The following is a 72,089-nucleotide window of genomic DNA, read 5'->3' as shown; positions in this document are numbered from 1 at the left end:
GATGAATGTAATTGATTTATATATATGCTATGTTGTTGATTTCCGTTGTTGATGTCGTTGTATCATCTGATGTCGAAGTTGGGGAGTGTGTCATAACTGTTTTAGGCACATATGTTGTTGTTGTTGTAGTCGCTGTTGAAGTTGTATGTTGATATACATAAGTTGAGTCCATTTGCATACTCACATCTGTTGGGGGCTTATGCCCTGGAATGTTCATCATTCAACCCGTTGGGGGCTTATGCCCTAGAATGTTTATCATTCACCTGTTGGGGGCTTATGCCCTGGGATGCTTTAACCATCCAAATTGTTGGGGGCTTATGCCCTGGAATGCTTAGCATTCAATGTAACACCCCGTTTTCCCAACGTAAAAATTTCATAATTAAAAATCAGAGTAATTCAACTTTAAACGGAATGCTACACTTCTTAAAAATTCATAAACTGAATAAATAACAATTTATTCTTCAAAATCATTTAACATAAGTAATTCAAAACTTCGCAGTGGAATTAGTTCATTCAACATAAAAAGTCTTTGCCACGCAGGCCTCATCAGAAAATCTCACAAGTCTTAGTTCAATATTTATTCATAAAAGTTCATAAACAATACGTAAGGAATAGAAGTAAAGTCAAGTCCCATCCCGTTACGTATCAGAGCACCTAGACACACATGTGAGGAGTCCACTCACGATGCCTCTAATCTTGATTACCTGCAAGTTACCCATACGAAGAGCAACATTTCCAAGCAGAGGGGTGAGATTTCTCAAACAATAATATAAAGCATATAAATCATGTAAAGTACATTCAACAACTTAAACATCCTATAATTCATTAATCATATCTAGCAACTTAAACTTCCTTAACTAGTATCATTATTCTTCCTACATTAGTCATATACTTCATATTATATCATCATATAAATATCATCACATATCTAAAAATATTAGTCATAAGCATTATCATATATCCTTTTAATCATAGCATCTTAATCATAGAGATAAACATCATCATATGGCATCAAGTACTAATCATAACCATCTCATAATATTATATATCAACCATAAACATAATCACAAACAATCCATCTTAAATATAATCACGAGGAATCATCACACATCATCATTAGTAAACATATAACATCTTATCATATTCACATATCAGCATATCATAAATCACATAGCATTTTATCATAACAACTTCATATTCAACCATCATAAACAAATCATAATCAACATCATCATCAATCATAAACAACATCATCGTCAAACATGAACAACATCATCGTCAAACATCATCATCAAAATCAAACATGAACAACATCATCGTCAAACATCATCATCATAATCAAACATCATCATCAAACATGAACAACATTCTTAATCAAACTCATCATTCACTTCATATTCAATCTTAAACAACTTCATAGTCGACTCGACACTTGACTTGACAATGCGACTCAACTTGATGATGCAACTCTTAACAACTTAACTCATCGTAAACTTCTTGATATGCAAATGCATGTGGTACCATTCAGGGCATCAAGCCACCAACATATATGAGCGTAAATAGGCTCTTCAACAAGTGAGCATAAAGCTGCCGGGCCTCAAGCCCCCAACGTAGTTTGAGCATTAAGCTGCAGGGCCTCAAGCCCCCATCTTTAATGAGTATGCAATGGACTCAATCTTCCTACAACTTGACAACTTAAACAACATCATGAACATCTATGACATCCTAACATCTTGACATCTTGACAACATAACATCTTAACAACTTGATGACTTCATAACGACTCGACGACTTAACAACTCTTATCATCTTAACGTCTTAACATCTTAGCATCTTGACAACATATGGATCACATAAATAATTCATGTCATATCATAATATAACAATATCAAATGATAATAAACAACATCTTAAAACATCATATTCATCAATCATAAACAACTTCATATAACATCGTATTTAAACATCGACAATAATATTATCCACAACATATTTTCATGTCAAACCAAAGCTACTGGAAAGATATCACAAATATCAACAACTTTCATGTTTACAACAAAGATCAATTCAAAACAGAAACATATGAACAAAATGCAAAAACATGAAACAGAGAATGTTGTCACGGTACAATTTTGCTGAGACCTCCCTGTAGTATTTTCATCATAACTCACAGACCAAACATCATTTTCACGTCAAACCAAAGCCACTAGAAAGCTAACAAAATTATCTAAAACTTTCATGTCTACGCCTAAGACCAATTCTGTACCGATCAATACCAGTTTTCATTTTAAATTCGGAAAATTTGTGCTAAAAGTCCATAAAAATTTAATGTGACCTATGTGCAGTAATTTGACCATAACTCAAGTTCTATATATCGTTTTGACGTGAGACCAACGACATTAGAAAGCTAACATTCATACCTACAACTTTCGTGTTTACACCTAAGACCAGTTCGGATCTTAAACTTGTCAAACTGAGACAATAAAAACGCGTTTTGCACATTGACAGCAAAATCGCAGTTCAGCTACGATTTCTCTTTGGGGAAATCTTTTCCCCTTTGTATTCGATCCAATACTCTCCAAACTTGACCCTAATCATTACCCTATGATTGCCCTATCATTAGAACACTAATTATTCATCAACTTACTGTATGCAAATTCAAAGGGTTCTCAAATCTATTAACAACCTATTACAATTATTAAACCCTATTTCTTAAATTCACCAACATCTCATCCAATTCCATGGTTTTAACCTCAAAACTACATCCAATAATCATCCTATGGGTTATCTAAGGACTGTATACAATTTCTACATCAATTCAACATGTTTTTATCATCTAATCATCAAATCTCTCTCAAAACCCTAATTCTCAAATTCTCACAAACTTTCCCCAACTTGTTAGATGCAATCTAATGATTTAACAACTTAATATTAATGCAAGATAGTCTCACCCTCACCTTAGATTAATTCCTGAATCAGCGGCAGCGTTCTTCTTTCCTAAGGTCTTCTCCTCTTCTCTTGACTTTTCTCTCCTCTTCTCTTCTTTCTTGTTCTCCTCTTTTCCAAAAAGCGGTTTCCGGTAAACTCTTTCTAACCTAAGCTTCTCTATTTATAATACTAAAATATTCTTCTCAAATCTCTTTAGGCTCAACAACTTATTCTTCTTTCTATTCTAACCCCCAAATCCACTCACACTAATAATCCTCATATTCTAATAAATAATATTTCTCTACTAAATATATAATAATACACCAAATAACAAATATATTTCCACATAAAATAACAAATATATTTCTGCACCAAATAACATATATATATTTCTAGTAAATACCAACATATAACATAACAAAATATCACTCAACAAAATATATTAACTAAATTATAAAAAGACATCTAATCTCAATAAATCATATATCCCTCATATAAATCATATAAATACATAAATATATTCTAAAACTAAGTAAAATAATTAAATAAAAAGGAGGGCGTTACATTCAACGCGCGTAGATTGGTACCACCTGCATGATGCATTAGTTGTTGTCGTTGTCGCATTGTCAAGTTGTTGTTGTCGTTGTCGCATTGTCAAGTTGTTGTTGTTGTTGTCGCATTGTCGAATTGTTGTTGCCGTTGTCGCATTGTCGAGTTGTCGGTGTAGTTGTTGATAATGAAGTTGTTGTTGTTCCTGCTCTTTGTTGCGGAAAATGATTATGTTGTTGCTATATGTATTCTTTATATACATTATTAATGATGTATGTTGTGATATGTTGTTGCTTTCATTAATTTGATGAATTATATATTATTATTATTGGATAAGTTTCTCACCCCTTCTGCTTGAAAATGTTGCCCTTCGTATGGGTAACTTGCAGGTAATGATGGCTTGTAGGTTGGTTGGCTCAAGTGTCTAGGGTTCTGATACATATTAGGATGGGGATTCGTCGCGAATGTTTTCCTTTTCTTCATTTCTTTTATGTATCATATTTTTGGGAAAAGACTTAATAATGGAGTTTATCGTTGTTGAAAATAATGTTGATTACGTTGAGGCCTTTGTGCCAAGATTTTCCTTTATGTTGGATTTGGTTGAAATTGTATTTCCTAAAGAATTATTCCGCTGCAATTTTGGAGATATTTTAAATGTTGATTTAAATAAATAGCTATTTTCTATTTATGAAATTTTGATTAGCAGTGTGACACTTCGTTGTATGGTTTACTCTGATTATAATAATTAATATTACGTTGTTGGGAGAACGGGGTGTTACAATTGGTATCAGAGCAAGTCGGTCTGTCCGGCCAATTAGTAGAGTCGTGTCGAGCCTAGTAGTGTTGTGTGACAATTTTGTATTGTCCTTGTTGTCCTGTTTTTTGTTTGTTGTGTAACCCTTAGTATGAACTGGTTGGAGCACAACCATGTTCATATTGATTGTTTTAGTAAGTCGGTGTATTTCTCTTCTGTTGAAGAAGAGAGTGGAGCAGAATTTTTATCTACTAAGCAGTTGAAGCAGTTAGAACATGATGGAAACTTGATGTTTTCTTTAATGGCGTATTTGTCTGTGGAGAATCAGGCTGTGATTGATAGGTTGCCGGTTGTAAACGAATTTCCAGAAGTTTTTCCTGATGAGATTCCAGATGTGCCACCAGAGAGGGAGGTTGAATTTTCAATTGATCTAGTGCCGGGTACGAAGCATGTGTCGATGGTTCCTTACCGTTTGTCAGCTTCAGAGTTGGCAGAGTTGAAGAAGCAGTTAGAAGACTTGTTGGATAAGAAGTTTGTAAGACCGAGTGTCTCACCTTGGGGAGCGTCGGTATTGTTGGTAAAGAAGAAGGATGGTAGCATGAGATTGTGCATAGATTACCGTCAACTAAATAAAGTGACGATAAAGAATAGGTATCCACTTCCGAGAATTGATGACTTGATGGATTAGTTAGTGGGTGCTCGAGTGTTTAGAAAAATTGACTTGAGGTCAGGTTATCATCAGATTAAGGTGAAGGATGAAGATATGCAGAAGACGGCCTTTAGGACACGGTATGGACACTATGAATATAAAGTGATGCCTTTCGGTGTTACTAATGCGCCTGGTGTGTTCATGGAGTATATGAACAGAATTTTTCATGCTTTTCTGGATAAGTTTGTTGTTGTATTTATTGATGATATCTTGATTTATTCTAAGACTGAAGAAGAGCATGCAGAACATTTGAAGATTGTGTTGCAGGTGCTGAAAGAAAAGAAGTTGTATGCAAAGTTGTCAAAGTGCAAGTTCTGGTTAAGGGAAGTAAGTTTCCTTGGCCATATTATTTCTGGTAGTGGTATTGCAGTTGACCCATCGAAGGTTGAAGCGGTATCACAGTGGGAGACTCCTAAGTCAGTTACGGAGATTAGAAGTTTTCTTGGTTTGGCCGGTTATTACAGAAGATTTATCGAAGGATTTTCGAAGTTGGCACTTCCATTGACTCAGTTGACCTGTAAAGGTAAAGCTTTTGTGTGGGATGCTCAGTGTGAGAGTAATTTCAATGAGTTGAAGCGAAGATTGACGATGGCTCCAATTTTGATTTTACCAGAGCCAGATAAACCTTTTGTTGTATATTGTGATGCGTCCAAGTTGGGCTTAGGTGGTGTGCTTATGCAAGATGGCAAGGTAGTGGCTTATGCTTCGAGACAATTGAGAATACATGAGAAGAACTATCCTACACATGATTTAGAGTTGGCTGCTGTGGTTTTTGTGTTGAAAATTTGGAGACACTATTTGTACGGTTCCAGATTTGAAGTGTTTAGTGATCATAAAAGTCTGAAATATTTATTTGATCAAAAAGAGCTGAATATGAGGCAGAGAAGGTGGCTAGAGTTGTTGAAAGATTATGATTTTGGCTTAAATTACCATCCGGGTAAAGCTAATGTGGTTGCAGATGCCTTGAGTAGGAAAACGTTGCACATGTCGGCTATGATGGTGAAAGAATTTGAATTGCTGGAACAGTTTAGAGACTTAAGTCTTGTTTGTGAATTGGCACCTCAGAATGTACAGTTGGGTATGTTGAAAATTAATAATGATTTCTTGAAGAGTATCAAAGAAGCCCAGGAAGTTGATGTGAAATTTGTAGACTTGATGGCTGCTAGTAATCAGACTGCAGATGGTGATTTTCAGGTTGATGATCAAGGAGTGTTGAGATTCCGAGGCAGGATTTGTATCCCTGATAATAATGAATTGAAAAAGTTGATTTCAGAAGAAAGTCACAGAAGTAGCTTGAGTATCCATCCGGGAGCTACAAAGATGTACCATGACTTGAAGAAACTGTTTTGGTGGTCTGGGTTGAAGCGTGATGTCGCACAATTTGTTTATGCGTGCTTGACTTGTCAGAAATCGAAAGTTGAACATCAGAAGCCTACTGGTTTGTTGACACCATTAGATGTGCCAGAATGGAAATGGGATAGCATCTCCATGGACTATGTGACGAGTTTACCAAACACTCAAAGAGGGCATGATGCCATTTGGGTTGTTGTCGATAGATTGACGAAGTCGGCACACTTTATTCCGATTAATATCACTTATTCAGTAGCTCAGTTGGCGGAGATTTATATTCATAATATTGTGAAGTTGCATGGTGTCCCGTCGAGTATTGTGTCGGATAGAGATCTGAGGTTCACTTCGAGATTTTGGAAGAGCTTGCAACAAGCTTTGGGCTCTCAGTTGAAGTTAAGTTCGGCTTATCATCCGCAAACAGATGGTCAGTCGGAAAGAACGATTCAATCATTAGAAGATTTGTTGAGGGTGTGTGTACTTGAGCAAGGTGGAGCTTGGGATAGTCACCTACCGTTGATAGAGTTCACGTACAACAATAGTTATCATTCGAGTATTGGTATGGCATCTTTCGAAGCTTTATATGGTCGAAGGTGTAGGACCCCTTTATGTTGGTTTGAGTCGGGTGAAAGTGTTGTGTTGGGGCCTGAAATAGTTCAGTAGATTACGGAGAAGGTCAACATGATAAGAGAGCATATGAAAGAGTCGCAGAGTCGACAGAAGAGTTATCATGACAAGCGTAGGAAAGACCTTGAGTTTCAAGAGGGTGACCATGTGTTTTTGAGAGTCACTCCTATGACCGGTGTGGGTCGTGCTTTGAAGTCCAAGAAGTTGACTCCAAAGTTTATTGATCCTTATCAGATATCTGAGAGAATTGGTACGGTGGCTTATAGAGTTAGTTTGCCACCACATCTTTCGAACTTGCATGATGTGTTTCATGTGTCGCAACTTCGAAAGTATGTAGCGGATCCTTCACATGTTATTCCTAGAGATGATGTGCAAGTTAGAGACAACCTTACGGTGGAGACTTTACCTTTGAGGATTGATGATCGCAAGGTGAAGACGTTGAGAGGCAAAGAGATACCTCTAGTGAGAGTTGTGTGGGGAGGAGCAACTGGTGAAAGTCTTACTTGGGAGTTGGAGAGTAAGATGCAAGAGTCATATCCTGAGTTGTTTGCTTGAGGTAATATTTCGAGGACGAAATTCTATAAGTTGGGGAGAGTTGTAACGCCCCATTTTTATTCTATTATTTTTAGTAGATGTGTGAATATTTTTTATATGACTTTACTTGTTATATAAATGATTTTTATGTGAAATATATGTTTTGTGTGATTTTATGCGATATATGGTGTAATTACATTGTATTGTATGATTTATGGAGTTGTGTTTTATTTGAATGAATATTGTTTTATTATTGATAAGATAATATGAGAAATAGAAATAATATGGAATTATTATTTATTTTGGTTAATGGGAATTAAGTAGTAATTATGGAAAATTAGTGGGAGTTAAGTGAGAAAATGAGAGGTTATAGTTTTTGAGAAAAAGAAAGAAAAGCAGACAAAACATTTTTCACGTACAAACAAGAAAAAGGGGGTTTTTGAGAGAAGGAGGAGAAAGCTAGGAGAAGAGCTAGGAAGAGAGAATCCAACCGTTTTTGCTGTAGAATTTGCTGAATTAAGGTAAGGGTGGGATTCCTTTCACTAATAATATGTATAATTCTGATTTTTGATGATTGTGGTGTTTTGGTATTAGGGTTAGAAAGTTTTAGGTTAATTGCTATAATATGATGAATTGTGTTGTTGATGCATGTTTCTATGTTATTTGATTGCTATATTGCCTAATTGAACCTGAAAACTTCTGTTGAAACGTATTTTGGGTAATTAGGGATTGAAAATTGGGATTTTCGATTGAAACGTCGGTGTCTGAATGTTCTACAGACAAGTGATTATGTGAGGTTTGGGAAATCGATTTTTTTTGAGTGGTGGAAAATTGAATGTTTCTGTAGATTATGATAGAGGGAAATGTCAGGAGCGTGTAGGCGAAAACGGCACTGAAATCCGCTTAACGGTTTGAATTTTATGCGCGAAATGGTGAAAACGGAAAGAACGAAGAAAAAGCTGTGCTGTCAATCGAGCACGGCCGTGCCGTGCATGGCACGGGCCGTGCCAACGTTCTGTTTCTTCGTGCTGACAGAACTTCGATTTCTGCGTTTTTTGTGCTTTTTAACCCATTTCTGTTTTGAATTGGCTTTTGATGTAAACATGAAAGTTGTAGATAATTAAGTTAGCTTTATAATGGCCTTGGTTTGGAGTGGAAAAGATTTGTAGATTTTGAGTTATGATAAAAATAGTCCAGGTGGGTCTTCAGAAAACCTTAAGAAAACTTAGCATAACTAATCCCAAGTTAGTCCAAAAACTTATGGTTGGTTTCCCAACTTCAAACTTAAGTGTTAGGGATTTAGTTGAGATATTTTATGGATATTTGACTTATGTTCTATTGATCAAAACTTAATTGCTTTTGGGGGATGTTTTAGACTTTGAGATGAATGTAATTGATTTATATATATGCTATGTTGTTGATTTCCGTTGTTGATGTCGTTGTATCATCTGATGTCGAAGTTGGGGAGTGTGTCATAACTGTTTTAGGCACATATGTTGTTGTTGTAGTCGCTGTCGAAGTTGTATGTTGATATACACAAGTTGAGTCCATTTGCATACTCACATCTGTTGGGGGCTTATGCCCTGGAATGTTCATCATTCAACCCGTTGGGGGCTTATGCCCTGGAATGTTTATCATTCACCTGTTGGGGGCTTATACCCTGGGATGCTTTAACCATCCAAATTGTTGGGGGCTTATGCCCTGGAATGCTTAGCATTCAACGCGCGTAGATTGGTTCCACCTGCATGATGCATTAGTTGTTGTCGTTGTCGCAATGTCAAGTTGTTGTTGTCGTTGTCGCATTGTCAAGTTGTTGTTGTTGTCGCATTGTCGAATTGTTGTTGCCGTTGTCGCATTGTCGAGTTGTCGGTGTAGTTGTTGATAATGAAGTTGTTGTTGTTGCTGCTCTTTGTTGCGGAAAATGATTATGTTGTTGCTATATGTATTCTTTATATACATTATTAATGATGTATGTTGTGATATGTTGTTGCTTTCATTAATTTGATGAATTATATATTATTATTATTGGATAAGTTTCTCACCCCTTCTGCTTGAAAATGTTGCCCTTCGTATGGGTAACTTGCAGGTAATGATGGCTTGTAGGTTGGTTGGCTCAAGTGTCTAGGGCTCTGATACATATTAGGATGGGGATTCATCGCGAATGTTTTCTTCATTTTTTTTATGTATCATATTTTTGGGAAAAGACTTAATAATGGAGTTTATCGTTGTTGAAAATAATGTTGATTACGTTGAGGCCTTTGTGCCAAGATTTTCCTTTATGTTGGATTTGGTTGAAATTGTATTTCCTAAAGAATTATTCCGCTGCACTTTTGGAGATATTTTAAATGTTGATTTAAATAAATAGCTATTTTCTATTTATGAAATTTTGATTAGCAGTGTGACACTCCGTTGTATGGTTTACTCTGATTATAATAATTAATATTACGTTGTTGGGAGAACGGGGTGTTACATTTTTCATGGTGCTGATGCAATCCGGATTCTATATTCCGGAATGCACCAACACCAAATTTTTCATATGTAACAAATCTTCTAAAATTCTATGTGCATCTAAACTCTTAGAACCAGAACAAACTTTAAAAGTAAGAGTCCTTAACGATGTTGAATTTGCAAGTATGAACCGTATCAAACTCATTGCATGCTGAGAAATTCTACATGCTCTAACATGGATATTCACCATCTGCAGATTATTAAGGCAATCACTACTGCATTCTAACTCTCTGAATGATCCGACACTTGTACGGTAGAAACATCGATGTAACTCTGAAGTGTAAAAATTAAAGTGTCAAAATACAACAATAAGAAATAACCTAAGAAGCTTAGGTAATCATGTTTACATGTATAATAAGTTCAACCAAGCCAGGAGCACATTGGAGTGCACTAACAATATACGAAAGTTCTCCTCTATCATTTGCTCCATGATTTTTACACCCAAAATTCAAAATTCCATCATTTATACTTTTTTTCATGGTGCTAATGCAATCCGGATTCTATAATCCGGAATGCACAAGGACATTTTTGGAAAATTTACAGGGCGCGGGAGAAGACCATAGGGTGGGAAAAGTAATACTCTTAAATAAAAGGCCAAATACATGCTTGTGTACTCAGTTGATGTTCCTAACTTGATCCATAATCTTGTGAAATGACACTTGCATAACATTTTTTTTTACAATTACTTACATAACATTTTAGGTACAACTAAATTTGGAGAAAATCTTTGAATGATGTGTTGTGTTGGTGTTGATTGTGCGGCGATTCGCGGGAAAGAGACTTGGAAAACCAATTGCGCCGTTTATTTCTAAACTCGTATCATTTACACCTTTCTATTATTATTATTATAAGTAGGCAAATCACATTGACCTCCCTTGAGTTTTACTTAAACAACACAAATATCCCTCTAGTTTTCAAAAAACACAAACCTCCCCTTATTTTAACACGGTTAAACTTCCGTTAAATAAAAACACAAAAAAGGTTGTACTTTATCATTTTTGTAGTTGATTCTTCAAAAATATAGTGTTTAGTCATTCATTTTCTCAAGCACAAAATCGGTAAAACTTGAATTTCATGGCTGATGCAATTCCTGATTTGAAACAATAGTCAAATTATTATTGTTTGTGCCTTTTTTTCCCTTTTGTTCATTGGTTTTTTTGTACGCCTGAAATGTTTATTGTTTGTGTCTTTTAGCATATATTCAAAATTGAAAGCCGTATCCAAATTGCAGGGTGGTGAAATTGCATTTCATAAATTCCATAAAATAAACAAATTTGAAATACAGATTCATTTATGATATAGAACGAAGTTACACAACCACAAAAAATAGAAGGGAAACTTAATAAAATAACGGAAGAAAAAATGTTCAACAATGAAGTAAAAGAGCTCATAATAGTGAGTGAAAGTGTGAGAGAGATTTAAAGGTGTTAAGATATAATTTAATGGTGTTAAGATGGAAGGGAGGTGTGTGTCCATTTGGTAACAAAATAAGGGAGGTTAGTGTTTGATTTAAAACTAGAGGGGGTGTTTGTGTTATTTAAGACAACCTTAAGGGAGGTTAGTGTAATTTACCCTTATAAGTAAAAAACCATTTTTTAGGTCAATTGAATAATAATTGATAGTACATTCAATTATTATTATTTTTGGTAAAAAGAGATACATTCATTACAAGTCATTTTTAAATGAAAAAGTCGAGTTTTTTTTTTTTTTTTAAAGATGAATGGAGTGACCATCGTCATTAGAAACTCATACATAAAAATGGAGAAAAAAGTCTGAGTTTTAATGTGTAGAAAACTAATTTCTCCATGGAAAAAATAGTCGGGTGTAAATTTCTAAATTCACACACAAATATATACACGTACATATATAATTGATGCTAATTTATTCATATAAAACAAAAATACTTATTGTATAATAAGGATAATAAAATGGAGTATATGGATACAAATTTTAATATGAATTCATTTATTGATGTATTGAAGTGATAGGTCAAAGTTTATTTTAGGAGTAAATCATCACTGTTCATTCCTATTACATTGATACAACTTTTAACATCAATTCATTTATTGATGTATTAAAGTCAAAAGAAAATATTTTTGTACAATTATTTTGTGACAATTTTAGAATAATTCTCTTTCATATATACATCACATTATGTTTTTATTCTCTCTTCTTTGTTTTTCTCTCTTTAGTTTTTGGTAAATAAGAAGAGAGAAAAAGAAAATTATCGCTAAATATTTGTATAAATATATTATTATAAAGTCAAAGCCTCTTTAAATTATTATTTTCTGCTGGACTTCAGGACTCTTTTGTTCCATTTTTTTTTATTTTCTCTTTCTTATATTAATTGTCATTTATGATTTAGGTGGATATTTTAGCATAGATTAAGAAAGGAGTAGCTAAATAAATAAAAGTGAATAAATGATTTAGGTGGATATTTTAGCATAGATTAAGAAAGGAGTAGCTAAATAAATAAAAGTGAATAAATAAATGAAGGTTGACTTAGTTAGCATAAAGTTGGCTCGCACGCAAGGTCGTGAGTTTAACTTTCATTATCGAGTTAAGATTTTTTTTGGTCTATAATCTATAAGCTGTTACGTAAATGCTCCTTGAATCTTCGGAACTGTCCTGACTTTGGTGAATCTACGAATTACAACTCACCTAAACTTTTTAGAACAAAAAAAAGTAAATAATTATTTTAGAAAATTAATTTTCTTGTGTGTTTTCCATTGGATTCTTCCACTTAGTAAATCTAATTTGAGACATTATCAAATATTGATGTAGCCATCTTTTTTAGCCAAGATTCAAATCTTTTTTTTGTTGTAGGCGTCTTACTCACTTCACTGACCCGACATTGATGGTTTTTAAAAGGATCTTTGCTACCCATTGGTTGTAAACCATTATCATAAATAAACAATGAAATATAATGAGAGAAAGAAATATAATAATGAGTAATGAAACACATATGATATGTTAATAATGTGACTTGATAAAGAAAGACGAAGAGAAAATAAAATGTTGATTGTATATAAGGTTATGTTAACGAGTGTTTTCGATACAATTTTTAATGAAGAAATGTTATGAACACTTACTCTCTTTAATATTTACTCTTTTATTGGATGAAACATATGTATGTCTTGTCAATTTATGTATGATCTATTTTCAATGTATGATACACACGAATCACTCAATAAAAATTTAAATGTTAGAAAATGTTAAAAAAAGGCGGTTCATAACACTCTTCCTATCATTATTACCTTGATAATTTGAAAGTGATTCACGTCTGTGAGTGAAAGAAGCGGTGGTAATACGTACCCATATATTAACAGCAAAATTGGTTGCGTTGGGTGTTCTGTGACTGTGACTTGGCCACATTAGCCAAAATATAGTACTCAGTTGTTTCGATGCCAGGAGGAGGAACGTGAACCGCGAGTTCAAAATTCTTTAGCAATTCTTAATTTGGTCCTCCTTTGCCTCCTCTTACCTACTCTGTCCAATTCAAATATTCCAAATACATAAAGTCCCTATATTTGCGTGCACGTGCTACTTTTTTTAATATTATCATTATGTTTTTCTTACCAAACTACACCTTGTTCGTTTTCTTAACTTAATTTCAGACGAAGTCTCTTCACTGGCCAATCACTATCGTATGTTTTGATTTATTATTTGGGTCTTGTTAACCAGTGTCCCGGGGCACTGGTTAAGGAAGCAAATGTAGTAATATTTGCCTTGAAAGCTGTGTAATCAATGCATTAAAAGATTAAAAAGTGTCTTTTTTGACTTTCACTTTCTTCATTTAGCTTCCTTAATCAGTGCCCCGGGGGCACTCGTTAACATTTTCCTTATTATTTTTAGGCTTAAACGCACTTTTCACCCTCTAACTTCGCATAAGTTGCAATTTTGGCCCCCTATTAAAAAAAATGGCAAAAGTGACCCTCCATGTCTACCCCCTTTTGCAAAACACCAATTTTGACTTGGTCAATCACATGTGTCACGCCAGCTGTGTATATTTTGAATTAAAAAAAATAAAAAAGTCCACGCGTGTAATTAGAGAATAAAAAAAATGAAAAATGGAAGGAAAATATGGTGAGGCACGTGAGGCATCTTCTTCTTCCCTTCATTCTTCATCAATCTCCATTTACTATCATGATCATGACCATTTTCACCACCTACAACATCAAAATGTGTAGAATTTGTAGAATCCAAACCTTTATCATCATGATCATGATTATTTTCAACAGAATTCAACAAATTAGAAACAAAACACTCATCTAAATCACTCTTCACATTCACATCATCTTCATTTACTTCAATTGCATCAATTCCAACATCACCAACACTTTCACTCCTCTCCACAAAACCCCCAAATCTCTCCCTGAATTCACCTCCTCTGAAATCAACATCACCAACACTCACACTCCTCTCAATTTTGTCACCAAACTCACTCAAAACATCGGAAATATCCGATTCAGATTTAATCGAATTCGAAATTCTCCTCCGGTGGAAACGGATGCGGGTTGAGGAAAGTTAGTAGGTCTGTTACTAGAAGGAGAAGGAGGTGGAGAAGAAGAGGGTGATGATGATGATGATGATGAGGAAGAGGAGCAATCGTTGAGAATTTCGTCGACGGTACGGTGATGAGTGGGCGGGAGATCGGTTTCGGTGTCGTCAGGAAGGAAAGAGCGAAGGTCGAGCTCCATGGGAGTTGAGTTGAGTTTGTTTAGTTGAGCTGTCGTGTTTGTGGGTTTATGCAGTTTTCTTCCTGCACAAACATAGACCAACCCAGATCCACAAATTTGGGGTGGGATTTCTGCAGTTTTCCTTCTCACGTGCAACCTCCTTTCTTTCTTTTCCTTTTTCATTTTTTTAATTCAATTGATAAATATGTGGACTTTTTTTTTTTTTTAATTCAAAATATACACAGCTGGCGTGACACATGTGATTGACCTAGTCAAAATTGGTGTTTTGCAAAAGGGTGTAGACATGGGGTCACTTTTGCCATTTTTTTTAATAGGGGGCCAAAATTGCAACTTATGCAAAGTTAGGGGTGAAAGGTGCGTTTAAGCCTTATTTTTACCGTGATTTAGAAAAGCTACTGGTTGTAGTTTCTTATCCGGTGTGACTATTCACTGTGATATTGTAAGCTTCCAAACACATGCGAAATTTAATATTTTATCTTGTTTTAGGTCAATTTAACCTTCTTGATCTCTTCTTTACACGTGAATTTTCATACTTCAATTTAAGTAAAATTCATATACAAACCAAACACGCATAAATGATAGTAATAGATTTAAAGTTCGAAGACTCGTAAGCAAAAGACTCAATCAGATAAATTGACATTAAGAAAAGAAAAAAAAAGGTAAAAGACAAGGGACCACACCACATGTGTAATATAATTTTGCCATGTTTTGTTTTTAAATTATTATGTTTTATTGTTTCCGGAATGAAAATGCAGTCACGTCATCAGATACATACTCAATAAATAGTGCAGGTAGATAACATAACATCATCAATCAAAATTGTCAAAACATCGTTTCAAGACAACAACGTAGTTTCTTTTCTTGGTCTGAGGATGTTGCTGCGGAGGGTAGCTGCAGCTGTTACAGTGTTTTTGTTGTTTATAGGAACTGTGATTTCTGTAGTGGAGGGAAAGCCTCATAGAATTGTTGTGGATACAGATGTTGATACTGATGATTTATTTGCTCTGCTTTATCTTCTTAAGCTCAACACTTCACAATTTCAATTGGAGGTATGTAGCATTTATCATATCATGAAACAAACCTGCAAATCTAGCCAAGCTACTCACTCACCATCCTTTCTTTTTCTCTTTTCATTTTGCTTTTGCTTTTCATTAGTTAATTAGTTTAATGTCAATTATTTACTCCTAATCGTATTTGACTATTTTGTACAACTTAAGAAAATAATAAACAATATCCATATTTTCTTCATAGCTGTCAATATTAAAATAAGTTTTGTCAAAAATTATTTATATTAGACAAACGAGTAACATCGATGAATTTGATCTATAATATAAACCAATAAATCAATTTTTATTGATTCATTTGGTTTTTATAGAAAGGACCATGGAAAAGATCCAAAGATCTCTTTTTTTTTTTTTTTTTGAAACGGCGATCCAAAGATCTATTAGATTATGTTTTCATACGTTTGGTTTAAAAATTACTACTTTGTTTTCAATAAATAATTATTAAGCCCCTAAAAAAATTAATTATTAAATACTACAGAAATTTTCAATAAATAATTATTTGTTTTTTTTTTGAAGGATTCAATAAATAATTATTAAACCCCTAAAAAAATTAATTATTAAATACTACAGAAACTGAAAATAAATATTAATATGAAAGGAAGATAACGTAGTCCGTTTTTTAAATAAACCATTTGTTTAGTCTTTGAACTATCTTCATCTCTCCAATCTAGTCTCTTAATTGTGTAAATATGATAAAAAAGAATTAAATTATATGAAATCCGTCAATATATAGTGTCTGCACTTTAGGGTGCGTTTGTTTGAGGATTACAAAATTAATACCTGGGATTAACTTTTTCAGGAATATAAATGTTGGAATTTTATTCCCAGGAAATTGTAGAAAAAAGTGTTTGGTCAATAGTATAATTCCTGGGAATTTTTTATGGCATGAACGTTAAATTTATAAAACTACCCCTTTCAAATACCATCGACATTTCTAAATCCTGTTGATAAAGAGCCTAAACTCTAATCCTTCCTGAGTTCTAATCCTTCCAGAGTTCTAGACAGACCAGGTTCTCTTTCTTGTACTACACATCCCTTTCCATCTTGGCCATCATCCCAAAATCAATGCATAGAAGTCCAAACTCAATTGGGTAAAATTCCAATGGAACAAAGAAAATTATCACCGATAAAAGGAAATCTTTCTTGTAAAGAATAATTTCAATTATTTTTCATTTTAAAAAAAATCGAGGACAAAAATTATAAACGATCAACAACCAAGAAATATTGATATCAGATGATCTTTTCAACAATCATATAGGAGGTGATAAGCATTGGTTAAGGGTAGAATTGGATTTTTACAGAAATTTACCTGGGAATAAAACTTTCCCATCCTATTTGACAGGAATAAAAGTGGGCAAAACGTGGGCCCAACGTGGGTGTAACTGTCATTATTTTTTTCCTGGGTATAATTTATTCGTAGGCTTATTTTTTTTGTTCCCATCTACCAAACAAAAGCATATGTAATTCCAACCTTAGATTCCTTGGAACTATTTTTATTTCCCTCAAACAAACGCCCCCGAGGTGTTCATGACTAAATTGACAAATTTTTATTTATACTTTAAGGATTGAATTGATAAAAAATTTTTTAGGGATGGATATAAAAGGAAAAGTGAAAAACCAGTTCAAAATAATGTATTCCATTTATATATAGTATACAATATAGAAGATATAACTCCTTCAAAAAAAAAAAATATAGAAGATATAACATAAATTCTTATCTTTTATTAATGACAACAAAAATATAACATTTTTATCTGCAAATTTGTTTAAGGATCTAATTGGAAGTGAAAAAGTCATCCCAAAACCATGTATTCCCTTCGTATATAGAACCATATATTCCCTTCGTATATAGTATAGAGTATAGACAAAACCATATATTCCCCCCAAAAAAAATAGTATGATTTCCCCCCAAAAAAAAAAGTATGATTTGTTTAAAATAATTTACTAACATGATGAATATATTTTTAGAGAATCTTAAATTCAGACTTAAACCTCTATAAATATAAACGTTCTTACGGTATCATATGAATGGTACTTGCAAAACACAAGAATAATATTTCTACTTAAGTTGATTTGGTCCTTAATCTGCAGGCAGTGACCATCAGTGCAAATAGCTGGACTAGTGCTGGGCATGCTGTGAACCAAATTTATGACTTACTATACATGATGGGGAGAGATGATATTGCTGTTGGAATTGGTGGAGAGGGTGGAATACTGCCAAATGGTACCATACTCCCAAATGTTGGTGGATATCTACCAATTATAGAACAGGTACTAATAATTTCCTCTTTTATATACCATACTCCCACCGCCCCCCACTTTCTATTTTTATAGGCATCTTCTGCCTTTTACGTGAGTGAGCAGTTAATTTTTGTACCCAAAAATAAATTTGAGCAGTTAATTTTCCTTTTTAAAAAAAGTGAGTAGTTAATTTTGAAAAAAAATCTCTTTTTATGAAAAATTACTTTTGTCGTTTTTAAGTGCTGTTATAGGATTTTTAGAAAATCATTTTATTAAAAAAATATATTTTGACTTAAATGAAAAGTTATTAGAATTAACTTTTTTTAAAATCTATTTTTTCAAAAACGAGGAGGTAACAAATACACTAATTACAAATATTTTTTAAATGATTTTTTGGATAGTAAGTAAACACAAATAGCTCTAGATTTATTTTTTGAATTCCTACAAAAAAATCTTTAGATTTTTTAACACATAATATATTTTTTGAAGTGTCATGCTAACATGTACCCTAACTCTTAAGGCACATGTAAGGATTTCACAAACAATAAGTATTAATTAAGGAAAATTATTTTTCAATTTTTCGAAAAATAAATTGACACAATTTTCAAAATAAAATTTTTATATTGAGTTTTTTTTATCAAATAGCCTAATGGTTGGAAATTCACCTTTAAAACGAATAAGTAAAGTGTCCGAAGTTCAAACTCTGATTCCTGCATATATTATGTAATGTTCTACCAACAGAGGCAAAAAAAAATCATATTGAGTTCTTTAACATGTGCTCATGTGTTATAAGGACACATGTTAACATTTCTTTTTTAAAAAACTAAAACAAACACACCCTTAATATGTTAAATTTGTACATAGATCTTTGAGAAATATTTTTTTATATATTAATGAATGAAAAATGCTATTTCTCATAAAAGAGCGATGCACGAATCTATCACGCCATGTGTTCCGTCGACCATTATTTATTGACTTCCATTTACCCCCATTTCTATGATTTACGTCAAAAAGGTTTTTTTTTTTTATTGGTTTATTTGTAATTCGTGATATACTTCATATATTCAGTCTTTGGTGTAAATTGGGTATCCTTTGCGCACAACTGCAAAGATTAATCTTTGAACCTTGTGGGACTTAAATGGGTGACAAATTCTTCCCGAGAGTTTTTCTTTCTACTTTTTTTCAAATATGTGAGTGTGCCTAAATTGTGTCCAAATTGTTGTGACACACACAAGACTTCCTCAAGTATAATATAGCAGTCTCTTGTTTTTTTTTGTGGCCGGAGTTCGAACCCCGAACCTTGCATATTTTATGCATTGTCCATACCAACTGAGCTAAGCTCACAAGAACATAACAGTCTCTTGTTTATGAGAGTATAAAAGTATACCTCCATTCCCTAAAAAAAAAAAAAGTATACCACCATTAAACTCTTTCAAACCTTATTGTTTCAAGTTTCTAAAAAAAAAAAAAAGTTTCAAAAATATATATACACAACGTCTTCGAGCATTGCATACAATTCAGTTCAACTTACAGTGCTTTCTAGTTGCATTTGGATGACCTGTAGTGATGTAAATAAATGCAGCAATTGGGAAAAATAATGTATTTTGCGACTCTTGTTAGTGCATGTTTGGTAATACGGTGAGTTTGACAAAATTGCGGTTAATCACTGTGATTTTTATAAAAGCTACTGGCAGCTCACCGCACCGCGATTTTGACAAATACAAACACACTGTGATTTAATATTGTATGTGATATGCCACTTATTGAATCAGGGAATGACAACAATAGGAAGCTGCAGATACAGGCAGGCCATTCCCGTAGGACTTGGAGGACGTTTAGATATTGATTCAAATTATGGTATCAGGAAAGCTTTCCTCCCACAGGTATTAATAACACAAACATAATATACTATATTGTTTTTTTTTGAGAGAAATAATATAAGCTTAATAGTAGTTTTAGCCCCCCAACTTTCCCAAAGTTGCGATTTTGATCCCCTAAGAAAAAAAACTACAAAACCTCCCCCTAAGTTTTGTACTTGTGGCAGTTTTGGCCCCCAAGGCCAATTTTGACTCGGTCCACGCTGACGTGACACCCTAAGTGAGGTGCCACGTGTTATTTTTTTTATTTTTTTTTGCCTTGGGGGGCCAAAACTGTTACAGTTGCAAAACTTAGGGGGCAGTTTTGTAGTTTTTTTTCTTAGGGGGTCAAAATCGCAACTTCGTGAAAATTAAGGGGCGAAAACTATTAAGCCAATAATAAATTATATTGTTATGAATTTAGATATTGCTTGCTAATTTAATCATGATATCAGGGAAAAAGGAAATATACACCACTAGAGCAACCAACTGCTCAACAGGTGCTGATTGAAAAAGTGTCTGCAGGTCCCACAACTTTGTTTATGATGGGAGCTCATACAAATGTTGCAATTTTCCTAATGAATAATCCACATCTGAAGAAAAATGTGGAACATATCTATATAATGGGTGGAGGTGTAAGGTCAAGCAACCCAACTGGTTGTTGCCCAAAAAATGCTTCATCTACCTGTGTGCCTCGACAGTGTGGTGACCATGGAAATATGTTTACAGATTATAATACTAACCCTTATGCAGAATTCAATATCTTTGGAGATCCTTTTGCAGCTTACCAGGTCATACAAATTCTTCAATACTACTCCATACTTTTTTCATTTCTTTAAAGCATATGACTTTAGTTTCAAGGTTCATATTTATGTAAGTAATGACAAAACCAAATTTTACAGATATTTATATCCTGTTTATTAGTGTTTTCTTTAAGAAAATCTTTAATATTTTCTTAAATAATTATTAAAATATTGAATTTTTTATTTATTTTAAGAAAGACATGTTTAAATTCTTATATGAAATTTAAAAAGTTACCTGAGAAATCTTTTCATACAATTTTTTTGATCTAAGCACATTACCCTGTATCTAACAGAAATATACATGGATAGCTATGTTTGTGACAAAATGTATATATTGTTTTATATAGGTGATTCATTCTGGAATTCCTGTCACCCTAGTTCCTCTTGATGCATCAAACACAATCCCCATCACTGAACAATTCTTTGATGCATTTGAAAAGAGTCAAGACACACATGAAGCACAATATTGTTTCAAATCCTTGAAAATATCTCGTGATACTTGGTTCGACAACGAATTCTATTCGGTAATCTCTCTTAATGAATTTATACATGTCATTATACTGTATTACTTATTACATATGCATCAAACATGAAACACGTAAATTTACGTGAATCATGTTTGTTGGAGTATAAAAGATCTGATATTAAAAAACGACTCATTGTTAACAGAGTTATTTTATGTGGGACTCTTTTATGACTGGTGTGGCTATCTCAATCATGAGTAAACCCAATAATCACAAAGGAGATAATGAATTTGCTGAAATGGAGTATATGAACATAACTGTAATTACTTCAAATAAACCATATGGAATATCTGATGGCTCCAATCCATTATTTAATGGCCTAAAAGTTCCCAAGTTCAATCTCGAAAAAGGTGGTGTCCATAGTGGTCATATTCAACAAGGACTCAGAGATCCTCTTTGCTTCGTGGAGAATGGCAAAGGAAAATGTCAGGTAGTTGTTTGTACTTTTAGGTTGTCAACTCAATTTGCTACTCATTTGATTAGCATAAACATTAATTTGCCAAAAAGTAGAGATAGAAAAAAATGATATTTGTCTTTAATACTATCCTTTTTTCAGTTGCTAATTTTGGCTACTGGTTCTACTTTTTCTAGTAGTGACATATAGGGAATGTTACTAACATGTGTTGTAATGCAACTTGTTTTTTATAGGATGGTTACACAAAAGAGGTAGGTGGTCCAGACTCAGTAAGGGTACTTGTTGCTACAAAAGCAAAGCCTAACCGAGATGTTGGGAGTTCACTTGACAGGGAATATTTCATAAGATTCTTAGATGTATGTTTAATAATGGAATTATTTATGACATGTCTTTGATTGGATTCTTAAAAAGACAAATGAATGTGAATTTGATTTTCATTTTTTTGTTGGTTCAAAGGTTCTAAAGCAACCACGACAAGCAGGGAGATACAACTTTACTACTCAGTTTCCCTACTACAAAGAAGTAACTTACAAGCCAAACTTTCAAAATAAAAAATTGGGAAAACCTGTTGTTTTTGACATGGACATGAGTGCAGGAGATTTTCTAGCTCTATTTTATCTTCTTAAAGTGCCTGTTCAAGTAATCGACCTTAAGGTATTCTTATTTTGCTTTCCTAATTGTTTCTTTCAATTACTTTTAGTATTAAATAAAATCAAATATTTGACACTCCAAATTGAAAAAAGGTTCACAATTCCAAAAACTATTGATATAAATTAAGCTCAATTAGGAAGTACATGTTTGCATGAGTGAAGGGATTGAAAAATCATGGCGAGCCACCATGATTTTGTGAAGCTACAAAGTGTAGCTTAGGCCAAAATCATAGTGATTCACGATGATTTTGTCTATTCTAGTGTTCTCCCAAACATGCACGGAATTATATTCTTTACTACCTAGCACCTAAAAAATAAATAAAAAACACATGTTTTCCTCTGTTGAATTATTTGCATCTGAATTATAGAATTGTAGAGACATAGTAATGTAGTAAACTTTAATTTGGGTTACCTTGTAACTTTGGTTTTAGGCAATCATTGTGAGTCCTACTGGATGGGCAAATGCAGCAACAATAGACATAATTTATGACATACTTCACATGATGGGTCGTGATGATATACCAGTTGGTCTAGGAGACGTTTTCGCAATGAATCAGAGAGATCCAATATTCGGAGCTGTTGGAGGCTGTAAGTATGTTAAAACCATTCCTCATGGGAATGGAGGTTACATCGATTCCGACACTCTTTATGGTCTTGCTCGTTATCTGCCACGAAGCCCAAGAAGGTGCTTTTTAGTAGTAACTTCCATGCCTTAGTATTGTTTAGTATTGTTTTTCATCTAGCATTATGATGTATCATAAGTTTCTATTTCTAGACCTAAACATCCCCACGGCTGTTGCACTGTGCAACGGCCGCAGAGTCTTTATTTGTAACTTTGAAATTGAATCTCTTACAATCCCTGCTGCATGGCGCATTGACCTCAGAGATCAGTAATTGTATTCTCTATCTTCAATTCATTGGCTCTGCATCATGATGCACAGTGCAGTCACTCCAGAGGATTCAAACACCATGTTTGCTTGAAAAAACTCCATGGGTTTGTTAACAGCAAAAGACTAATACACTAAAAATTATTTCAGGTATACAGGAGAAAACTCTGTGAAGTTTGGAGCCCCACGGGATACGGATCACCCTGAACTTAGACAACCACTAGCTATGGAAGTTTGGGAGTCTGTATTGCAAACAATGAAACCAGGGTCCAATATTACTGTACTAACCAACGGACCCTTGACTAACTTGGCAAACGTTGTTTCAGTGAAAAATATAAGCTCTAGAATTCAGGTAACTAAAACGTAGTATATATTTGTTACCATCTATCTGAGTATAGGTTTGTGTATGATCGATCAACAAGAACATTATGCAACCCACTCGGGTTGGCCTGGTGGTGTTGGCTTGGGACATTGGAGTGTTCTCCTCTCAAGGTCGTAGCTCGCCGAAGCCAATTTCGGTGGGCTAGTTTGACTTCTTAAAAAAAAAACAAGAACACTATGCTACTATGAAAGTAGATTACAGAGTAAACGGTAAAAACTTTCTAGTCGATAGTCTGTTAAAAATTTACCTTTCAAAAAACACTTAAATGGAATAAGGTATAAGTCTTTAATTTGGTGATTTTAGGGACCAAAAACGGATGAAAGTTTTCATCAAAATCACCAAATTGAAAACTAAATAATAATGACATTTTTCGTAGGAACTAAACTTGATAGGAGGATATATTTTGTAAAATTTAAAACTTACTTAATCCAATAGAATATTCAAAGTTGTTTTGTGTCAAGTATTTCTCAAGTGCAAAAATAGAAACACGGTTGCTTACAAAGTTTCAAAATAATGCAGGAAGTTTTTGTAGTGGGGGGACACATCAGCAGTAATGCAGAAGACAAAGGAAATGTGTTTTCAGTTCCTTCAAACCAATATGCAGAATTCAACATGTTCCTAGACCCTTTAGCCGCCAAAACAGTGTTGGAATCAGAAGTTAAGATCACACTCATTCCATTGAGTACTCAGCGCCAAGTGAGTTCATTTGCAACTATTATAGGTAGATTAGAAGGGACAAGAAAAACACCAGAGGTTGTGTTTACCAAGAGTCTATTGTCAAGCCTAAACCGTTTGAAGCAAACCAATAACAGATATTACCATATGGTATAAGTTTCTATCCATAACTATTTTTTCTAGTTCGAATTGCTCAATCTTCTTTCAAATCCTCTCGTTAACATTACTGATAACTATAATTAATTATGGATTTTCTACACTGTTTCTATGTTTGCAGGACACTTTCCTGGGTGAAATTCTAGGTGCAGTAGTCTTGGCTGATAGGTCTTCAAGTCTGAATCCGAAATTTGAGGTGAAGCCCGTTAAAGTCTTAGCTAGTGGCATCGAATCCACTGATGGAAAAATAGTGGTAGATGAGAAACATGGAAAGTTAGTCAGAATATTAAGCAATGTGGAGGAAAAGGCGTATTATAATATGTACGCAAACAAGCTTGGCGATCTGTATCAGTCAGCCAAGGTAGGAAGCTTTGAAGAACAGACAAGGAATTGGAGTCATCCTCACGATGGTAAGCCTAAAAAAGAAAAAGTTGCTGAAATCCAAGGTTAAGAGTGGCCGCAACAACCACCACATGGCTTGGTTTTTATCAACAATGATAGAATATGAATACATATTCTCTTTAAGCAATAATTAGAACATTGTTGATGAGTTTATGAAAAAGATAATATTGAATTGCACCATTCATTATCATTCAACAATTTTTTTTGCTTAGATGATTGTATCTCAAAATCCATAGTTGGATTATAATACAATCATATTGATTATATTTATGAAATTTTACATCAACTTTATATGGATGCACAACGTAACCGTGAAGATTAAAGAACACAAACACATTATTCAATTATAATCCAAATATCATAAGTTTAGGGAGTTAAATAAAAAATAGACTAATATAGCAGCATGTTGTTGAAGTTTCACATAGAACATTCATCAAACACCTAGCATGCCTTTAATCATTCTCTAATAAATTAAGCACATATATTCAACATTTCACACTTCAAAATCAAGAAATAACAAAATGAAAACTCAATGATTCAGTATAGAGAGCAATAACAATCCAGTAACTAGCTTCAGAAACAAAATCTAGCAACAACGCAACTTCATATTTCATCATGTGAAGCATACATAAGAAGCGGAGACGCGACCAAATGTGTTGTCCACATTTCTTAGCTCAATTGGCTAAATTGCTAGGCCGAGGTGTGACTTGAACCATGCATAAAAGCATATTTAAATTAATTAAATTATTGCAGTTGTATTTTATTTTTTTATTTTTTGGTTTTAAATGTATTTATAATTTTTATAACAATGTGTACTTGCACTTTTTTTTGTACAACAATGTACTTACAAGCTTGTAAAGAATAAAAATAGGTACATCCTTGCATAAAAACATATTTAAATTAATTAAGTTTTTCAGTTTTAAGATAGCTTAAGGCAAGAAAAACATTACCATCTTTAACATCACCACACATTTTGCTATGAAAATATTTATATAAAACTTCTTTGTAAAACCAAAATTGCAGTACAATTCTTCTAAGTTACCGATATTATATTGCAGTACTCACCCCACGATGATACGAGAATAAGTGAACACATCTCAATGCATTTAGCATAGTTATGAGTTTATGACATGAGCATTTAAAAAAATGTCATTTTTCATCTTAATTCATTTGTCTTGTAGTGCGTACATAAATTAAAAGTAAAAAGGTACTAGTTTTTTCTGAATTAATAAAGTAAAAAGGTAGTTTTTTTTTTTTTGACAAATAGTTCAATGATGAGATATTTTTTTGGTAGAAAGGGGAAAATTCAATGATGGGAATGGGATTGATAGCTCATGAGAAACATGTGAGAAAATTTTGAGAATTCATTTCCCCTGTAGTCTCTTTCTCCCTACTTATAAACGCCAGTTGGAAGGAAGAAAAAAAAAATCCCTTAAGCATAAGATCCCTTTCAATTTTTTAAATACATTTATTAACATTTTCCAAACATAACCAATTTGTTTTGAAACATGAAAAACCAATATTGAATACACTATAACGGATCCACTACCTTATTTTGGTTTGGAGTTAGGTTTCTGCGTTTGTTTGATTTATCAGAAAACAAACTGCTAATTGTGGCTCAAATGTTTGATTTGGGGTGGGATGAGGGCGGGGAGACTTGGAAGTGGAGAAGGAGGTTATGGGCGTGGGAGGAGGAGATGGTAGAGGAGTGTAGGACTTTATTGTTGACTGTTGTGCTGCAGGTTGACATTGTCGATGGTTATTCAGTCAGTGGGGCTTATCGCATCCTCATAGAAATGACGCCTTCCCGTGATTATGTCCCTGCTGATCTCTTATGGAGGAGGGAGGTCCCTCTGAAGGTTTCAGTATTTGCTTGGTGCCTTTTTCGGAATAGATTGCCAACTATGGTGAAGTTATTCCGAAGAGGAATTATTACTCACGAGTCTCAGTTTTATGTTAGTGGTTGTGGCACGCAGGAATCTGAGAACCATTTATTCTTGACTTGTGGTCTTTTTGGTCAGATTTGGCAACTTGTTCGCAACTGGCTTGGAGTACATTCAGTGGACCGTGCTACCACTGTGGATCATTTTCTTCAGTTTTGTACCTCTTCAGACAGCAAGACGTTCCATCATGATTTTGATCTGGTTTACAAGTTCTTGGGTGATTTGGAAGAAAAGAAATGATAGGCTATTCAGAGGCAAAGACAATTCTCACGTTCAGCTTTTGGAGAAGATTAAGATTTTTTTTCCTTTTGATGGTTTAAAGCTAAATTTGTTGTTTTTCATTATACTTTTCATAATTGTTGCCAAAATCTTTTGTATGTGTGGGGATTGACTAACTGCTGGTTCGTTTTGTTGATACTTTATTGTCTTTTTCAGCTTTTTTCTTTGGCACACATTATGCTGGGAGGATAGCTAACCGGTAGTAATATATTTCATTTTGATTTCTTTAACAAAATACACTATAATATCCAAATGATAATTTAATAAAATTTTCACACAACAAACACGTCACCTACGCTACTAACTTTTCTGAATATATATGAAAGTTGGTACGTGAATATCCAAATGATAATTTAATAAAATTTTCACACAACAAACATGTCACCTACGCTAACTTTTCTGAATATATATGAAAGTTGGTACGTGTTTTATACATTTAGGAAATGATGGAGTACCACTTTACTTTTCAACTATCATTATTTGATAAAAAAATTATATTTGTATAACTATTTTTTAACTTTTGGAACAACATTTGTTTCCGTCTTTTATTGGTGGTAAACACAATAATGAGAGTGAGAGTGTGTGTGTATGAATTCAATGTAAATATGAAGAGAAATGTTATTTGAGCAATTATTTTGAAACAACTTTTGCGACAACTCTCTTATACTTTCATTGTACTTTTATTCTCTCTCTTCATCTCTCTTTATTGTTATTTTCAGATAAAAAAGTGGAAAAAAAGGCTGTTACAAAAATTATTTAAAATTAGTTGTACAAATATCATTTGTGAGTAGTGATATTTATGACAACTTTTTTTTCTTTATTTATTTTTTTGATAAAAAAAAATAAGAGAAAAAGAAGAAAGAGAATACTACATGAATATGAAAACAGATGTGCTATTCAGTACGGAAAATTAATCACGGAATTTCACGGACGCGTGTTTGCATCTATTTTGCACGCGCTTCAGTTTCTGATTTTTTTTTTAAATAAGAAAAAAAAAAACTCTGATTCAAACGAAACCCACGTTCGCCACTCACTTCCGCCGCAATTGTTTCTCCTTTCCCGCGAATCAAAACTCTGATTGGAATTCACTCTCATTTGTTGTGAACTAGCGGTGTCGTCGTCTTCTCGTTTTCGTGCTCTTGCCTTTGTGAATCATCGTCTTCGTCTTCTCTTTCCGTGCTCTCGCCTTTGTGAATCAGGTATGTTAAGAAATTGTGCACATATATATACCCCCAATCTCTGCATCGTTGATATACGATCTTCTACCTAGTTTTACTGCTGTATTGTACTGAGTATTCTGTTTCAGAAACGAACTGTGTTGAAATTGCAGATTGTGGCTATTGTGCCAGGTGTTTGTGGAAAGTCCTCACAGAAAACATACAGCTTTTTTGTTCAGTTTTTCCAGCAATGGTTACACAGTGCATCATCTTTCTTAATTGTAGAATTCTGAAAGACATAAAACTATGAAGATCAAAAGCCTGGGAAAGCAATTTGTTTCATCCATGTATTCTAAGTGCTATTGCAACATAGTTTGTTAGGATATAGAATAATGGCTAACTAGAGTTGTTAAAGTAGTTAAGATTTGTTAGTAGTTAGTTTGTTACTTAGTTAGTTAGTTAGTTAGTTAGTTAGTTGAGGTTGTTACAAGGCTATTCGTAAGGTTTAGTGAATTGAGTAGTGACTGCTTATTGCTTATTGCTTATTGCGGATTGTGTATTGAGTAGTGCTTATTGCTTCTGTCACATATTGGTGCAATGGTTACTTGTTATTGGTGTTTGTTCAAGCTTGGATTCATATCTCTAATACCCTTGTCACCAAACGCACCATTGTCGTCGAGTTCATTAAACAGGTGCATGATTGGATATTCTCCAACTGGCTTGTATGTATTACAAATGGTATTCACACTACAATTGTTCTGAATTAGTGTGCCTTGCTGTTCTGAATTTTAACAAATCTGCTTCTGTTTTGCTCTAAATATGTTTTTTATTACAGGATATTGATTATGGTCAGCTTATGGTACTGATGGGATATGCTAAAACAGCAAGTGTGGTAAGGAATGAGTGCAAGCACTGCTGGCCTATGCTGCCAACTGGTTTTGAGCTGATGCACAAAGAAAGGATATGCAAATGGAAAAGCTCCATATCAGATAAAATGTTGCTACTGAAGTTTTGGAGCTAGATTTTGCAATCTTTGATGTATGTGGCTGATATCTACACAACTTTTGGTGGACATGCTACTTGCACTTTAGTTATGAGATTATGATGAATTGGTTCAAAAACAATTGTATTGTCTAAATCATTCTTCTAGTTAGGGAACCTTTTGATCTTTAGAAAGTCTATGTGACCATGAAAGAAGTCTCTATTAAGACTATCCATGTAATGTAATATTACTCAAATCAATGTTATACATTTCATCGAATGAAAATTGCAGACACATCATTTTATGTATTTCAAGCTTTAAATTCTTTAAGTTTTTTTTTTTAGAATCTGCAAATTTATTAATAACGAGCGCGTGCGAAGCATAACTAAAACTCGCGGACAGCAGAAAACCATTACAACAGGGACTGATATAGCAGAACCCCAACTGTCATAACAGCAAAACAAAACAAAACAAGTCCAACCAAGTAAAAAAATGCGACAGAATTTTTTTTAAGTAATATTACTTTCAGCATCAATAACATGATAATCCTTACAAATCAAAAGATCCAAGTTCTAACACAAAATAAAGCTAAAAAAATCCAAAAGTTGTGTCTTATTCATGTCTTTTGATGGCTGGATCATTCAACTTGCGTCTCTATGATTATTGTGCTGATCTTTCATGTGGTGTTGTTCCTAGAAAAAGAGACAAAGGGATTAGTGTTTTTTGTATTAAATTTTGCTTGTATTCCCACACAATAAAAAACCAACAGATTGTATTTTCATACAATAAGAAGACTTCAAACCAATACCTGTAACAAATCAGAACAAGTAGCATAATGGTTTGTGACCTGAGAGTAATAAGGAGCCTGCAAAGAATATATAATTAACCACTTATGTTCATTATAAAAATGTTCAAATAAAAACAAAACAATACCAAAATCTATATTTGCACCTTGTTTACTTGACCAAAATGTTCTTGATTTGGATTGAAGGGAGCTAAAGTATTCACACTACAATTCTCACTGCTACAAACATAGTTCTGCTCCTGTTATAGATATTAACATGCAAAAACATAGATAACTAGTATGCAATATCATATTGAATATTTCAAATAACAAAAAGCCAATCATTTTTAATTAAATGAAAGTAAGAAATCAGGTTTACTTGAATACTATCTTGTGTCCCAGTCCCATCAATAATTTGATACCTAAGAAACTCTTCATTTGTAGTATTTTGAACTACATGCAATCTTAGTCCCTGTCATAGAAAAAACTATAATTAGACACACACAGACGTATATACACACACACACTACCATGTTCAACTACATAAATAGTAGTATATAACCATTCAACCATTTAGGACTATGTTCACACTAAAATATTTACATAGAAATAGACAGACCAATGAAGCTTATATTTGCACCTGATTTGCATGACTAGTATATGATTTGTTTACTTGAATGCTCTCTTGTGTGCCAATTCTATCACCAAGTTGAGATCTGTAAAACACTTCGTGTTCAATTTCTCGACTTCTAGATGTACATTGGCCCTGCCATAAAAATTCTTAAATTAGACATCTCAATTATTATACCTATAATATCAATAAATACTATAAATTTCACACTCACCTCTTCTTGAACTTGAATATTTTTACTCTTTTGGTTGCTTTTTTTAGTTTTGTTTTGTGCAAGCTTCTTCTTCACAATCTGATCAACTATAGAAGTCTTCCTTTTTGAAGGAGGACGCCCTTTACTTCGAGCTACTTTAGGATCAAGAATGGTAGCTTGGTTTTGAGCTGAACAATCTTCTTCTACAATTCTAGGAGATGTTTCATTACATGGTAACTCAATTTTCATGTTTTCAATCAAGTTCATCACTTTCACTAAATCATCTTCACTATTTATCCTCGTTGAAGCAAATTCATAAAAGGCATCACAAGCTTTACCTACACGTTGCAATTCAGTTTTTCCAGCCAAATTATCAAAACCACATTTAATAAGTGTATACCTCCGCTTTATATCCTTCCTCCACCGTGCCAAAATATAATTAGATGGCACAAAATCTGTTTTCCCTATGAGCTTAAGCACACAAAGGATGTGCCTACATAAAATGCCTTTAAATTCAAACAAGCAGCAGGTGCATTTCAACACAAAGTCTTTTTCATTGAAGAACACCATGAACACGATATCTTTCATCTTGTCATATACTTTCTTACTTTCTGTAACAGAAAATATGGAATCCAAACCCTCCAATCTGTTGAAACATGCATGACAGTACATCATAGAAGCTATTTCCAATTGGAATTCCTTAAACTTTGCATTGGTAAATGCTTTTTGGAATTGGAACTCAAATCCAAAGTGACTAATACAAGAAATGACTGTATTAAAAGAACGAAAGTCAGCAATGTTTTCCTTTTCAATTTTATCTTTCAATGCATTATCATATTGCTCAACAAATTGCTTCAATGTTGTCTTTGAGCTTACATATCCATCAAAAAACGAGTTCATACTTTCACTTCGTTGTGTAGTTGACATTCCAGCCCAAAATGTGTCCCTTACATATGCAGGGACCCAACGATGTCGCTCAACAAATAACCCTTTCAGCCATTCGTTATCCTGTAGTTTGTAACACTCAATCATATTTTCCCACCTCATCATAAAATCACTTTTGGTAAAAGAATCATATACAATATCATGCAAAAGTGTTTTGATAGACTCGTAGTCAGAGTGGCTACCAAACTTTTCTGGAATCTTTTTCATTAAATGCCATAAGCACCACCGATGACGAGCTTTCGGAAAGACAGCCTCAATTGCATTCTTCATTGCTCTGTCTTGATCAGTGATTATGGCATTTGGAGAACGTCCATGCATACATTCCAACCATGTCTTAAATAACCAAGTAAAAGTTTCAGTATCCTCATTTGACAACAGAGCACAACCCAACAACATAGACTGACCGTGATGATTTACTCCAACAAAAGGAGCAAAAGGCATGTCATATTTATTTGTTAAGTAAGTGGTGTCGAAAGTTATGACTTCGCCAAAATATTCATATGCAACCCTACATCTTGCATCTGCCCAAAACACATTTCGTAACCGACTTTCATCATCCACATCCATCACATAATAAAATTGACTGTTTTGCTTTTGCATCCTCACAAAATATTTTTGTATTGCTTCAGCATCTCCTGTCCCAAGTCGTAGTCGTCTTGCTTTGTCTATGTAGTTTCTGCAGTCTTTTTCGCCAAATGTGAGATTTTCATACCCATCTGCTTCAACGACAAAGGATCGGAAATTTCTACTTACATTAATCCCAGCTTGATCATTGAGTTCTAACCTCCTCTTCATTCGTGCCCCTATATTCTTGTTCGATCTAAAATACCTTGCTTTCCCTGGACTTAGATCATGATTATGCTCAAAAAAAACACTTTTTATTTTAGTTGTTCCGTCTAAATAAATACACGCATTCAATCTAGCCTTACACTGCGTTTGAGTTATAGGATTTGGCTCTAACAGATTCTTTGAGCGACTCACATACTTTCTAGCTCGACTACATGCTAAAGTAAAATACATTTTCCCCTCATCTCCTTTTTTTGAACTTATTTTTTTAACTCCAAAACCCACCCGTTCAGCATAATTGTTGTAATACTCAGTAATTTCCTTCTCAGATCCGAATGACATCCCATCACAAGGTGTTTCTTCTTCACAAGTACCATTTGCTTCTAAACAATCATTAGTTTCCAATTCATCACAAGACTCAAACCCTTCTTGCACTAATACAACAAATTAAAAAAAAAACCTATATTAATTAACTAACATAGTTAAGTAAATGAACAATCAATCAATCGGCACAAAATTCCTTATAATGATCTATAAAAACAACAAATACACAAAATACTTACTTGTAGGTAAATTAAAACTGAAATACTCTGTTTTTGTGCTATGAATCAATGGAAGCTATGATGGTAAGCAATAACAGAGTTACATGAGAATGAATATGAGACCTGATTCAAAGAGACAAAAGCGTGAAAAAGAGAACGACGACCCTATATCACAACAATTGAGATTGAAGTTCAATCAGATTCTTCTATTAGCGGGAAAGAGGAGATAATTGCGGCGGGAGTGGTGAACATATGGGTTCTTTTCTCTGTTTTTGTTTTGGTGAACGGTGGGCACTTCTGTTTCTATTAAGGGTTTTTATTATTTATTTAATTTAATCTTGTTTTTTTGGACAAAGAAAGTAAGAAACTGCAGCGCGTAGCAATTACAAGTTTTCACGCGTCCGTATTTTTCCGTATTCAATATTGCCGTACGAAATATCATTTTCCTTGGAGAATTTCTCAGTATATGGGCTATGGATTATGGTAACTAGTTTTTCCACCCGTGCAACGCACGGGCAAAAAAATATTTATTGTGGTGTTAACAAAATATTACTCTGAACGTACCACCAAAATAAAACATATAATGCACTTCTTAATAAAAAATAAATCAGATGTTGTTGTCATCATCAAAATAAAGATGTCATCATTTGACAAATAGTTCAATTTAATTTAAAGCAATTACATAACTCTGATCAATAATGATTAAATGATTGCATAAGTTAAAAGTAACACCAAAAAGTTGTGAACACTTGGAATCACAATTAATCCAAAAAAAAGCCTTCATGAATATAGATGAGATGCATCATCACTTTATAGCTCCAAGGTTATTTACAAAATTAAACAAAAGTTTTTGTGGGAGAAAGAGGGCAACTCTTATAATGTTGATGATGTTGATTATGAATATAACAAAACATTACAAAATATATGATGTAATTAATCAATTTCAAAAGGCATTTATATTCATAGAAAATGAAATGTCATATACCAAAATATAATTAACTCAAATTGGTTCCATCAAACAACATCGGTTATTAACAATGTGATTAAAACATAAGTTTGACGGATCACAACATTACTTATACCTACAAAATAAATAGAAACATAAACTAATACCTATGTTTGAAGAATATGACATTTTAGACTTAAATCAAATGCTTATAGCCCCCATGGTTAGGGAATATAAAATTTTAATACTTATAGCCCCCCATGTATAAGAAATACTGATCTGTTTGAGGTTTATCATTGATACATGTGTGTGTGTGTGTGTGTGTGTGTGTGTGTGTGTGTGTGTGTGTGTCATATGCAGAGAGAGAGAGATGAAGAAGAAGAAGAAGGAGAGTGAGAGATTGAAAGTGTGGATATTTAAATTGTGGGTGAAGTTTGTCATGTAATTTAATTGAATTATGAACAAAAGGCATGTTTACAACTACTAACTTGTTGGATTAATGGACTAAAAATAGGGAGTGTTTGTATATTATTGAGAGAGTGAAAAACTGAAAATACACTATCCCAAGGAAGATTTTGTAAGTCTCCCGTGTAATGTTTTACATCCTTTTTTTTTTTTTTTACCCAGTACCATGAATTTATATCCATTTTGCATATTTTCTTCAATATTTAGTTTACTCAATCATATAATTGAAGAAGAGACTTATAAATTTACAGCGATATAAAACACAATCAAGTATACAGTTCTGAATAAGAACAACACATTTTTGGTTTAAAAATTACTCATAATCTATACATAAACTTGTTGTAAGTATATTGCTGGACTAACACCGTGTTTTTAAGTGGAATTCATCCTTCCAACAACTCAAAAAATGGCAGCAAAAGGTAGAAAAACACTAATCATGTTACCCAAACCTATTGTCAAATAACTTTTTGTCTAATAACATGTAGCACAACTAATTTAGATTCATGTCAATCAACATGTTAAATTTGTTCACACTGAATTTATTTTAAATATCTCTATATATTTGTAAAGTTTAATGTAAAACAAAGAAAACACTCTCGTATTTCAACAAAAAAAAATTCACAATATCAAAATCTAAACATATAATTGATCTTTATCTTTTTGTTCTTCAAGAATTTGAACTCCAAATTAAGACATCACCAACTGTTGAACCTGTCAAAAGTTTCAAAAACAAAATAGACTTTACAAATTAAATGGACAAACATGAAATGCTTATACGATTGAATTCTAATTTCAAAATACACAATCATGATAATAACTTATAATTAAAAGAATTGTATCCAAAAAAAATGTTTGTAGTTTTCTATATCTTAAGTTCTTCAACAATGTGATGGATAGTTCAAGGTCCACATAGTTCAAGGTCCACATTTAGATGCACATTCACTATTTATAATATAACTATTTCCTTTGCCACAAATATGGATATCCTTGAAAAAGTGGGAACTATAAATCAAGAAACCAATATTCTTTTGCAAAACAAAAAATGACGTATGTTTATGTATTGATTGGTTGAAGGCACAATGAAAGCCTAGAGTTGATACAAAAATGTGTATTTGTTATGAGAAACCATAAAAAGGACATAGCTATTCTATGAGCTGTATAGATTTGACAAACAAATTACCAAAAAGACGCAACGAAAACTAAAATAGTTTTTGGTAATTCTATCAATCACACAACTATAAAACTAAATGAAATAAACAATAATCTGAACAAAAATAATATCATTGTAATCATGAATCATTAACTGGATAGTTAAGAGAATGCAAACGAAAAATGACTAAGTGAAATTCCATCAACTATCCACATATAGAAATGATTCATAATGTTGAGACAATCATCATGAATATAAAACTTTGGTGGATATATGTTTTAATTTCAAAGGGATAGTGTGGGAAATTTGGAAATTTGATATGCTTTCAAACTGAAAAAGTGGAAATTTCAAAATGAAAGAGTGAAAAAATAACTCTAATTAGCAAGTGGAAGAGTGATTATCACTGCCCATTATAAGAAATGAAGTACAATATAAATATGAGAATGAAATGTTGTTAGTAGTTTAGAGAGATTAGTTACTTAGTTAATTATTTTATATAGTTGGTTAAGTCCCGTATTCATTTCTCATTCATCTTTTAAAGAATTTATCACTCAATTTCTCTAAATTTTTAGAATCATAATATTTTGACTTTGACTATAATAAATGATAACTATAATATACAAATCCACAAAGGAAACAGGGAACAGAGGAAAATATAGCACATAAAACAACAACAATCTAATTCATATGATCATGCTAAAAATCTAATTTCATGACACCATTAAAACAAAATAGAGAACAATATACCTCATTTCATCATTGACTTCAAATCTTGATTGTACGAACCATATTCATTATACTTTCTCTCCTAAGAAACCAAAAAACAGACAGCTCAATCAATCAATAGACAACCATAATGCAAGTAACAATGTTTTTGCTACCAAATTCAAAACAACTTAAAATCGAATGGAGTTTCTATATTTTAGCAAGTCACGAAAACTGACAAATGAAACTCACAATAGACTTGATATGTGGCAATCATAAATGGGACAATGCACTAACTTATGTAATCAAGTTTCAAAGGGATTTGGAACTTAGATCATTAATGAAACATAGACTGACCTCAAAAAAACATTATTAGTAACTTAAAAACAATCTTATACAATATTCTATATTAGAATACTAATTATCTTACCTTCAAATGACTAAACCCATTGGTTCCGTAAAGGCTTTCTTTCAAACTTTATCTAAATTGTTTAATGCTAATCAAAAGTTGTCAAAAATTCTAAATGAGTGTATATTATTAAGACTCTCTTCAGTTCAAATGCATTTAGTCACACTCACCCTAAAGAATAAAGATTATGAATAACTAAAACAAAATTTAGAAAACATCACAAAGTTTTGTAGCACCAAAGAATTTAGAAACAACATATATGATTCAAAATCAAATCAATAATATATACATGAATTTCATCTTTGGTTACAAAACAAAAACGTTTCTCAACATATGAATCTAAGTAACTAAAAGCAAACCCTCCATTAAACATGTTCAAAGCAAATAAACTTTTGAATAATTGGCATACCAATTGAAACCATCAAAACAAAATGAAGAAACAGGGTAGAAAGCAAATACCTCTTTTTTCTCTGGTACAAAAAGTGACAATAAATCTGCAAAATGAAATGAAGAAACGGGATTATCGTTCAATTGAACCAAACAGTATCAGAAGCAGAAAATATTAAACGAAGATTTGAATTAAAAATTAACTCATAAACACTAATTTCTATGAACACAAATTACCTTCTCATAAGATGATTGATGTTGAACGACGGTGATTCGTGTCTGCCTGAACTAAAGCAGAAGAAAAAAAATTGAAAATAGGGTTTTGAAAAATTATAACAAAACTAAACATTACATTTCAAAGAACATTACCAAAAAGTTCAAAACCCGGCGGAGGAAGAGATACTTGAAGCGAGAGAGAAGAATGGAGGTGAGTTTTGTGAGAATTTTGAGAGAGAGATAGAAGGGTGAGAAAGAGAGAGTGAATTGAATTTGAATTTGAATTGTTGTAAAGCCATTTTAGCTGCTGCTACTTCAGAAGAGAGAGTGGTTGATGTTGAATCGTTTTCACGTATGAGGGTTGGGAGAAAACCTTTTGAACGTGAAAGAAGGGAAAGCTTCCCCAATTGGTATTTTGCATTTATTGTTTCTGAGAAAAGTTACAAAAGAGTTGGGTTTGGAGTGTTGGGCTTTCTTTCATATGGGCCATATTTTGAATTTGTTTTTGTTTTTGTTTTTTTCTTAATAGTACACCCGAAAATGATGTTTGTTGGAGGGAAATCAACACTTTCAAATTTTTATGGTCTAAAATGAATTTTGATGAATTATTTATTGTGAAAATGTGAGAATTGTTATGGTTTTGTGGTCCCTATTACTAAATATGATGATAAATTGTACTTACAAAATTTGATGATTTGGCATTGGATGCTTAGAATTTTGACACATTGGATTGGAGGTCTAAAACATGCTTCACATTTGTATATTATTAAGATTAAGATAATGTTGAAATATGGGTGATGAAAGAATACAAAGTGCATTCGTCTTGGACTAAGACTCTTGTTCTGTCTATTAGTGGCATTCCCCCTGTATGTTGTACAAAAAGTGGTGATATTATTGGAACAGATGGTATGGCTGGATTGGTGAAGTATAATGACAAAGGAGAGTTGCTATAGCATAACATCTATTGTTGTGAAGATGTACGTGGATTCAAATTGGCTATGTATACAAAGTCGCTGTTTTCACTCCCAAGTGATTGTGAGAAAGCTTAAGAAAATTACTCAAACAAGACGTATGAGGTAGTTAAGTATTTTCCTTCACCATTTTCTAGATATTTATGATCATATTGTATTTTGAACTATTCGGTGGCTGCATTTGTAACATGCACCAGTAGGCCACATGAGCTGATCCAATATGTCATGAAATGTTTATTGGTTGACTATTTATAATTTGCTTATTGGAAAAATACTGGCAACTTTGTTTTTGTGATTCACTGTTATTTATGCATGTGTAATTGGATTATGTTCTAATGTATGTTGTGGTCCCTACTTGAAAAGAATTTGTATGGTAAATTAGTCTAATGAGCTTGTGCATTTTGATCATGATCATAACTACACGACTTTGACTCAAAGCACTTCATTAAAATGTGATCATAGCCATATATGTATTTAAATGAAATAGAAGGTTCTGTTTCCCTAATTTCAGTTGACGTTAAAAACTTTGGTGGTTGTCATTTCTTTGTTTCAGACCAGAATTTTGTTTTTCAAATCAATGATCTTACAAACAATTTAATGAATTTTTAGTACTTTGTATCATAAGAAACATCAAAACTAAATCATGACATGAACCTAAATAGTGCTACATTTACATCTTAGAGTTTTCAACCAAAGGGGTTTATGAAAAAGAAAATGCAGTTTGCAAGGTGATAAGTTGCAGAGGAAGGTGTTAATTGTTAAACTGTTAGGCATATGGGGGATAAGACAAAAAAGCTTTTTATCGGAGTTTGATTAGATTTGTGGTATATCTTCATTTGAAGTAGGAATTTCTTTGGCCTCCCATTGATTAGCATATTGCTTTTTCCCTTGCTGTTACAAAAGTAGTTTCTTATTTTGTCATTGAGAAAATAAACAAATATTGCATTAACATACCTTTTTTATACTCAAGACTGGTTCTTTACTTAGTGGGAATATGTATGAAAAAATCAGAGGGGAAAATATGAACATATTTTCCAGAGGAAAATGGTTCATAGGAAACAACTCTGAGAGAGATAACTATTTGATCGACTAAGTTATACAATGATATCAAAGCTGCATAGCTATGAGAATTGAGAATGATCATAGGCTCATAGCTATTGCAAATCATATATGATGAAAATTGTATCTGCTAGATGGTAAATATACAGAAATATGAACATGGAGTTGTGACTAATGAGCATGCAAAAGTAGGAGCATGGGGTATATCATACTTAAGTATTTGCCCCTGTTATCAGAATGGATTATATGAGCATGCATATCATTACTTGTTTGGGGTCTTATGTCCTTGTAGAAACTAATCAAGTTGTAGTTAGAGACCTTAGCCAAGAACGGATGGAGGAAAAAGAAACAATTATTGCTTCTGTGTATGTGATGAATTTGTATTCTTTCTTATGGAATGATGTATGTGATTCTTAAATTGTATATAAAGTAAGGATTTGATGTTTTTATATGATGACCAACCATATTTTGTTATTTTGAGGGGCTAGATTGATGGAATGGAAGTTGGTTGATTATGAGATGAGTTAGAAAGGTATAATTGTTTGGTGGTATGTTTAAATTTGATTGTTGCGTTCAACAGAGATATATGTGTTAGTATCCCTAATATGAGTCGGTTTATAAATTGGTAATGGTAAGCATAAGCCATACTCAAATAATAAGGTGGTAAAGGCCTTTAGGTAAATATTTTGATGTTTAGCCAAAAATTAATAAGTTAAGCTGTAAGATAGCTTGAAATTTCAAGAACTATACCTTCAGAGTGTCTCATTGGGTATGGATAGGTTTTCTGCAAATTATGTTTGAACATTGATAATAGTAACCTAGGAGTACATGGGACATTCCAGACATTCAAGTACTTAGGCGTTGAATCAAGGAACCGGATGTAGTTTGTTATTGAGCCTTATTTATGTCATTTCAGGTGCTTGCTGCATAATTTTGCAGAAAAAGATACTTGAACAAACTTTTTATCAATTTAGAGACATGGTAGGCTCAAATTTGGTAAAGAGAATTAGGAAGCCTAAGTGATAATTTAGACAAAACTAAGATGAGTTTCTCTTCTTACCAAATTTCTCAAGCTTTAAAGTTTGGACAAAACTTGAGGGCTATAACCAACTTGAAGGTGTATTATTTTGGGGTTCAATGGATACTGATTATATATATATATATATATATATATATATATATATATATATATATATATTTTTTTTTTTTTTGGTACAAAGATTATGTGTTTTAAACTTTTAATAGTTATTTGTGTTAATTTGTTTGCCATGTTGAATGCCGATATTCAAATCTACTGTTGTTGATTTGTATTGCTTAATCTATCTATGCAATGCGAGAGCTTAATTCAAGTACATTGAGGGTGAGTCTTGAAAACCATTGGTTCATATGACAATTGATGCCTTCATTTGTTATTTTTGTTTGTTGAATGACATTCGATTTGTTGTCGTCCAGATAAGGGAACTTTAACTTGAACCAGGAAGCAAAAATGGTGTACATATTATTATAGAATGACACACATACACGCACACCATGTGATTTACTGCCAAAACAAATGGCTCTCTTTCCCTCACTTGGCAATGCATTCAATTATCAAATAATTGCTTTCTTAATTTTCTCCATTTTCAGTTATGTGTGCGGCTGATGACTATTAACCAATAAAATCTGTTTGATATTTTTTCATAAGTCAACTCTAAATGTTTTGATTTAATTAAGCATAAAACCCCTGGATCTAGCCATATTTTTTATTTCAAATTAATGTATGTTTTTTGCTGTGAAAATATTGTCAGAGGCAATGATACAAAATTGGAGCATGATGATGAATGGCGCTTCTGCATAGTAGAATAATTGGATGGTTTCAACTATCATGGATGTTTTAATGATTCTGTCAACTGCTACTTGGGAGGTTGATTCAGGATTTGATATGGTTTATAAGCAATGGTTGTGGTGGCTGTTTATTGAATCAATTAAATGTTTGAGCTGAAGAGCATCCTTTATTTTTGTGTCGAAGAGCCTAGCGGTGAAATTCACACACAGTGTGGAGAAGATGGGTGTTAACCTGAGCCCCAGCACATCAAATATTCCCGCATCTTTTTTACATTTTTACATAGGAGACTAGGAGAGTATCCATTTAAAATACGTAAAAAATAAAATAAAACAAAATAGGTATGGTGTTTATGGATTACTGCTTATGGGTTGGATAATAATTAAATGAAGAGCAATGAGAAAGATTTTATCAAGAAAGATTCAAGAATGACATGGCAGAATAATCACCCTTAGATTTTATCAAGAAATTGTCCTGAAATTAATGTTAGCCAATAAAATCTCAACTTGACCGGAAATCATGGGGTGGTGCGGAAATCATGGGGTGGTGGAACTGAAATCTAATGGTGATTATTCTGCCATGTCATTCTTGAATTTTTCTTGATAAAATCATTCTTGATATCTAGCATTTTCCTTAAAAAAAGATTAAAAAAAAGTTAACTTATATAAAAATTTGAGATGAATTTTTCAAAACAAGTGGGAGAGTTTTGATAAGTTAATTTATTTATTGAGTTAAATATGTTATTGGTCCCTACATTTTGTGCTCCTTTGAAGAATAGTCCTACATTTCAATAAATGTTTTTAAAATCCCTACATTTTTATTCCGTTAGCATAAATAGTCCCTCCCGTTAACTTCTACCCAGTCATCAAACAGAATAATGATGTGGCAAAATTGTTACAGTTTTTTAATGGATTGGGCTTAATGAAGTGGGTAATATGACCTTCTTCTTCTTCATTGTGTCCTTAAGTTATTTCTCTCTTCAGCTTGCTGTTTTCCGCCGCCACCATCCTCCGGCCACCACCCCTGCTCGCCAGCGACCATAAAATTCATTCATTCACAATCTTCCCTCCATTCCCCCCCCCCTCTCTCTCTTCCTGCTTCTCCTCTCAACGGGTGACGTCGCCGCCATAATCATGGATTCACCTTCCCACGCCACCGTTGTCGATGTACGTACACGTGCCAAAACCATCGCTCATAAATCTCAGCAGCAGCAGCAACAACAAAAAAACAACTTGAAGAAGAGCAAGAGAAAGAAGACCCGACTGCTGAAACATGTTATTTTAACCCAAAAGTTGATGCTGATAGCATATTAAGCTGGGAGTTGGATTTTTATTCTAGACCAATTCTTGATGTTAGAGGAAAGAAACTTTAGGAGCTTGTTGTTTGTGATAAATCTCTTTCACTTCAATATATTAAGTATTTTCCTAATAATGTTACTAACAATATCACTCTCAAGGATTCTATTGTTGCTATTTGTGATGATTTGGATCTACCTGTACCTAGAAACATTTGCTTCTTTATGTAGCTAGATTGAGGTTATTGTTGTTAAATCCTGGTGTTGTTTTTGGATTATTATTTTGTTGGATTTATGATTTTTTTGGTTTTAGAGAGGGAAAGATGAATTTAGAAGGAAGAGAGAAAAGATGAATAGATGAAGAGGAGAAAGACGAAGATCAAAACTTTTGCTGCACAGTCTCCAATTTTCTTCTTTACTAATTTTAATTTTGTCTTTTGTGTTAATTAATCAAATTAACAATAAATTAGCATTAATCATTTTATTAATGTACACTTATTTAATGTGTGGGACCCGTCACTGCCACGTATACATCCACATGTATTGGATTTTTGCCCCATCATAAACTAATTGGAACCCACTAACTACCACATCAGCATTCCGTTAGATAATTGAGACTATTTTTGATAACGTAGTAAAAATGTGAAAATTTTAAAATCATTTATTAAAATATAAGGACTATTCTTTAAAAAGGTGCAAAATGTAAAAACTAAAAATATATTTAAACCTTATTTATTTGACTCAATCAACTTATGAGAAGCCCAATAAACAAGCTATTGAAGCGATCTCTCCCCCTCAAAAAATTAAACTAAAATTGGTGGGGTGCGCCTGACTCATGCAATAGTGCAACGCATAAGCGACACATGAGAAGTCCAGTAGCAAGCTACTGAGGTGACCTCTCCCCCGCAAAAAAGTAATTTAATATCGTGTGACCCATTGGGTCACATATCAGATATTAAACTGATAAGAACAGATACTACACTTGATCTTAGCCAAAAGGCCGAGAAAGGTATGAGTTGAAAAAGAGGCTGGCTTCTGCTTTTATATCAACTGTCTACTCAGTTCCTTTCTTCATTACCCGATGTGGGACTTAAATGCAGTAGCACCTTGTGACTGACTCTTACACACCACTCCCGTGCGTGACTCACCACTTATTTTCTGCTGCAAACTTTCATTATAAATATTAAATGTGATGAGAGATTGTTGAATACAACAATTGAAACAATGCCTCCAGTATCAATCAAAATCAAAATGGGAGATAAATATCATATCTCAAATTAAAATAGTCTGCAATTATACTATGAGTTTTGAGTTTGAAACGTTTCACAATCTGGGAATTCACTTCATAACTTGTGATAAGCAAAATTCTCTGTTACTTGACATTATCATCACAATCATCTGAGTTAATTTCCCTGGTTATTAATTCAAACAATATTAATTACTCTAAGCTACAAACATTGCCCTTTATATCATCTGTTGAAGTTGTTTAAGCTTCACAACTTTCCTAACATTGCCCTTTATATCATCTGTTGAAGTTGTTTAGGCTTCACAACTTTCCTTGTAGCTAGCTTATTTGGACAGTATTGGTTGGCACGAGTACAGGAAAGTGAAGTTCCATAATACATTGATGAAGCTAAGAGATGTCATCCCTCTTTAAAGATGTTTGATGAGTCTACATACAGAGCTAAATGTCCAAGAAGGAAATGGCATTGTGAGTGCAACTGTGTAACCGTAGATTTTGACAAGTTATCTTCTTCCATTGGTGCACACACATATTCAATCACTCAATACTCAGTTCCGTTATTATTTTTCCTTTTTCTGTGGTGGAATTGATCAATCTTGTATCTGTTGCCTACTTTAAAACTTGGTATACTGATGCTGATATACCAGAGAGGGTACTAAATAGGAACTTTGTTGGTCACTTTAAAACTTTACAAGAAAGAAAAAAGGCAATACTAATGTATATTTAGGAACAGATTTAACTTAAATGATCCATCTTGTATCTGTTGCTTACTTTCTGTGACTAGTTATCACACAGTCACAGAAATAGATTTTATGCAAAATTAATGTTGCTAGAAAGAAGCAAACAAGGATGTTATGTAGCCAAGTTTGCTTATACTAAGAAGAACTATGAGTTTTGCTTCTACAATATCAGCTCTTGTGTCTGAGCAATTGTCTCAATTTATCAGTTTTAATGCCCCAGTTCACAGTCTAGTTGGTACTTTTATCCTCAAATTTGACTTATATATAGCTAGAAATTAAATAACTATGACTTAGCTCATTAGTTAATGATGAACTTTATGGGAAAAATTGCAATTCAATCCTCACATGATACACTCTTGGAGGATACTGAAAAGCCATAAACTATGACTTATAATACAAATTCAAATGTCTTAAATTTGTGGAAATATTGTGTGGAGACATTAGGCCATGTATCCTGCTAAAAAAAAATTAATAATGAAGGCAATCGAACTAGGGACACTCTAGTTATCCGTCTATATGGGTGTGTTTGGTAAAATTAAGCTATAAGCTAGCTGATAGCTGATAAGCTAGCTGATAGCTGAAAAGCTAGCTTGTAGCTGATGACTGATAGCTGAAAGTTTATAACTGAAAAGTTCGCTGATTGAAATTAAAGTGTTTGGTAAAACTAGCTTTTTAAGTAATTAATAAATATGAAATGACATAAAAGTACATGTATGTTTAATCTATATAAGTTCTATGTATAAACATTTTTTCACCTAAAAAAATGTATAAACATTTTTAACTAATATATTTATGTATTTTTCCTCTTGAAATGACATAAAAGTACATGAAAGTACATGTAGTAATTAATAAATATGAAATGACATAAAAATACATGTATGTTTAATCTATATAAGTTATATGTATAAACATTTTTTCACCTAAAAAAATGTATAAACATTTTTAACTAATATATTTATGTATTTTTCCTCTTGAAAATTATAAATTTGAAATATGAACTTCATTGAAATATTTTTTAACTAAATTTGCTCAACTTCATAATCATACCTTTCAATTTTTTTTTATGAAAAATTGCATGTTTTAGTTTTTACTTTTGAAAAATTTGTGTGTTTTATTTAAAATGGTAAATATGCGAAAAGGAAAAAAAATGCTAAATATGTAATAGGAATATAACAAAACGGTTTCAAACATAAAACAAATACAAAAAGAGCAATGAGGTAGTGCAGCGGTATCCCTAAACGTGGGTAGTTTATTTTTTAACATGGCTAGTTTTTTGTTTATAAAAAAATAAAAAAATAATGTTAAAGGTTAAAAATGGAAGAAAATGTAAAAAGTTAAAAGCTAAAAGCTCAAAAGCTACTTCAAATAGCTTCTCAAAAAACGCTATAAGCTAATAAAAAAAGCTATTTACCAAACACATCTCATTCTATCAAAGCAAGCTTATAAGCTTGTCCAACAAGCTATAAGCTAGCTTTTTTGTGTTACCAAACACAATCCTCATCAAATCAAAGCTTTAGAGTATAATAATGGGATAATGAGCTAAATAAAACGTGATATTCTTTCCATCCTCTACTACACGTATTGATTGACTGGATTAATGCTTAATTCATGTATTGGTCAACTTAGGTTAGTCCTAAGTTGATATCTCAATGTTAGGTTATTAAGTTAAGTCACAATCTGCCTACTGGGCGGGTGAGTTTGTTGAACATAATTTGTATGAAATTTAATATTATATTTTTTTGGGATAAATAACTTATTGATCTTTGTTTTACTACTTGTAAATATGTTTGACTTTTTTAAATGTTGAACATATCTATCTACACCTATTATATTTATTATATTCGTTGTATTTAGATATGTTTGACTTTTTTCCTGGGACAGCTGCCCTTTTTGTCAAACAAACTATGAGAATGATTGACATGTGTTTATTGGCTACGAAGAGGCGAAAAATGTTTGGCGAACTGCTAGATTGTGGAAAATAATTAAAGACATTGTGGATGCTGCTACCAGTAGTAGACAAGCAAATTTTGTTGCTCATACTTTAGCAAAGGTGTCAAGATTACATGTTCGTCACCAGGAGTTTGATTTGGTTCCATTTTGTATGGAAACATTTTGAGAAATGAAATTATATGAGTTTTTGAATGTCAAAAAATAATATTAAACCCTCAAGTTATTTTGTTGACATAATACCATTTGCTTTGCTACATAATACCATTTGCTTTGCTCCACATCGTTCATTTTTCCAATGTGGCACTCTCTGTATGTAACTGATATTGCAGCATCAACGTCATTTAAGTGTACCAGCAGACCAATCAATAACCAAGCATATTCATTTAAGGAAAATGCTAGATATCAAGAATGATTTTATCAAGAAAAATTCAAGAATGACATGGCAGAATAATCACCATTAGATTTCAGTTCCACCACCCCATGATTTCCGCACCACCCCATGATTTCCGGTCAAGTTGAGATTTTATTGGCTAACATTAATTTCAGGACAATTTCTTGATAAAATCTAAGGGTGATTATTCTGCCATGTCATTCTTGAATCTTTCTAGATAAAATCTTTCTTGATATATAGCATTGCTCTTTGTAATATGAGTCAATCCACGTGATTCTAATATGGAAAATGGCAATAAATATCGTTAGTGCATTGTTTAAACACTCAGAAAAGGTAATTTTTGTATAGAAAGTTGTGAATTAGTTACTTTATCAAGTGTTTGACTTATATTTTAAAAACAATATTTCTTTTTATGGTTCCTTATACAATGCTCTGAGTATTTCTTAGCGTGTAACCCTTATAGTAATATTTATTATATTAATTAATGGCTAAAAGTTAATGACTCCCCCATAAGGAGGGCATCTTTAACAATACGCCACCTAATACTAAGGGTAATATAACTTGCTTTTCTTGTTAACCACAGTTATTATAATAGTACAACTGCATTGTTTATCATAGAAAGAAGACTATAACTTTTTTGTTAATTTGGTCTTCCTTTGCTACCTCTGACTCTGTTCAATTTAAAAATTTCAAATAATATATACACATGTATGTTTTCTTTTTAATGTTGTTTGTCGGTTCAGCTGGAATGAAAGTGACAGTGACAGCATCAAATTAAGATATAATAATAGTGTTAGCTAGTTGTAAATTAATAGCGTTTTATTGATGTTAATCTCATCATCAAAATGTCATTGTCAAATTAAGCACACCGGTTCAAGACAAGTAATAGAACAACCGTGCTTGTTTTAGTTTCTTTCTGATCAGAGATCGAATAATGCTGCAGAGGTTAGCTGCAGCTGTAGTAGCAGTGTTGTTGATTATAGAAGGTGTGATCGGAGTAGCAGCTGTAGTGGACAGCGAGCCTCATCGGATTGTTGTTGATACAGATGTTGCTACCGACGATTTATTCGCTCTGCTCTACCTTCTCAAGCTCAACACTTCACAATTTCAATTGGAGGTATGTATATGATTGCTTAATTGCATATTTGATCCAATGTCACAAATGTGTGATTTTGGCCTGTACTATTTTTTGAACGATTTTGGCCTCTTATTTTTTCTCCTTTATGCTCAATATGCAGGCAGTGACCATCAATGCCAATACATGGAGTAGTGCAGGTCATGTTGTGAACCAAATTTATGACTTACTTTACATGATGGGGAGAGATGATATTGCTGTTGGAGTTGGAGGAGACGGTGGAATACTACCTAATGGTACCATACTCCCAAATGTTGGTGGATATCTTCCAATTATAGATCAGGTAACAGTTTATTTCTGTTTTTCTACTGTCCCCGAATATTGTGTTATGAGTCCCACATTAAAAAGAAAAAAGAAGTTCAATGTGACATTTAAATCATAATGAACTTTTCCAACTAATGAACTAGTCTTTTCAATTGAAACCTCCTCAGTCCTCCCACTTGAGTCATAAGACATTTTATCGAAGTAAATAAATGCAACAGTTGGGACAAATCGTGTATTATTAATTCAATAATAATACATGCCACTTGATTGAATCAGGGAATGACAACAACAGGAGGATGTAGATACAGGCAGACCATTCCTGTAGGGCTTGGAGGACGTTTAGATGTTGATGCAAACTACGGTATCAGGAAAGCTTTCCTACCACAGGTATAATACTACCATGTAATATAGCGCGTGGTTACATGCGTGTATTATACAGACATCCAATCACATTATATTTCAACATCAATTATTTTTTTCATACAATATGATTAGGAATCATGTTTACACCATTAGTGTACCATAAATTTTTTCAGAGATTCAATAATATATATAAAATTCAGAAACTTATTTAAGAATTTTTAAATGGTTCAAGGACCTTTGATATAGTTAAACCTTATTTATATTGTTGGAACAAGCGTTTGATTCACTTTGTAAACACACACACTATTGTGATTACTTTGAAAGAGAAAAGAGAGGATGAGAGGAATAATTGTGGAAGAGTGATTTCACTTGAAAGTATCAATTGTTATTGATTATCAGTTATATTTATAATTTATACACTAGCTCATACTCAATTCACTTTTCACTGACCAAAACTAAAAAACGTTATCACTAACTAACTTCCCTAACGGTCAACAAACTGAGTTTTTAACAACCAATGACAGTTACTTGCGTTGCAAATCGTCTAACTAACTAACATGAATTACTCTATTCTTAGCATATATGGTTGCTATTTCAACTTATTTCTGGTAGTGTTTATAGTCTAGTTACTTATGATACTCAATTGTAGCTTGCTAATTTGATCATGGTACAGGGAAAAAGGAAATATACACCACTAGAGCAACCAACAGCTCAGGAAGTGTTAATTGAAAAAGTATCTGCAGGTCCCACAACTCTGTTTTGTTGAGGCAAAATCCCTAATTAATTTTAAAGATAATAAACCAATATGATTAAAGAATTAATGGACTTTGATTAATTCCTTGGTATTTAACTTGTGCTCTTGAGTGTTTTACTAAGACAGGAACAAGGTTTAAATCATACCAAGTATAAAGAAATCAAAGGACATTTGAATTCAAGATCTAACACTGAGGTCAGAAAGTTAGATCAGAATGTTGCTCAGAGATCAGAATGTTCGCACAAGAGATCAGAAGGTTGCTTTTATACAAGCCCAGAATCTCAAGAACATGGATCAAGGTCATGCAAGGCACATGTGACATAAATAAATGTCAAGAGAAGTACTTTTGCATGGATCAATCAAGCAATAAAGGCATATACAAGGATTATGTCAAAAAGGATACTTTATGTTCATTTAAGACTATGAACATTAAAGTCCTAGGAATATTCCACAAGGGAATATCATCCTAGATGTTATATTTACTGCTCTTCATTGTGTTTCACTATTAGGATTTGATTACATCAAATGGTAGTTTTACAAATCATCCTAAGTGAAACAAATGGAACATTCTGATGATCAGAATGTTCAGCTAAGCACAGGCCTACTTTATGAACAGTACAGTAGGTGAAAAGCAAAAGCAAAAGCAAAGCAAATCTATCTTGCTCAATCAGAGATAGACACGTATGAGAGTTGGTACAGAACAAGGACCACACAATCTCTCAAAGCCTGTGTATGAAGATGCAGAATCCCACTATATCCTCCTGCACCAAGTTCCAAGGCAGATCTGGCAACTGAACTTTCTGAAGTATGAAGAAAAGTCCATACTTTGGTTATTGCCCAGAAATTCATATGAAAAGCATATGACACGCCCAGAACTTCATATGTTCATTCATATATGATGAACCCAGATGAAGAACATGATGAACCCAGATGAAGATCATCATGAACGCAACAACATTCTGAAGTTCATCAGAGATCAGAATGTTTGCCCAAAATTTCAAGTAAAAGCTTGTGGGACCCAGGACACATGGCATGACACCATTGGACACCCCACAACGGCTATTTGAGCCCAAGAACTCTATAAATACAGTTCAAAGGCTCAGCATTACTTGCACCATTGCAAAGCATACAAGAAAACAACTTTGATTTTGTTTGAAGCTCTTGCAAACTGAAATTGATCAATCTCTAAGGCTTTCATTACTTAGTGCAAATCAATACTCTTTGTTATCTCTAAGATAACTCCTCTCTCTTCTTCCTCCTCTGTTTGATTCACAAACATTCAACTTCCATACAAATTGTAACTAAGTCTCATCTAGCTTTAGGGGTACTAAAGTGTTAGTTTGAGCAAAGGTTGTAAAAGTCTAAGTGGGTAACTTAGCAAGAAGGTGCAAGCCTGCTGAGGCTTAGAGAATACAGGATTGTAATTGTTCAGGTGAACAAAGATTGTAAGGTGCAGGACTTGAGAAGTTATCTCAAGCATCATAGTGGAAACTCTCACAAGATTGTGAGGAGAGGACTAGCCCACATTGGGTGAACCTCTATAAATTTATGTGTGTTCTTTCTTTCTTCCTTATACTCTTTAATTTCAGTATACACAACACACACCAACACATTTACTTTATCAATCAGTTTCTGTGTATGAACTTCAGAACATTCTGAGTTCAGAAATTTAACTTAACCATTCCAAGTAAACTACTTGAGAATAACTTTTAAGTTTCAGGATAATTTTTAAAGGGTCACAATTCAAACCCCCCTTTCTTGTGACTATTTTATCTACTTCAATTGGTATCAAGAGCCCGGTTCTAAGGGTTTGAACACTTTAACAAGTGTTAGAGAAAAGATTCAGGAAGCATGTCTAAAGTCAAGTACATAGCTGAAGGAGGATCATCAAACAGACCACCACTTTTTGATGGCTCAAACTATTACTTCTGGAAAGGCAAAATGGAACTCTTCCTCAGATCTCAAGACAATGATATGTGGCAAGTCATCACAGATGGAGATTTTGTCCCAACAACCAAAGAAGGAGCTGTCAAAGAAAAGAGTTCACGGTCAACAGATGAAAAGGCTCAGGTATTGTTAAACTCTAAAGCTAGACTCTTTTTATCATGTGCACTAACCATGGAAGAAAGTGAAAGAGTTGATGAATGTAAGAATGCTAAAGAGGTATGGGATACTCTGAAAATACATCATGAGGGTACATCTCATGTCAAAGAAACTAGAATTGACATAGGTGTCAGAAAGTTTGAAGTCTTTGAAATGAGTGAAAATGAAACCATTGATGAGATGTATGCTAGATTTACTACAATAGTAAATGAAATGAGATCTCTTGGAAAGGCATATTCTACTCATGATAGAATCAGAAAAATATTAAGATGTCTTCCAAGTGTGTGGAGACCTATGGTCACTGCAATCACTCAGGCCAAAGATTTGAAATCTATGAACCTGGAAGATCTCATTGGATCACTGAGAGCTCATGAAGTGGTACTTCAAGGAGACAAACCAGTGAAGAAGGTTAAAACACTTGCTTTAAAAGCATCTCAGCAAACCCCATCAGTTGCTGATGAGGTACAAGAACCACAAGAATTAGATGAAGTTCATGAAGAAGAAGCTGAAGATGAACTTGCACTAATCTCCAAAAGAATTCAAAGAATGATGTTGAGAAGAAATCAGATCAGAAAGAAGTTTCCAAACACCAACAATAGCACCAGAACTGAAGCTGACAAAAGCCAAGTCACTTGTTATGGCTGCAACAAAACTGGACACTACAAGAGTGAATGTCCTGACATCAAGAAGATGCAAAAGAAACCTCCCTTCAAGAAGAAGGCAATGATCACTTGGGATGACTTAGAAGAGTCAGAACCTCAAGAAGATGAAGAAGCCAACATGGGATTGATCGCTCAGTCAGATGATGAAGAAGAGGTAATTGTCTATAAAACTGATTCTTTTTATAAAGATCTTGAAAGTAAAATAGATAGTCTCTTATATGACTCAAACTTCTTAACTAATAGATGTCATTCTTTAATCAAGGAACTTTCTGCAATAAAAGCAGAAAAAGAAACACTTCAAAACAAATATGATGAATCTAGAAAAACCATACAGATTTTGCAAGATTCCCATTTTGAAATGTCAGAAAAACAAAAAGAATTAAACAAGAAACAAAAAGGCATTAATTCTATACCTTCTGAGATGAAAAAGGAAAACACACTTTTGAAAAAGGAAGTTGAAACTTTGAAAAATGATCTTACAGGTTTTATAAAATCTACAGAAACATTTCAAAATATCTTAGGATCTCAAAATGAAAGTGCAAAAAAATCTGGCTTAGGTTTTAAGGATCCACACAAAATCATTGAAAGTTTTGTACCTAAAACTAAACCTAGAACTAAATGTTATTTTTGTGATAGGTATGGACATGATGAAAAAATATGCCATGTTAAGAAAAAACTTATCAAAGAAAATAAAATTAATCTTAGTTCAGAACGTTCTCATCTCAATAGATCAGAAAGTTCACAAAAGGCTGAGAAAGCTAAGAAGTCATGTTCCTACTGTAACAAATCTGATCACACAAGACAGAATGTTACAATAAGGAAGGATCTCTTAGAAGAACTAACCCTCAAGGACCCAACATTACATGGGTACCTAAAATTTTTATCTTGTCAAATGTAGGTCCTGCCTCAGGGTGCTAGAACAAAGCCATGGTACTTGGATAGTGGTTGTTCTAGGCACATGACAGGTGACAGGAACTGTTTCCTGACCTTTGAAAAGAAGGATGGAGGACTGGTGACATTTGGAAACAATGACAAGGGTAAGATCAGAGGTAAAGGTACTATAGGTAAACCTAACTCTGCTAAGATAGAAAATGTTCAGTATGTAGAAGGTTTAAAACACAATCTACTTAGCATAAGTCAATTGTGTGATAGTGGATTTGAAGTGATTTTTAAACCTAACATATGTGAAATAAGACAAACCTCCTCTAACAAACTGTTTTTCTCTGGATCAAGAAGAAAGAACTTGTATGTCTTAGAACTAAATGATATGCCTGCAGAATCCTGTTTTATGTCTCTTGAAAAGGACAAATGGATTTGGCACAAAAGGGCTGGTCATATAAGCATGAAAACCATTGCTAAACTTTCTCAACTTGATCTAGTTAGAGGTTTGCCTAAGATTAGCTTTGACAAGGATAAGATCTGTGAAGCATGTGTCAAAGGTAAACAAGTAAAAAGTAGTTTTAAAACCATTGAGTTTGTTTCAACTCAGAAACCTTTAGAACTTCTTCACATTGATCTATTTGGTCCAGTTCAAACTGCTAGTCTAACAGGCAAAAGATATGGGTTTGTTATTGTTGATGATTTTTCCAGATTTACATGGGTGCTGTTTTTAAAACACAAAGATGAATCTTTTGAAGCATTTCAACACTTTTGTAAAAGAGTTCAAAATGAAAAAGGTTCTAATATCATTACAGTAAGAAGTGATCATGGAGGAGAATTTGAAAATGCATCTTTCAAAACATTCTTTGATGAAAATGGTATTAAACATAATTTTTCTTGTGCAAGAACTCCACAACAAAATGGAGTTGTTGAAAGAAAAAATAGGACTTTGCAAGAAATGGCTAGAACAATGTTAAATGAATCAAATGTTGAAGATTATTTTTGGGCAGAAGCCATTAACACATCTTGCTACATTTTGAATAGAGTTTCAATAAGAAAAGTTCTTAATAAAACTCCATATGAACTCTGGAAAAACATTAAACCTAGCATATCTTATTTTCACATATTTGGCTGTTATTGCTACATTCTGAACAATAAAGAAAAATTGGGTAAGTTTGATCCTAAATCAGATAAAGCTATCTTTTTAGGATACTCTACAACTTCTAAAGGTTATAGAGTGTACAATCTAAAAACCCAGACAGTTGAAATTAGTATGCATGTCATATTTGATGAATATGATGAACATTCTCAACCAAAAGAAAGTGAAGACACAGAAGTGCCAACACTTCAGAATGTTCCCAGTCAGAACACTGACACTCCAGTTGAGAAAGAAGATGATCAGAATGTTCAGGATCAAACCTTCCAAAGTCCACCAAGAAGTTGGAGAATGGTAGGAGACCATCCTGTAGATCAAATCATTGGAAGCACAACTGATGGTATAAGAACCAGATTGTCCTTTCAAGATACCAACATGGCAATGATCTCTCAAATGGAACCCAAGTCAATCAATGAAGCTATTATTGATGATTCCTGGATTGAGGCCATGAAGGAGGAACTTTCTCAGTTTGAAAGGAACAAAGTTTGGAACCTGGTTCCAAATAATCAAGAGAAAACCATCATTGGAACAAGAAGGGTTTTCAGAAACAAGCTTGATGAAAATGGTAAGGTTGTCAGAAACAAAGCAAGATTAGTTGCTCAAGGTTACAACCAACAAGAAGGTATTGACTATGATGAGACCTTTGCACCAGTGGCAAGGTTAGAAGCCATCAGAATTCTCCTTGCATATGCTGCACATAAAAGCATTAAACTTTTTCAAATGGATGTTAAAAGTGCATTTTTAAATGGTTTTCTAAATGAGGAAGTTTATGTAAGTCAACCTCCTGGTTTCATAAGTAAAGAAAAACCAGATCATGTTTTCAAACTCACTAAAGCACTCTATGGTCTTAAACAAGCTCCTAGAGCTTGGTATGACAGACTTAGCACATTTTTAATTGAAAATGGTTTTTCAAGAGGAAAAATTGATACCACACTTTTTAGAAAAACACATGATTCTGATTTACTTATTGTTCAAGTTTATGTGGATGATATTATTTTTGGTGCCACCAAAATGAAAATGTGTGAAGAATTTTCCAACCTTATGCAAAGTGAATTTGAGATGAGCATGATGGGTGAACTTGGTTTCTTCCTTGGTTTACAAATCAAACAACATCCAAATGGAATTTTCATAAGTCGAGAAAAATATGTCAAGGACATTCTTAAGAAATATAAAATGAATGAGGCAAAAATCATGGTCACCCCTATGCATCCATCTTCAAGTTTAGATAAGGATGAGAGTGGAAAATCTATTTCTGAAAAAGAATATAGAGGCATGATAGGCTCATTATTATATTTGACTGCTAGCAGACCTGACATTATGTTTGCAGTAGGTTTATGTGCTAGATTTCAAACTTGTGCAAAAGAATCCCATTTAACTGCAGTTAAAAGGATTTTTAGATATCTAGTAGGTACTACTGATCTTGGCCTTTGGTATAGAAAAGGTTCTAGTTTTGATCTTGTAGCATATTGTGATGCTGACTATGCTGGAGACAAAGTTGAGAGGAAGAGTACAAGTGGATCATGTCAATTCTTGGGACAAGCATTGATTGGATGGTCTTGCAGAAAGCAAAACACCATTGCTCTCTCCACAACTGAAGCTGAGTATGTATCTGCAGCTAGTTGTTGCTCTCAAATTTTATGGGTAAGAAATCAGTTGGAAGACTACTCATTAAGGTACACAAGTGTTCCTATTTTTTGTGATAATACAAGTGCAATTAATCTTTCTAAGAATCCTATTCAGCATTCTAGGTCTAAACATATTGAAATAAAGCATCATTTCATTAGAGACCATGTTCAGAAAAAGAATATTGCATTAAGCTTTGTTGATACTGAAAATCAACTAGCTGACATTTTCACAAAACCCCTTGTTGAGGATAGATTCAATTTTCTTAAAGAAAAATTGTCAATCATAAAAAATCCCAATAAAGATTGATTACAGATCACTAAGGGCCTTAGACTAAACCCCTTGATGTCATCTGATGCAAATCAGATAGATCTATCATAATCAGAACATTCATCAGAATGTTCCTGAGTTCAGAATGTTCCTGAGCTCAGAATGTTCTTGAGTTCAGAATGTTCATCAGGTCAGAATGTTCATATGATCAGAATGTTCATCCTAACATTCATTCAAACAACATTCACAAGTTTGTTCATCTGGGTTTCATCCTTTCAGGATGTCCACAAAACTCAGTTATGTTCAAAATTTGATTTCTGGGTCAACTATCTCATGCGTGAGATTTTGTGTTGACTTTATCCAAAAATCCTTCTATAATCTCAAGCATTTAATGTTTGGTTATAAGAAGATGAGTTTAAGGTTTAACCACCATGTAAAACCTGAACTATCAAATCAACCAATCCTTTCCATTTCCCACAAACGGCTACTTTTCTCTCTCTCTCCTCTGACCGTTACTTTTCTGCAGTTTCCTCCTTCCCAATGCAAACTGCTATCATTTTCTCTCCCTTTCTCTTTCCCTTCTGCACGATTGGTCTATATAATCAGTAACCACTTCTGATTATTCTACAACCATCTCAATCCAAACTTCCTTCTTCTCAACTCACAAAAATTTACAAACCCTCTGTTTTTCTCTCTCTCGCTTACGAAGAAAATGGCAAGAACAAAAACCACTTCAAAACTCTCTGATAATGAAGTTCCACAAGTGGAACGTTCTCAATCACCACCACCAAACGCTGCTGCTGGTCAATCCTCTGATCAACAACCACTAAGTGAAACCCCTGTTCACACTGTTCTTCCAGATGTGGTCTATCCTGCTTTTGATCCACCCAAATCCTCAAAATCAAAAGCCTCTAAGAAACCCATCACCAAACCCAGACCTATCCCTACTAGAAGATCATCTAGGATGAAGCATTCATCAAAGTAACCTAAGGTCTCACATGTGAATCTTGTCTCTGACGAAGAGAAGAAGACAGATTCAAGTGATGATGAAAGAGAAGAAGATTCTGAAGAGGATCCAGAAGAAGAAATGGAAATTCCTGAAAAGGAAGAAAAATTGGAAGAAGACTCTGAGCAAACTCTCTCTGAAATAGTGAAATCCATGAGAGTACACTCAAAGAAAGGAAAGAAAGTTGCCACTCCCTCTCCATCAAAAGGAAGTTCATCATCTCAGGAAGATGATGATGAGAATGATGAGGAAGAGTCTGAAGAAAAGACTCCTGAAGAAGAGGAGAAAATTTCTCCTAAAAAGCATGGCAAAGGAAAAGACATTGCTAGAGTTGTTGCTGTTCTAAAAGCTCAGAGAGCAGAAAAGATTGCTCTCAGACCAATAAGCAGAACAAAGTATTTTGAGTTTGAAAGCTTGGAGACAAAAGGATGGAACCTGAAGAAGTTCACTGATCCACAAGGCTGGACTAACTTTGTGTCTCTACAAGAACACACATATGAAGGTTTGGTCAGAGAGTTCTACACCAACCTGGTTGTGAAGCAGAAGAAAAAGGAAAATGAGAACTTTCTCATCTCTTTTGTAAAAGGAGTTCAGATCACTATCACTCAAGATTTCCTCTCTAAAGCTTTGAAAATTCCTAATGAAGGTAACAAACTGTTTTCTTGCTCATGGTATAATGATGTTAGGGTTAACCGTAATCAACTCATAGTCAAATACACCAAAGAAAACCGCACTTTTAACTCCACAAATCTAGAAGATATTCCAAAAATCCTTCATAATATGGTTAGGCACACCTTAGTCCCTAAGTGTGGCTCTGTTGATGTTGTTTCTGATATGGATCTATGCATCATCTACCACCTCATGACCAAAACCAAATTGAACCTCTGTTTCATCATCATTCAACATATGATAGATTCCTGCTTGGCCATGAAACAAACTGTTGCTGGGTTACCTTATGGGATGCACTTAACCCCCATCTTTCAGAAAGCAAAGGTGCCTCTTGAAGGAGAAAACCGAAAGCTTGATTTCATGAAATTCACATCCAAAACACTAGGTCAGCTACGCATCACCACCTCAAACATGCCATCTTTCACAACCTCTGGCACTTCTGGATCTACTAAGAGATCTACTGCTCAGAAGGTTCAGACAACTAGGAAGAAAAGAAAGGTAGAAGAAATCAGAGATGAACCTCCTAAGAATGCAGAAGTCAGACCTCCCTCTCCACCAGCTTTGGAGTTGTTTTCTCAAGTTTCTCAACTTGCAAAGGAGATTGTTCAAGAAGGAAGCTCTCAGTTCAAGGCCTTGATTGGTGAATCAATGATTGAAGATGATGCTCAGAAGGATGATGATGCATCTCTTCAAAGGGAAGCTGAGAATGTTAAGCAAGCAACTGAGATTCATGAAGGTATATCTCAGATGGCTGGTAAGGAAAACTCTGTTGATCCAAATCAAAGAGTTGAAGAAAATACTGAGAAGATAGCTCAGAATGTTGATAAAGATACTAAGGAAGTGGCTGAGATCTTAGCATCAAACATGTCTATTGAGGAAGATGCTCAAGTGGAACACATGGAGTTCTCAACTGGGTTTGATCTCAATATTGAAGATGTCAACACTGATTTCAACAATGAAGTGTTCCAAGATGGACAGGAAACCACTCAACATGTTCAGGAACCAGCTGCAGTTCAGAATGTTGAAGTCTCTGAAACTCAGAACGTTGAAATTCCTGCTGAAGAAATTCCAGTCAATCAGAATGTTCAAGTTTCTGCTGGTTTGAATGCATCAAATGAGCCTCTTCTTGCTCAAGGTAGCCAGCTGTCAGCAGATCCAGTGCCTATGGCCTCAGGATCTTTGCCCTCTGTTGAGGTACAGCTCATGGCTCAAACTGGTCAGAATGTTAACCTCTCATCCTCCACAATGGGATCTGTTGCTGGTGCAAGCAACTTTTTGGTTTCTAACCTTCCAACTCCAGACACCATTCCCTCATACACTCCACCACCACCACCAATGAAAACTACCACTACAAGCAAGCTTCCTAATATGGCTGCTCTTTTTGACTCCCTCAATACCTTTGTGTCTGCCAACAAAGAGAAGACTGAAGCTTCTGATGCTGTTCCATCTGCTGCACCTGCCAAGCCTTCAAGGGCTGAGAAGTTAGCCTCAAGGGCACTCAGGGTCTCCACCAAGACACACAAAATTGTCTGTGCTTTGGCTAATTGGACTGTCAAAGTCCATGCTCCTGGTCTGGCCATTGATCCACCAGTTTTTGATGATCCATCTGTGTTTGAGTCTGAACCATCCTCAGATTCTGGGGATTCAACTCCCTGAATCATTTATGATCCTGATCCCTATCCTTTTTGCAGATGACTAAAGGGGGAGAAGCTTTAGGATTTAAGTCTTAAGTTTTTCTTAGTTTTAGGCCCTAAGTAGGTCTAGTGATCAATAGTTATTGGAGTTTTAGAAACTTCACTTTTTGCTTGATCACATGCTTTGAATTTCTTTTTTGTTTTTGAACCATATAATTCATGTACTTGTACTTCATGTTTTACATTAATGAATGATATTGAATTTGGTTCAAATCTGCATATTTTTATTTTATGCAATGAATTATGAAATTGAGGGGGAGCTTTTTAAAGTTCTTAAAAACTCTGCATAATGGATTATAAAAATGAGGGGGAGCATTAAAATAAATTTTCAAGCTCTGTTATTCTTCATATATAATCAAAATCCTTAATCCTAAAATCATAGGTTTATCATCTTCAAAAAGGGGGAGATTGTTGAGGCAAAATCCCTAATTAATTTTAAAGATAATAAACCAATATGATTAAAGAATTAATGGACTTTGATTAATTCCTTGGTATTTAACTTGTGCTCTTGAGTGTTTTACTAAGACAGGAACAAGGTTTAAATCATACCAAGTATAAAGAAATCAAAGGACATTTGAATTCAAGATCTAACACTGAGGTCAGAAAGTTAGATCAGAATGTTGCTCAGAGATCAGAATGTTCGCACAAGAGATCAGAAGGTTGCTTTTATACAAGCCCAGAATCTCAAGAACATGGATCAAGGTCATGCAAGGCACATGTGACATAAATAAATGTCAAGAGAAGTACTTTTGCATGGATCAATCAAGCAATAAAGGCATATACAAGGATTATGTCAAAAAGGATACTTTATGTTCATTTAAGACTATGAACATTAAAGTCCTAGGAATATTCCACAAGGGAATATCATCCTAGATGTTATATTTACTGCTCTTCATTGTGTTTCACTATTAGGATTTGATTACATCAAATGGTAGTTTTACAAATCATCCTAAGTGAAACAAATGGAACATTCTGATGATCAGAATGTTCAGCTAAGCACAGGCCTACTTTATGAACAGTACAGTAGGTGAAAAGCAAAAGCAAAAGCAAAGCAAATCTATCTTGCTCAATCAGAGATAGACACGTATGAGAGTTGGTACAGAACAAGGACCACACAATCTCTCAAAGCCTGTGTATGAAGATGCAGAATCCCACTATATCCTCCTGCACCAAGTTCCAAGGCAGATCTGGCAACTGAACTTTCTGAAGTATGAAGAAAAGTCCATACTTTGGTTATTGCCCAGAAATTCATATGAAAAGCATATGACACGCCCAGAACTTCATATGTTCATTCATATATGATGAACCCAGATGAAGAACATGATGAACCCAGATGAAGATCATCATGAACGCAACAACATTCTGAAGTTCATCAGAGATCAGAATGTTTGCCCAGAATTTCAAGTAAAAGCTTGTGGGACCCAGGACACATGGCATGACACCATTGGACACCCCACAACGGCTATTTGAGCCCAAGAACTCTATAAATACAGTTCAAAGGCTCAGCATTACTTGCACCATTGCAAAGCATACAAGAAAACAACTTTGATTTTGTTTGAAGCTCTTGCAAACTGAAATTGATCAATCTCTAAGGTTTTCATTGCTTAGTGCAAATCAATACTCTTTGTTATCTCTAAGATAACTCCTCTCTCTTCTTCCTCCTCTGTTTGATTCACAAACATTCAACTTCCATACAAATTGTAACTAAGTCTCATCTAGCTTTAGGGGTACTAAAGTGTTAGTTTGAGCAAAGGTTGTAAAAGTCTAAGTGGGTAACTTAGCAAGAAGGTGCAAGCCTGCTGAGGCTTAGAGAATACAGGATTGTAATTGTTCAGGTGAACAAAGATTGTAAGGTGCAGGACTTGAGAAGTTATCTCAAGCATCATAGTGGAAACTCTCACAAGATTGTGAGGAGAGGACTAGCCCACATTGGGTGAACCTCTATAAATTTCTGTGTGTTCTTTCTTTCTTCCTTATACTCTTTAATTTCAGTATACACAACACACACCAACACATTTACTTTATTAATCAGTTTCTGTGTATGAACTTCAGAACGTTCTGAGTTCAGAAAGTTAACTTAACCATTCCAAGTAAACTACTTGAGAATAACTTTTAAGTTTCAGGATAATTTTTAAAGGGTCACAATTCAAACCCCCCTTTCTTGTGACTATTTTATCTACTTCATGTTTGTGATGGGAGCTCATACAAATGTTGCAATTTTCCTAATGAATAATCCACATCTGAAGAAAAATGTGGAACATATTTATATAATGGGTGGAGGCGTAAGATCAAACAATCCAACTGGTTGTTGTCCTAAAAATGCTTCATCTTGTGTACCTCAGCAGTGTGGTGACCGTGGAAATTTGTTTACAGATTTTAATACTAACCCTTATGCAGAATACAACATCTTTGGAGACCCTTTTGCAGCATACCAGGTCATACACATTCTTTATTAATCATCACTGCATTGCCACAAAGTTGCACAGTCATTTTTTTATTCACTTTTAGCAAAAATATACATAGCGTTATGGATAGCTATGTTTGTGACCGAAAAGTAAACATCGTTTTATATGTAGGTGGTTCATTCTGGACTTCCTATCACCCTTGTTCCTATTGATGCATCAAACACAATACCTATCACTAAGGAATTCTTTGAAGCTTTTGAAAAGAGTCAAGACACATATGAGGCACAATATTGTTTCCAATCCTTGAAAATAACTCGTGATACTTGGTTTGATGATGAATTCTATTCGGTAATATCTCTTAATTAATTTATATTTATACATGCCTATGATATTAAGTTACTATTCAAAATGACTTATTTCTAACAGAGTTATTTCATGTGGGACTCTTTCATGGCTGGTATAGCCGTGTCCATCATGAGTAAACCCAATAACCATAAAGGAGAAAATGAATTTGCCGAAATGGAGTATGTGAATATAACTGTAATTACTTCAAATAAACCATATGGGATATCAGATGGCTCCAATCCATTATTTAATGGCCTAAAAGTTCCCAAGTTCAATCTTGAAAAAGGTGGTGTCCATAGTGGTCATATTCAACAAGGACTCAGAGATCCTCATTGCTTTGTGAAGAATGGAAAAGGAAAATGTCAGGTAGTTGTTTGTTCTTTTAGGTTGTAAATTAAACTTGTTCCTCATAATTGCATGCACAAACGCTACTAGAAAAATTAAATTAGCAGGTAAAATTTAGAAATAAAATATATGAAATTCGTCTCTAATTTCCTCGCTAGATTTATTGACTGAAAAAATTGAACGATATTTCTTTTTTTCAGTCCCCAATTTTGGCTACTAATTCTATTTTTTCTAGAAGTGGTATACTTGTATAATGCATTGTAACATGTGTTCTATAGGATGGTTACACAAAAGAGGTACGCGGTAAAGACTCGGTAAGGGTACTTGTTGCTACAAAAGTGAAGCCTAACCGAGATGTTGAAAGTTCACTTGACAGGGAATATTTCATAAACTTTTTAAATGTATGTTCACTTTTTTTGGTAAATATTTCAAAGCTTTTAAATTAATCACGTTGTTTTAGAAAGAAAATACATACCAAGGTAAATAAATCATCTCAAGAGAAACCAATAATAGAATCATTTATGATCTGATTTCCATTGGATTCTTAAAAAGATAGTGGTAAACTGAATGTGAATTTGACTTTGATTTTTTGGTGGGTCAAAGGTTCTCAAGCAACCACAACAAGCAGGGAGGAACAACTTCACGACACAGTTTCCATACTACAAAAAAGTAACTTACAAACCAAACTTTCATAATAAAAGATTAGGAAAACCTGTTGTGTTTGACATGGACATGAGTGCAGGAGATTTTCTAGCTCTATTTTATCTCCTTAAAGTGCCTGTTCAAGTAATCGACCTTAAGGTATTCTTATTTTTCTTTCCTAATTGTTTCTTTCAATTACTTGTTTTACAAGAAATCAAATATTATCACTCCAAGATAGGAAAACAGTTCCCAATGGCAAAAACTCTTGATAGTTTAATCTCAATTAGAAACTTCTAATTTTAATTCGAGTACTTATATTGTAGAGACACAATATAGCAACATTTAATTCGGGTTACATGCAAATTTGGTATTAGGCAATCATTGTGAGTCCTACTGGATGGGCAAATGCAGCAACAATCGACATAGTTTATGACATACTTCACATGATGGGTCGTGATGATATACCAGTTGGTCTAGGAGATGTTTTTGCAATGAATCAGACAGATCCAGTACTCCCAGTCGTTGGAGACTGCAAGTATGTTAAAGCCATTCCTCATGGGAGTGGAGGTTACCTTGATTCTGACACTCTTTACGGTCTTGCTCGTTATCTGCCCCGCAGCCCGAGAAGGTGCTTTTTAATAACTTCCCTGCCTTAATATTTCTCTTAAGCTGGCATTATAATGCATCATAAATTATTGAAATGGTATTAATAATGAAATCGGGATTATTAGACAAATCTAAAATGCATCGTGTCATGTTTTAAGTCTTTTTATTTTCCCAACTCTCACAGTACAGCTTCTGCAAATGATCCAAACACCGTGTTTTCATGCACATTCTATGGATTTGTTACCAGTAAAGGACTAATACACTAAGAATCATTTCAGGTATACGGGAGAAAAATCTGTGAAGTTTGGGGCTCCACGGGATACAGATCACCCTGAATTTAGACAGCCACTAGCTATGGAAGTTTGGGAGTCTGTATTGCAAACAATGAAACCAGCGTCCAATATTACTTTATTAACTAATGGACCCTTGACTAATTTGGCAAAGGTTCTTTCAATGAAAAACATAAGCTCCAGAATTCAGGTAAGCATTAGTATTTGTGAATGATCAACAAGAACAATATGCTGCTCTGAAATAAATTTTAGAGTAAACCATTAAAAGTTTATTGTCATTGTTAAGAAGTTAGCTTTCAGAAAACACTTAAATTGAACAAGGACAGATATATTGTGTCCTTATCATCAATGTTAGTCTTCAAGTTGGTGAATCCAGGGACCAAAAGCGATTGAAATTTTTCATAAAATCGACAAATTGAAAACTAAACTTCAATGAAATTTCTGTAGGGACTACACTTGATGGAAGGATATTTTATAATACTAAAAGTAGATTTAACCCAATTGAATATTTAAACTTATTTTGTGTTATTAAGCATTTTTTAGGTGCAAAAACTGAAACAGTTGCTTAAAAAATTCCAAAATGTTGCAGGAGGTTTATGTGGTGGGGGGTCATATCAGCAGGAATACAGAAGACAGAGGAAATGTTTTTTCAGTTCCTTCAAACCAATATGCAGAATTCAACATGTTCCTAGATCCTTTAGCGGCCAAAACAGTGTTCGAATCAGAAGTTAACATCACACTCATTCCAATGAGAATTCAGCGTAGAGTGAGTTCGTTTGCAACGGTTATAGGTAGGCTGAACAGGACAAGAAAAACACCAGAGAGGCTGTATTTTCTAAGCGTCTGTTGTCAAGCCTACACCATTTGAAGCAAATTCATGACAGATATCACCATATGGTATAAGTCTTTATCCATAATTAATTTTCTAGCTCAATCTTCTTTTAAGTAGTGACTTCAATACTTATGTTTAGATACAAAGGAGAGTAACCAACATAAATTAGAGTTAATTATACATTTTCTACATTGTTTCTGTTATTTAAGCCTTTGTGTTTGCGTTTGCAGGACACATTCCTGGGAGAAATTCTAGGTGCAGTAGTCTTGGCTGACAAGGCTTCAAGTCTGAATCCAAAATTTGAGGTGAAGCCCATTAAAGTCCTAGCTAGTGGCATTGAATCAAGTGATGGAAAAATGGTGGTGGATGAGAAACATGGAAAGTTAGTCAGAATATTAAGCAATGTTGAGGAAAAAGCTTATTATAATTTGTATGTAAACAAGCTTGGTGATCAGTATCAGTCAGCTAAGGTAGGAAGCTTTAAAGAACAGACAAGAATGTGGAGACATCCTCGTGATGATAAGCCTAGTGAAGAAAAATGTGCTCAATTCCACGGCTACAAGGCGTTTTATCAACAATGTGAATACACATTCTCTTCAAACAATAATTAGAATATTGTTGAATAATTTATGAAAAAAAAAATAATATTAAATTACAACATTCATACAACTCTCTAGTATTCTTATACCACTCAACGATTTTTATTTAACACAAAAATAAATATTTTTAGCTGAAAACAAACTTTGTATTATTAAGGGCATTTTCTCTAATCGGAAGGATTAAAGAAAAGGGTAAAAAAACAATCCTTGACATAGCATCTAGGTAGCCCAGAAAAAAGAAAGAAAAAGAAACAGGGAAAAAAAAGATACGTTTTACATAGTAGATTTCACACTCTAAAAACATATTATACCTAGTGAAAACACCTAATTATTATCATTGTTTTTTTTTTACAAACTAATTATTATCATTGTTATTATCAATAGTTTTTAGTATAACAGCACTAATAAAAACTTTAGTTTAATGCCGTCTTTTTTTTTTAATGCCGTCTTTTTTTTTTTGACAAATAGTTTAATGATGTCTTGTACATAAAAAAATGCTAAATAATAAGCGATTTAATTATATCATTTGAGAAGTTACTTTGAATATTAATTGCAAGAAAAAATAACTACTACAATGGAAATAAGTACTTCATGATTATCTCAAAAACAAAACTTCTTCTATTTTGTGTAAAACATTTTTACAAATAAGTTATTATTTTTTAATACTCCCTCCGTTTCAAAATGAGTGTCGCTTTAGGGAAAAAAATTTGTTTCACAATGAGTGACGTTTTCAACTTTCAATGCAAATTTGATATTTTTTTTCCATCTTTGCCCCTCCTTGAAATAACGTGCTGCTTTTGCCTTTTTACCTTGAAAACGTGAAAAACATATGGCAGCAATACAAGGATCTAATGACACTTTCTCATCGACATATTATTCCTGGATTTGGGCATCTCTTTGGCCTTCCCTCTGGCCCACCATTTGAATTATTATTCACTATTATAATGGAAATGGTAAGGCTATTTCAGTAAAATTGCTATGATGGTTGACCAAATTATTCCATTCCTTAATATGTGTGCCAAAGCCTAAAGCGACACTCATTTTGAAACGGAGGGAGTACAACCTTCACCTTGCAATCGTGGTTTTTATAAGCTCAAACAGATGTGCCCAAAAAAATATAGAAAAACTGAAACTTGAATTCTAGTGTCTGAAGTACCGTGTAGAATCCAGAAAGCATACAGTAAAATTACAAGCATGCTTTACAGCTCTTCCTACAGTATCCAGGAAGGTCTGAAGATCCAACCATATACACAGGATTGTTAGTGCATTCTCCAAGGGATGCCCACCTCTCGCAGCTATCATGCTGATCGGAGCAGCCCCCTCCAGCACCTACAATCTTATCAAACGAGTCTACATGAATCCACTTTGTCGCAGACCATTTCTCCCCTTCGAGTACAGGGCATCCAGCATGCAGACTATTAGTGTCCGGGATAGCATTTGTGTCAAGACTGAAGAAAAGAAGCGCATCCCCTCTACGTGGTTTCACTATGCAATGCCAGGTAATAAAAAGAGAAAAATGACAATCATTCAGCATAAAATGACTAGCAAAAACTGCACATGAAAGAATAATAACTGGGGGAAAACCCGTGATAAAAGTAATTACGTATCAAGTTTCCTACCTGCTATTCCTTTTTTGGCACACTCAGAGAGATCACTACTTTTTTTAGAACCTCTGCGACGTGGAGGTTCCTGTAAGCCGAAAGAAAATACATAAGCTATCAAAATTAGCTATTAGTATTGGTAATAAAAATGGCCTCTTTGAAACTATCAGATCCACCCTTTGAACAGAGAAGAGGACACTGAGAGTATAATATGAACAAAAGACGGTATCCTCCAAGACTACATGTAGAAATATGATCAAAGTGCAAAACATGCATCCTCTATAAGTACAGTCAGCCAATATATACTGCCTGTCTGAGTATCCAGCCCCGGTTGACCCAGTGATACACGCTAACATGTATTTCCTCCAAACTTTGCACTCAATTTCTAAGGCTTTTACTATCTAGTGTCGTAGAAATAGAATACTAGCATCCAGAGTCCTAGACAGAATACGATAAAAAAAAACTATATATACATCTCATGCAATAAATTTAAGCACAATTAAAAACAGAATTATTCATAGATTGAATTGGCACAAGATAACTGCACGATGGGAACCCAGCAGGACACCAGAGGTCATTCGATCAAGAAAATTAATACTTGACTAGATATTACTGTGGTTCTTTTCCTGTAATACATTTTCAATTCTCATGATAAACACACATCAATTTACATACCTCTGCATTTGGAAACACAGTTTCACCGCCTTCGGTCACATTAGTGAGATACATGAGAACAGTTGCGAGGCGATGTCCACCCTGAACTATATTAACTTTATCAGCAAAGTAATCATAATGAGGGTCATATTTCTGTCCATGCTCATATCTCAATACTTGTATGTCTTCCCCATTTTCTGAAATTTAACCACAAATAGTACAAGGAAAGTGATTAGTGGCTAATTGCTTCATTATAGATAGGTAGGAAAGTTATCATATTTTAACAGATCATTCAAGTAGAAGTTCATTCTTTTCTACAAACCCTGCCTTTGCAATTTATACAATATGAAGCATGAGGATAATTTGTATAAAGAAACTAGGCTTAAATATGCAAATGGTCCCTGCAAATATCAAGCGTTTTGGTTTTGGTTCCTGTAAAAATGTATTTTTGGTTTCAGTCCTTGTAAATATAGAATATTTTGTTTTATCCTTAGTATTTTGTTTCAGTCCCTGTAAAATCTATTCATATTAAAATTGGTCCTTGTAATATTCATTTAATCCTTATTTTGAGGGATTAAAATGAGTTAATATGCATATTAAAAAGACCAAATCCAATATGAATAAATTTCACAAGGATTAATACAAAACAACAAGGATCAAAAACAAAAAATAGATATTTGCAAGGACTAAAACCATTTTTTTTTATAAAGATTAATACTAAAACGCCTGATATTTGTTGGGACCATATGCATATTTAAACCAACTAACTATTTAATCATAAATGAATGAATTACCCTGTTGATCCTGAAACAATGCATCACTTATCAAGTGAGTATGGGGCAGCTTATTTTAATTTACTTAATTAAACTGGCGACATAATTTTACCTTTTTTTCCTAGGTTTCACTTGTTTATTGAATATAGCTTGTATTCTCATTGCAACGAACAACCGAACATAATGACTATGTGATCATTATTACTGACAAATCTACATTTCATTTCATCTTTAATATGTGACTTGGTTTTACCCAGTCAAAATAGCATGAACATTATCAAGAGTATGAAGTACCTTTAGGAAGAAAGGTCCAGGCTGAAATCTTGTCCTCAATACCAGAAACAATAGGATCCTATAAAAAAAGTAAACGAAATATAAATGAAAATAAAAAAATCATTACATAAATAAAATAAATAGATTGAGAGAAAGAAAGTAACCTTGTTTTTGGAAATGAACATGCCAGAGCTAGTTCGAACATCACTTAATTGACTATCTCCAGAAAGATTATCCGCAACAGCAGATCTCTTCAACTCCGATTTCGCCTAAATAAATAAATAACCATAAAAGTTAGTTACATAGATAACAGATATGAATTTTGCATAAAGAGATTAAGTCAGATACTTACTAAAGAAATCAAGTGATCACATTCCAAGTCGGTGAGAAAACCTTCATAAACAAAAGCTCTGCACATATATAAATTAATTAATTAATTAATTGGAAGATAAAAAGAGAGTTTGATTGAAGAATTGGAAAGAGACCTTGGAATCCATGAAATCTGTTTGACTTTAGAAGGGTTGATGATGGAACTAGCTGAACCGGCGTAGGAACTTTGAACTTCATCCGTTTGGATGATCAGCACCAGGAACAGTAACAAACAAAGGACTCTAGTCATTTCAGATTTGGATTCTATCAGTTCAATTTTTTCCGGATATTTGTCTATCAGTTCTAAATCCCATTCACTCCGAGCGGGATGGATGATGGTTACTTTTGTGTTTGTTTGGTCAGGAACTCTTTAGGTCAATTTTAATTTTTTTTCTTCAAATGTTAACTCATGCCCACATATCAAGGAATCAAATGTAAAAATATTGTCCTTTAACTTTTTTTTTTTTTACTATTTAAGGATATATTTACCTTTTTTAGTTTTGTATTTTGTGAAAAATGTCCTAACTTAAGTAGGAAAAGAAATTAAAATCAATGGAGAAGCATTTATAATGTAAAATACTTTTATACCTACGTTTAATAAGAATTGTGAGGTGAACTCATTTTGTATCCATAATTATAAAATAATTGCAAAATGATATATTTTTATCGAATATGAGCAAATGTTACGTATTCTCCAAGAATTTCAGCGTTAACTAATTGATACTAGATAAGAAATAAATATGGAGATATAATGTTGACGTTGCATTAACCAATAATAGATTGATCCAACTGATAAGAGAGTTGAACATCTTAAACAAGTGGTCAAAAGTTTGATCTATTTCTCTTGCATAAGAGAAATTTTGGATGGAAGGGGAAAACTTATCTTATGTGCCCCACCTGTTACCGGATGAAATGAATAGTACAGTGAAAATATTGTATCTAAAATATAGTAATGAGAAAAAGGTTGAAGTAGAGGGTTAGTGAATGAAGTGATAAAGAGAATGAGAATTTTATTCTCGCCTACAAGAGTGTGTGTTTGATTCATCATGACAAAAAATAACTTTTAATCTATTCATTATGTAGAATTGATTCCGACTAAAAATAAGTTAAAGATAAAATGGTTTATATTTGAATATATTTATATAAAAGTGAATTGGACAATAAATTTGAATCCAAAAATTAATCCAGGAATTAAAAACTCAATTCTAACTTCAAATTTAAATCAATTTTGGAGGCAAAATTAATAATTCTACAGAAAAGCAGTCAAGTATGTCAAAATCAATTTTGGTCTCCCCAAAAGTGAAACCAAACATATATAGCATTTGTAATTTCAAATGGATGCTCAATCCATAATTCAAGTTTGACTTTTCGGATTTAAAAAGAGAAAAAATCAAAATTGGATTTAAAATTTGGACCATCCAATCTTGATGGAACGACCGAGATGCAGGCACACAAAACATAAAGAATGGCGTATGCATCCCATCCCTACTAGAAGGAAACCAATGGCAACCCTTTCATGAAATGTATTGCACCATGAGCTGAATAAGGGAAAATAGATTGTCAATAAGCGTCTGTTGCAGTACAAGTCATATCTGTGAATTACAATTCTAGTGTAGTTCTAGTGTAGTACACGATAATTGATTGATAGTACAACAGCTATTGTATATAAATACTGAAATACATGTTCTAATCTCTTATGGAATCAATGGAAAATAACACTCTTTCATTCACTTCACATTAAAATATTATTGGTTCATCAAATTTACAGGCTTTCGTGTTCAGGAAAAAATGTTTTATTACACGGTAACAAACATGCAAATATACAGTGAAGAAAAAATGGGGTTGTTACGAGGAGACAAAAAGTATCCGTTATTATTAATTCAGAATAAGAATTCCCTAAGCACAACATCAATGGACATTGCGTGTGATCAATCCCTCAAATACAGTGTATAGATCCTTGTTTTCAGGCCCAAAAATTTCATCCGCTTTTTGTAGAGTCACCTGCAGTTTTGCATACAGTATTTACCGAAAAAGGCATGGTGGGAGAGGATAAGAGGAAACAAGGCAGAGACCAAATGAATTACCTCTCGTGTTTGTTTATGGGAATTTAGCTCCTTAACATTTGCCAAGAATGCACCAAATTGCTCGTAAGACAAACGGTTCCTAATATTAACAACCATGAGATAAAAGAGAAAATAATGACCTAACCAATCTAATTTGACAAAAAAAAATTAGCCATTCACTGTAATATGTAAAAGATGCTCCTATTTTTATTTGAGGAGCTAAACGAATAGCATCCTCTTTGTAAATCATGTCATCTACCGACGTTTCTGGTAGTGGAAGTTAAGTTTTTGAACTTGATTCAATAGTTTAAATTTGAAGACAAAAAGGGACTTCACCTGACTTGGCGAAAGAACTCCTTCCCATCCACCCGTGTACGTCCTGTGACACATAAGTTAAGAAGAAAAAATGAGATAAAGATTCTAACCTAACGAAAACCTTCTTTAGATGGTTGCAATGCAGGAAATATTAAGCACCTAATTTTTCATAAGGATGCAAGATCCTTAAGTAACCCAAACAGAGTGACCTAAATTAAACCTTTCTAGATGTAATCTTTTTATGCGATGCAACAATAGCACAGTTGGAAGGACTCACCAGATTGTGATCCTGTTACTGAGTCAGAGCTTGATATTGAACCGTGACCTATCGAGGAAAACACTGAAGACCTATCGTCATGTGTGTCTCTTGAGGTTGAAAAGGAAATGGAATGTCGCCTTGGAGACATATGTCTGGATGTTCTCGTTGGAGATACTGATGCAGAAAGACTAGGAGGGGAACCAGTGGGAGTAATCCGAGGGGTGGTTCTTTGTGATGCAACGAGGAGATTATAGGGCACTCTCGGTCTTATATCTGCAACGTTGGAATGGAAAAACCAAGAAAGTTCAGGATACACATTCAAAATTATAGTTCATTTTTCAGGATACGCATTCAAAATTAAAGAGACACCAAATTGTCACTTTTGGTAGTGTAAACTGACATGTACTCTATTATGTATACTGTATGTATACGCATTTGC

At 33.7% G+C, this 72,089-nt stretch overlaps 4 protein-coding genes, 1 long non-coding RNA gene, 1 other non-coding gene and 1 pseudogene across 7 annotated transcripts in view; 2 read left to right on the top strand and 5 right to left on the bottom strand.

Moving 5' to 3' along the window:
• The first annotated feature begins 15,464 nt into the window (after positions 1–15,464).
• Positions 15,465–25,008, top strand: LOC146902505 (nucleoside hydrolase 3-like). The gene is made up of 12 exons (XM_085734579.1): positions 15,465–15,705; positions 17,812–17,991; positions 19,734–19,844; positions 20,273–20,608; positions 20,968–21,144; positions 21,290–21,574; positions 21,793–21,915; positions 22,016–22,213; positions 22,641–22,894; positions 23,247–23,448; positions 23,998–24,303; positions 24,431–25,008. The coding sequence occupies exons 1-12, from the start codon at positions 15,529–15,531 to the stop codon at positions 24,758–24,760; spliced, it is 2,679 nt and encodes an 892-aa protein (XP_085590705.1). The 5' UTR covers positions 15,465–15,528; the 3' UTR covers positions 24,761–25,008.
• A 4,634-nt stretch (positions 25,009–29,642) lies between these two features.
• LOC146902504 (protein FAR1-RELATED SEQUENCE 6-like) lies at positions 29,643–32,840 on the bottom strand. The gene is made up of 6 exons (XM_085733464.1): positions 30,702–32,840; positions 30,497–30,622; positions 30,236–30,328; positions 30,024–30,116; positions 29,881–29,937; positions 29,643–29,764 (listed from the first exon to the last, which is right to left on the bottom strand). Exons 1-6 carry the CDS (start codon positions 32,751–32,753, stop codon positions 29,714–29,716), a joined length of 2,472 nt encoding a protein of 823 aa, XP_085589590.1. The 5' UTR covers positions 32,754–32,840; the 3' UTR covers positions 29,643–29,713.
• A 1,947-nt stretch (positions 32,841–34,787) lies between these two features.
• On the bottom strand, positions 34,788–37,959 carry LOC146902503 (uncharacterized). The gene is made up of 5 exons (XR_015022719.1): positions 37,385–37,959; positions 37,253–37,303; positions 37,088–37,122; positions 36,262–36,322; positions 34,788–35,075 (listed from the first exon to the last, which is right to left on the bottom strand). It is a non-coding gene; the product is annotated as an uncharacterized LOC146902503 (long non-coding RNA).
• A 5,235-nt stretch (positions 37,960–43,194) lies between these two features.
• On the bottom strand, positions 43,195–43,390 carry LOC146902502 (U2 spliceosomal RNA). The gene has a single exon (XR_015024459.1). It is a non-coding gene; the product is annotated as a U2 spliceosomal RNA (small nuclear RNA).
• Positions 43,391–47,516: 4,126 nt separating this feature from the next.
• Positions 47,517–65,413, top strand: LOC146902501 (nucleoside hydrolase 3-like; annotated as a pseudogene). The gene is made up of 13 exons (XR_015022328.1): positions 47,517–47,818; positions 47,940–48,119; positions 48,377–48,487; positions 49,137–49,223; positions 61,469–61,714; positions 61,856–62,032; positions 62,111–62,395; positions 62,653–62,775; positions 62,978–63,175; positions 63,391–63,644; positions 63,901–64,102; positions 64,502–64,809; positions 64,975–65,413. The product of XR_015022328.1 is annotated as a nucleoside hydrolase 3-like (transcript).
• A 476-nt stretch (positions 65,414–65,889) lies between these two features.
• LOC146902500 (putative prolyl 4-hydroxylase 4) lies at positions 65,890–69,380 on the bottom strand. Its single transcript, XM_085734578.1, has 8 exons — positions 69,130–69,380; positions 68,997–69,054; positions 68,809–68,913; positions 68,666–68,723; positions 67,620–67,795; positions 66,963–67,032; positions 66,407–66,828; positions 65,890–66,012 (listed from the first exon to the last, which is right to left on the bottom strand). The coding sequence occupies exons 1-7, from the start codon at positions 69,261–69,263 to the stop codon at positions 66,530–66,532; spliced, it is 900 nt and encodes a 299-aa protein (XP_085590704.1). The 5' UTR covers positions 69,264–69,380; the 3' UTR covers positions 65,890–66,012; positions 66,407–66,529.
• Positions 69,381–70,715: 1,335 nt separating this feature from the next.
• Positions 70,716–72,089, bottom strand: part of LOC146902499 (PH-response transcription factor) — a 3,706-nt gene continuing 2,332 nt past the window's right edge. The window contains exons 6-9 of the mRNA XM_085734576.1: positions 71,669–71,923; positions 71,413–71,455; positions 71,098–71,176; positions 70,716–71,014 (exon numbers count right to left, since the gene is read on the bottom strand). Coding sequence (XP_085590702.1) covers positions 70,922–71,014; positions 71,098–71,176; positions 71,413–71,455; positions 71,669–71,923 — 470 coding nt within the window. The 3' untranslated portion in view covers positions 70,716–70,921. The remainder of the gene's footprint in view (positions 71,015–71,097; positions 71,177–71,412; positions 71,456–71,668; positions 71,924–72,089) is intronic.

This window comes from Medicago sativa, chromosome 8, assembly GCF_051527215.1.
Source record: "Medicago sativa cultivar Bolivia chromosome 8, Bolivia_mono, whole genome shotgun sequence".
Classification (NCBI taxonomy): domain Eukaryota; kingdom Viridiplantae; phylum Streptophyta; class Magnoliopsida; order Fabales; family Fabaceae; genus Medicago; species Medicago sativa.
This window is presented reverse-complemented; position numbering and strand designations above follow the sequence as displayed.

Coding starts and splice junctions, on each gene's coding strand:
- LOC146902505 (XM_085734579.1), top strand. CDS start 15,529: ATGTTGCTGCGGAGGGTAGCTGCAGCTGTTACAGTGTTTTTGTTGTTT. Junction 20,609..20,967: donor ATCCTTTTGCAGCTTACCAG/GTCATACAAATT, acceptor TGTTTTATATAG/GTGATTCATTCTGGAATTCC. Junction 24,304..24,430: donor ATAACAGATATTACCATATG/GTATAAGTTTCT, acceptor CTATGTTTGCAG/GACACTTTCCTGGGTGAAAT.
- LOC146902504 (XM_085733464.1), bottom strand. CDS start 32,753: ATGTCATTCGGATCTGAGAAGGAAATTACTGAGTATTACAACAATTAT. Junction 30,117..30,235: donor GGACACAAGATAGTATTCAA/GTAAACCTGATT, acceptor TATCTATAACAG/GAGCAGAACTATGTTTGTAG. Junction 29,765..29,880: donor CTTGTTCTGATTTGTTACAG/GTATTGGTTTGA, acceptor CTCTTTTTCTAG/GAACAACACCACATGAAAGA.
- LOC146902500 (XM_085734578.1), bottom strand. CDS start 69,263: ATGACTAGAGTCCTTTGTTTGTTACTGTTCCTGGTGCTGATCATCCAA. Junction 68,914..68,996: donor GTGATCACTTGATTTCTTTA/GTAAGTATCTGA, acceptor TTATTTATTTAG/GCGAAATCGGAGTTGAAGAG. Junction 67,033..67,619: donor CTGTGTTTCCAAATGCAGAG/GTATGTAAATTG, acceptor TTCGGCTTACAG/GAACCTCCACGTCGCAGAGG.